This window comes from Argopecten irradians, unplaced genomic scaffold (genome assembly GCF_041381155.1).
Source record: "Argopecten irradians isolate NY unplaced genomic scaffold, Ai_NY scaffold_0186, whole genome shotgun sequence".
NCBI classification, from domain to species: Eukaryota; Metazoa; Mollusca; class Bivalvia; order Pectinida; family Pectinidae; genus Argopecten; species Argopecten irradians.
In genome coordinates this window covers 1-69532 of record NW_027187653.1, presented here as the reverse complement: position 1 = coordinate 69532, position 69532 = coordinate 1, and the positions used below count along the sequence as shown (strand labels likewise).

Here is a 69532-nt window from a genome sequence, read left to right as displayed (position 1 = left end):
TCTTTTTTTCAACATCTGTTTCTTTAAAATCAATTGATTTTCATGAGATACATAAAAAACCAATGTACTTTCTTACAATATACAGCAAGATAATATATCAATTTGCATGTATTATTATTTATTTATCCATCGCTTTAATGTATTTGGTCAGCGTTACAAAATATGCTAGTTTTAAAACATAAACTCGATATATTTGACTTATTTGTCCACATAGTTACCAGTGTTTAAAAAAGCTAACAATAAAAGTTGTCACAAAACAAACTTTTTGAACTGGTTTTAATTGTTTACGATGAAAGCTAATATACTTTATTCTAAAATGATAAGCCAGTAAAAATTACGAGCTTACCAGAATTCGAACCTAGAATCTTCTGATCCGTAGTCAGACGCATTATCCATTGCGCTGCGCCACAAGCCCCATTACCATTGGGCAACACGGGCTTATAAAATGAGGCTTGTTTCAATGTTTAACTTAAATTGGTCATATCATCTTTTTTCAATTATCATTTTATTATTTGATATCAGTAATGTTTATATTACACTACATTTAGACCTCACACGTATTTAAGTTTCTTCTGTGTGGTGTTTTATGTGTATTATGATTCGTGTCTCGTCAATATATTTTGTGAGTTAGGTCTCTATGTACAAGAAAACATAATGAAATCATTTAAACAAGACATACTGCTGCTATCGGAGACGATCATTACAGAGACTAAGTAGTGATCACTGGTAATGGAACTAACTGTAAATAGTCTACTATGAGCTAGTCTAAAATGATAACCCAGGTAAAATAAACGAGCTTGCCAGGATTCGAACCTGGAATCTTCTGATCCGTAGTCAGACGCGTTATCCATTGCGCTACAAACCCTATTCCAACGTAATGAGAGGAGCTGAACATAAGATTGTTTAAATGTTTACTGACACTATAATGTCCAATTGTCCTTGTTTACTCTTTTATATTACCGATTTTGATATCTTAATAAATTTAGACCTCAAACGTATTCAGAGTTCCTCCGTCTGATTTTTAAGTGTATTACGAATCGTATGTCGTCGATACTTTTACCTCCTGAAACTTTTTGTGATATCTCTCTATGTACAAAACAAACGTATGACATACAAAATATCCTACGAGAGAATAGATTGTGTATATGTTGTGATTTAAATGAACTTGAAGATGAATATCACTTTCTATTACAATGTCCATTTTATGTTGATTTACGCCAAAAGTATATTAAGAAATATTATTACAGAAGACCAAGTGTTTTTAAATAAGTTAAATTATTAAGCGTTAACGACGTTAAAGAATTACAAAATACTGGTTAATTTATTCATTCTGCTTTTAAGAAAAGGTCAGAAAAGTTAAAAAGTTGAGACATTTGGCTGGAAATTTATATCTATTTATATAATAAGATTTATTGTGTAACAAATAAATCAATTTATTAAAGGAGCAAGAATTTCATTCAGTTTCGATGGAATGTTAAGTTGTGCAGGTTTGGGGCCATAATATTCGTTACAGCCGGTGTGTGTCATTTCTACCGGAAGTAGTAGCATTTAGTATAACGCGTTCTCTCTCAGTAAGCATGCGCGGTGAACACTTCCTTCTTCGTCGCGGCTTGAACAAATCTGCAAGGAAAAATTTTCAAGCAAGGTTTTCGTAAGTATTGTTGGTAAGGTATCAAGTTATCGTTGCAATTTTTACATACTTTAGAAACCTGATGATACTAAGATGATTGTCTAGCGGTCTCGGAGTTCGATGTTTTGAGTCAAGTGTGATTACGCTGGATTTTTGATTTCGGGTGCCGGAGACCGCATGGAGTAGCGATGTGAATCAATGGCCGACTAAACGGCCTCTCTTGTAACAAAGTTATTAACGTGTTTTTAGTAATTAGTATAATAAATAGCTATCAAATACAATTTTAATAAAAAACGAATATTTCATCAAAGATAATTATGCTTGATTACGAACCACATTTAAAAAAATTATATTGTCTATTATTGTTTTGGGATCTGAATAGGCATAAATAATGTGGTGTCTATGGCACGGATAATGTATTGAATTATATGTGTTTTTATGAGATCTACAGATAATCAGCATGCCCAGGGCGAAAGGTATTAACCCACGGTCAAAGAGGGCGAGGCCATACCGTTCAACAGTGTCGGTACCATCTACCATAGAGGAACCATTGACGACACACCTGTACCTCATCATGCAAGCCTTTCCGGAGATCAACCCGACCAGGTTCCAATTGCAAGCTCAAGGAGGTTATCACATGCAGCCTAGCTGACCCCAACACCCTCGCCAGCTCCAGCACCGGAACAAGTCCAGAACACAGTCTCTGGAGATCTAGGTATGGATCTTGCTGATTTTGATTCCCCCCTTTCTACGGTTAGTGTATCATCATGTCTAGGTGAGAATATTCATCAAACACTGAAAGAAAAGATCTGGAAAAATTAATACATAGAATTAGGGGCCTTACTTGATCCAGAATCACTGTCAGCTGATAGGCAGAATTTGGTATTAGGAAATGGGGTATTACAAGTCAAATCTACCCAAAGCAAACGAAAAATTAACAATATAGAAGAGTGGACAAGGACATATGCAAATGCCCAGAAAGACACCAAGAGTTCCTCAAATATATGAGTATTGTTAGGTTTGCAGCTGAGCATTTTGAGGGTGTTGGTTGGAGGAATTATGATATTCAGTTTCGGTTAAAACAAGTGCGCACTCCTATGCGGTCTTCTGAATTATGGCAGCTTTTGGTGTCTGGTGCACCGAGGAGTATTCAAACACCTAACCCTTCCCTTAGTAGCAAATGTTACAGCTTCAATTATCAAGGGCAGTGTAGGAGAAATAATTGCCAATATCTACACACCTGCATCAAGTGTAATGGTGCTCATCCAGCATGTCGCTGTGGGTTTAATGCAAATCCGCAACATCAGAATAGTAGTCCAGGGAATTTTAGGTTCCAAGGGCAAGGCATAAGGGGGAATAATCCAAATTTTCGTTATTACAACCCCACAGATTCACAGGGCAAGATCAGCAGCAAGGCAATACCAGACCCAAAGGTCAAAATATGGGACCTAGGGGCAACCCCAATTAGGTTACACCCTCTTAAGGTTCACTTGGAGAATTACCCATTGAGGGTTGAGGGTGCAGAGTTAGCAAAAGGTTTTGAATTTGGTTTTCGCTTAGAATATTTAGGAACCCGTATTGTACTAATCAAATCAGCAGTAGACCACCAAGCAGCTTTAGCTGAGAAAATTGAATCGGAGGTTAGGTTAGGAAGAGTAGCAGGTCCTTTCGTTGACAAGCCTTTAAATAACTTGCGCCTTTCCCCGGTGGGTGTTGTTCCTAAAAAGTCTGGAGAATGGAGAATGATAACTCACTTATCTTATCCAGAGAACTATAGTGTTAATGATTTCATTGATTTTGACAAAGCATCTGTCAAATTTACTTCATTTGATAAAGCAGTAGAAATGATACAAAAACTGGGAAAGGGGGCCTTGTTAGAAAAAAAGGATATAAAATCTGCTTTTAGGTTACTCCCAATTCACCCTGGTGATTTCGATCTTTTGGGTTTTCGTTTTAAGGGACAGTATTATATAGATAAATATTTGCCTATGGGCTGTAGCATTTCTTGTGCATTGTTTGAAAAGTTCTCTTCTTTTTTGGAATGGTTAGTGTGTGAAAAATCTAAATCAAAATGTATAGAGCATTATTTGGATGATTTTCTTTTTGCTGGCAGGAAAGACACAACAAATTGCCTAGAATCTATGAACACTTTTGATCAGGTGTGTAATGAGTTGGGTGTTCCATTAGCTCCAGACAAATGTGAGGGTCCTACAACTTGTTTGACATTTTTAGGTCTAGATATTGATACAGAGGAGATGTTAATCAAGGTTCCATTAGAAAAAATAGTGTCGCTAGTAAACGTAATCGAGAGTTTTTTGAACAGGTCAAAAGTCAGTTTAAAAGATATGCAGTCTTTGACAGGAAAGGTAGCATTTTGTACAAGAGCAATTCCTGGTGCTCGAGCTTTTTGTAGGAGACTTTACGAGTCCATGTCATGTGCATCTAAACCTTTTCACTACATTAGGCTCACTCTGGCTTTGAAGGAGGACTTGGAAGTGCTATTGCAGTTTTTCTCCTCATTTAATGGGGTGTGTTTTATACCAGACAAGGATTGGACAACAACAAACACAACATTGGAGTTGTATACAGATAGTGCAGGTAACCCAGACTTGGGGTGTGCTGCAATATATCAAAATCAGTGGGTTTGTTTGCAATGGCCTTTTGCTTGGAGAAAATTTGATTTGATCCGAGACATCACTTTTCTAGAGCTTGTTCCAATTACACTAGCAATGGTCATTTGGGGGGGAACAGTTTAAGAATAAGAAGGTGATTTTCCATTGTGATAATCAAGCACTGGTAGAAATACTGAACAAAAAGACTTCTAAGTCAAACAGGGTGATGAAATTGATTCGGCCTCTAGTATTAACATCCTTGAAGAGTAACATTCAGTTTAAATCTATTCATGTTCAGGGGCTACACAATTCTATTGCTGATGCACTGTCGCGATTTCACTTTCAGAAGCTTCGAAAACTGGCGCCACATGCCGAGGCATATCCTTGTGTAATTCATCAGGAGTTCTGGAGAATTTTCGATCTGAATTCCATTGTTTAATTAACTCATCTATTTCAAGTAACACCAGGTCAACTTATGACAATGCGCTGAATGCATTTAATCAGTTTAGGAAAACTGTTAATTATCCATTAGTTTGGCCTCCACCAGTGCATCATATCATAAATTTTGTACTACACCTGTCAAGCACCAATACAGCATGCTCAACAGTTAAGACTAACTTGGGAGGTTTGAGTTTTTTTTCATGAAGCTTAGCAATAGTACTGACCATACAAGCAATTTCATTGTGAGAAAACTGGTTATAGGTATGCAAAGGCGTAGAGGGTCCAAGGATTGTCGTGCCCCAATAACCGTAGAAATGTTGATGTCTTTCCCAAACTCTCTTAAATATGTCTGTTCGTCAATTTTTGAAGCAAAACTTTTTTCAGCTGCCTTTTTGTTAGCCTTTCATGGTCTACTCAGAGTAGGGGAACTTGCAGTAACTAGGTTCAATAGATCAAAAGTGGTGCAGTTTAATGATGTCGAGCTGTCTGGTACCCATATTCAATTAACCCTTAAATATTCCAAAACTGATCAGATGGGTCATTCAGTCACTCTATCAATACCTAGAGCAGCTTCTGCTGTTATTTGTCCAGTGCAGGCTTTGGCAAGGTATATGATTGTACGTCCAAAAATTCAGGGTTCACTTTTCATCCACATGGACCACTCGCCTCTCTCCCGCTACCAATTTAGTTCAGTACTAAAGAAATCGTTGGAGTTTGGGGGGTTTATTTGTAGCAATATCAAAACTCATTCCTTCAGAATAGGGGGGGGGGCTACTCGGGCAGCTATGGTAGGTTATAGTGAGCAAGAAATCCAGAATATGGGAAGGTGGAAATCATTAGCTTATAAAAGTTATGTTAGACCATCTAGGATAACTCTTCCAAGGTTGCAATAAAAAAACAAAACAAAACAAAACTTGCATTCACACAAGTGTAAAGTTTTTTCAGGGAGGAAGGTCAAAGTATTTTTGGTTGGCTCCTAAATAGTAAGGAGAGCATATTATAACTCTTTGCAACCGACCAGGAGGGAGTCAGCTCTGTCTGGATAGTCGTGGATATAACTTGTATTGGCGGGGACAGGGTGGCATGACTCTTGATAATCTAGCCTTTCATGTGGAAGAATTACAGAAGTTGCATGGCACACCTGATGTACTATTCATACATTGTGGAGGTAATGATATTGGTCAAGGTGGTACTCTGTTTGAAATATGTGAGCTAGTTAAAGGAACTTTGAGGTTCATAAAAGAATCTTTGCCAGACACCCTGTTAATATGGTCGCAGATTTTACCACGTTACAATTGGAGGAGTGAATTTAATTTGGACTGTAATAATATAGCCAGGTTAAGGGTAAACCGAGCTGCTGCCAATACCACCTTGCACGAGCTTGGCGGGTGTTATGTAACATACCCTGAAATTTCTTTGAGTTCTCCAGAAATGTTTTTGCCTGATGGAGTACATTTAAGTGATTTGGGAAACAATATTTTCTTAAACTATATCCAAGGGGCTATAGATAAACTTACTTATATGGGGACAGGTATTTACCCCTGAGTTAGAAATAGGGCAATATAGGTCACGGCTTGTTTGTCGTGGACCTCTCCCCCACTTTATTTAGTGGCGGTGAACCTTCTGGGATGACATTTATAATGTGCTTGCCTCCAGATTCATATGGCGGGTCCTCGACAAACGTGTATATTCTGCACTTATTGATAGTGCTTATTGACATTGGTTGCACTTATTGATAGTGCTTATTGACATTGATTACACTTATTGATAGTGTTTATTGACATTTTATTGATAGTTCTTCATTGATACCAGTTGCACTTATTGATAGTGCTTATTGACATTGATGCTTATTGATAGTGCTTATTGACATTGAGTGAACTTATTGATAGTGCTTATTGACATTGAGTGAACTTATTGATAGTGCTTATTGACATTGAGTGACTTATTGATAGTGCTTATTGACATTGGTTGCACTTATTGATAGTGCTTATTGCATTGATTACACTTATTGATAGTGTTTATTGACATTTTATTGATAGTTCTTCATTGATACCAGTTGCACTTATTGATAGTGGCATTGAGTGAACTTATTGATTGTGCTTATTGACATTGAGTGAACTTATTGATAGTGCTTATTGACATTGAGTGCACTTATTGATAGTGCTTATTGGCATTGAGTGCACTTATTGATAGTGCTTATTGGCATTGAGTGCACTTATTGATAGTGCTTATTGGCATTAGTGCACTTATTATAGTGCATTATTGGCATTGAGTACACTTATTGATAGTGCTTATTGACATTGAGTACACTTATTGATAGTGCTTATTAACATCTTTTGCAGTCATTGCTAGAGATTATTGGAATTGTTTGCACTTATTGATTGTGCTTTATATTCACATTGTTTGCCTTTATTTGAAAAGAAAATGAATATTATATTAATTATGTGATTGGAATTAATTTGAAAAATTTAAGTAAATGCCTAAGGGCGAATTCTACATTTAGAGAGTAATTTAACTTTTATTGATTAAAGTAACTAAATTTCTTTCGATCAAGGAACTTTATGACTTTTGAATAAATTTTGGTCAAAAAGAAACAACGTGATGTTTAAAGTTGTATGGTCTATCACTTTCGCTCTTTTTGTCATAGTAAAAACTGTATAGGTGCTATACACATTTTTCTCCGTTTGTCCGAGGTTTAAACTTTCTAATTTTACCACTTTTTATTAAGTTGCAGCACTGGAAGTATTTTAATAATAGAAGTAAAAAAATCTTTTTAACGTGTACACGTAAAAAATAGGCTCGAACATCGTCGCGACAATCTCGAAGTAACACGAGAGTTGTGAAAACAAGAGAAGTGTCAACAATTTTTCGTAAACAAAACACGTGGTCGACCATAGCAGACTGGATCTACAAAGAACATAATGCTCGCACTTGTCAATTTTTTGACACACAATATTGAATTACGGCAATGTGTGAATTAGATGTTTCAAATACTCGCACTGTGGACATAAACCAGCACGATTTGCTCATATTAGCCAGAAGGAAAACGTAAACAAACACGTGTGCGCTTACGCTAGTTACCTGGATCACCACGTGCAGGACGTGTGGACATCACGTGATACGATTCGGAATTCCGACAAAACCCGAAGGTACTGAATATGGCGGAGATTGAAGGCGTTTTATTCACAACCAGGAATATATGATCCCTAGATTTCGGCTCTTTTATAAACTGACATATGGTCTTGGGGAGCTAAATCATCAAGTTACATGTCCATATTCAATTATCAAATGTTAAAACGACATATCGTTACAGCGAAAATTACAAGAAATACAACTTTAACATAATGGAGTGAATGCTGGTATCCTCATTCATCTCTATTGACTTCTTGGAATATTAAATTTTTGTGATGTTGCCAATTACACCCATTGATGGGGCGGTGCATCAAATAAAGCCGTGGCCTTAAGCGCAGTATGTGTTTCTGTTATCTTTAATAAATCACTCTCCATCTCTTTTCTTATATCAATTGTATATTTTACATGATGTCATTTGTACTTATGGACCGTAAGGTCCACGGAATAAAATGAATTGAATTGACATAATGATGATAAGTCAAGTTGCCGGTATCTGTGGTGATAATTACCGGGATTGGTAGTAGTAATCATAGATAAGGGATTAAAGGGTAGGCCAAATTGTCCACATGATATATACATAGTTATGTAGGTATAGTAGGAAGAGTTACCTGGATTGCCTTACATAGAAAAGAAATAAAGCGAAATAAAACAAAAAGCAAGAAACAATCCATTTTGTAAGCAACTATATGCATCTAAATTAATAGAAGAATGTTCTAAATTTACTTAATAAATATTTTATTAAAATAGTTTAACCGAAGTCTTTCATAACCATGCTAAGATATATGTTTAAAATATGATTATTTAGAAAGATCGATTTCTGTTGCTATATAATATGAAGCAAACATTCTGGTGGTGTGTATTTGTTAGCTTTCAAACACAGGTGCACAATGTACCAACGTGTAATCAAAGCTCCCCTAAACCCCTATTGGCCTTCCCCTAGTTATACCTGACACAAATGGAGATTGTACAGTGTACTAATACTACACTTACATTTACGTTTGTTTCCTTTCAAACTCCTGGACAAGGGGTTACTATATACCATTGGTGTAATATCAACATGATATCGCGTCAGTGATAGTAACCCCTGGAGTGTCGAGGGTGGTTTTCGACTTGATACTCTTACGTTGTTAGGTGTATGAGAGGTCTCTACTAAGATTTTGATATGAGAGTTCCTTGTTGTCGGGAGAGGTAACACGTGAGCTTGAGGAAGGATGGTTAATGGAGGAAAGGTTGAGTGTGAGAGGCATGCGATGTTGATGTGTAGAACAAAATGACTGTCGTATAGACTACGTTTTAAAGTAATGCAAGATGTCATTGCATCTAATATCAATGTTGACTATTTTGTCTTATTTTCAACATCTCATTCTTAAAAATCAATTGATGGTCGTGATATACATTAAAATCGATGTACTTTCTTTCAATTTACAGCAAGATAATCAATCAACTATCACTTATTATTATTTAATGTACTTGTTCAAAGTTTCAAAATATGTTTAGTTTTAAATATGAACGTGATATATTTGACTTATTTGTCCCCATAGTTACCAGTGTTGGAATAGGTGTCTATAGAAGTTGTCACAAAACAAACTTAAAAAAAAATATTTTTAATTGTTTACGATGAAAGCTAATATACTTTATTGTAAAACGATAATCCAGGAAAAAATGACGAGCTTGCCAGGATTTGAACCTGGAATCTTCTGATCCGTAGTCAGACGCGTTTTTTTTATCTTAAAAATATGATTTTAATTTCCCAGACATAGGGCCGCAGGGGTAGGGGCCCCTGGGGTTCCTCACATTGCAAGCACTACAATCTATTCAACATAAAATTAATACAGGCATCAACAAGATAAAATATCAATATTAAAATATCACAGTTGAGACATCATATGTCAGTAAGCTAAATATCACAGACATTGTACAAACAATGAAATCATTGAAAAACTAGTAGAAACTATACCGTATAAAAAGTATCAGACGCGTTATCCATTGCGCCACAAGTCCTATTACAACGACATGAGATGGTCTTATAACATGAGATGGTTTCAATGTTTACTGATACTAATGTCAAATAATCCTTGTTTACCCATTAATATCACCAATTTTTATATCCCAATTAAATAACACCTCACACGTATGCATAGTTCGTCTATGTGATTTTTAGTGTGTTATGAATCGTATGTCGTCGATACTTTACCCCCCCCCCCCTCCCGAAACTTTTTGTGATATCTCTTTATGTATAAGAAAACGTATGACATACTGATAGTAAGTCCAGTTGCCGCTATCGGTGGTAATAATTACAGGGATTGGTAGTAGTAATCATAGGTAAGGGGATTTACTTTAGATTATCCAAATGATATATATATATATAGTGACGTAGGTATAATGGGAAGAGTTACCGGGATTGTCTTTATTGAGAAATAAATTAAAATAAAACAAAAACAATCCATTTTGTAGGCAATACATCTTAATTAATTGATGAATGTTCTAAATTTGCTTAATACTATTATTTTGTTAAAATAAGTTAAACATAAGCCTTATAATAATATAATAATATTAAGATATATATTTAGCTTGCCAGAATTCGAACCTAGAATCTTCTGATCCGTAGTCAGACGTTATTATCCATTGCGCTGCGCCACAAGCCCCATTACCATTGGGCAACACGGGCTTATAAAATGAGGCTTGTTTCAAAGTTTACTTAACTTGGTCATATCATCTTTTTTAATTATCATTTTTTTATTTGATATCAGTAATGTTTATTTTACACTACATTTAGACCTCACACGTATTTAAGTGTTCTTCTGTGTGGTGTTTTATGTGTATTATGATTTCGTGTCTCGTCAATATATTTTGTGAGTTAGGTCTCTATGTACAAGAAAATTATAAGAAAAATCATATTAGAACAAGACATACGGCTGCAATACGGAGACCATCCTTACAGAGACAAAGTAGTGTGAAATCACTGGTAACGGAACTAACTGTATATGGAGTCTACAATAAGTCGAGTCCTAAAAATTGATATACCCAGGTAAAAAATAACGATGCTGTGCCAGGATACGAACCTGGAATATATCTTAGCCGTAGTCAGGAGAACGCTATATCCTATGTCGCACAAGTGCCCCGAAGTGTGTTCCCAATTACTTGACAGTGCACGGTCTCGTCGTCTTTACATAAATATGTGATTTAGCAGTTACCAAGTTAGTCAATACGCCAGGCTTATTTTTCTTATAGCTGGACAATCGCAATAGGTAATATTAAAACTATTCGATATAGAGATCAAAAAAAAAGCTTTCAAAAGACGTGTAAATGCCCTTGTATATAGATTATCGTTTACAAGGAAGTTTATGGCCATTTTTGTTATAGGCCAAATATTTACCAGAGTCGGAATATGTTATTATAAAGTTGGACGTATGAGTAGAAAAAAAATGACAGTCGTATAGACATACATTTTTTAAAATAGCTAAAAATGTCATTATATATAATATTAAAGTTCGATATTTGGCTCTCTTTTCAACATCATTTTATTTTAGATCGAGTAATTGTCATGAGGTACATAAAAAATCAACGTGCTTTCTTACGATTTACGCCTAAGATATTTAATTAATTAGCTCTTATGTATTATTTTTTATTTATACAACGCTTTAATGCGTTTGGTAAATGTTTCAATATATGTTTAGTTTTAAACATGAACGCGATATATTTGACTTATTTGACCACATAGCTACCAGTGTTGGAGTAGGTTTCTATAAAAGTTGTCACAAAACAAACTTTTAGAACAGGTTTATTTGTTTAATTACAATGAAATCTAATATATTTTATTATAAAAATAAAGTGATAAGCCAGGAAAACTGACGAGCTTGCCAGGATTCGAACCTGGAATCTTCTGATCCGTAGTCAGACGCGGTTTTTTTTAAGGATAAAAATAATTTTATTTTTCCCGTCAATAGGGCCCCGGGGGGTTGGGTCCCCCGAGGTTCCTCACAAAACAAACAAATAAAAATAATCATAGAAGCATCTGCACTAATACTGTAAATACTGTAAATACAGGCAATACATAATCATAGGACTCACAACTTCGTAAATAGTTTTTAAAAAATAGTAGTCAGACGCGTTATCCATTGGGCCACAAGCCCTATTACAACGACATGAGAAGGTCTTATAACATGAGATGGTTTCAACAATGTTGACTGATACTAATGTCAAATTGTCCTTGTTTACCCTTTAATATCATCAACTTTGATAGCACAATTAAATAAACACCTCACACGTATTCATAGTTCTTCTGTCTGATTTTAAGTGTGTTATGAATCGTATGTCGTCGATACTTAAGCCCCCCCCCCTCCCAAAACTTTTTGTGATATCTTTGTATGTACGAGAAAACGTAGGACATACTGATAGTAAGTCCAGTTGCCGCTATCGGTGGTAATATAGATAAGGGGATTTACTTTAGATTATCCAAATGATATATATATATGTGACGTAGGTATAATGGGAAGAGTTACCGGGATTGTCTTTATCAAGAAAGAAAATAAATCGAAATAATAAAAAAAACAATCCATTTTGTAGGCAACTATATACATCTAAATTAATTGATGAATGTTCTAAATTTACTTAATTCTATTTTTCTGTTAAAAAAGTTAAACATAAGGTTTTAAAAATAATACTAAGATATATATTTAAAAATATGAATATTTAGAAAGATAGATTTCTGTTGATATATAATATGAAGCAAGCATTCTGGTGGCGTGTATTTGTCCGCTTTCAAACACAGGTGCACAATGTACCAACGTGTAATCAAAGCTCCCCTAAACCCCTATTGGCCTTCCCCTAGTTTTACCTGACACAAATAGAGATTGTTACAGTGTACTAATACTACACTTACATTTACGTTTGTTTCCTTTCAAACTCTATATACCATTGGTGTAAATATCAACATGATATTGCGTCAGTGATAGTAACCCCTGGAGTGTCGAGGGTGGTTTTCGACTTGATTCTCTTACGTTGTTAGGTGTAGGAGAGGTCTCTACTAAGATTTTGATGTGTGAGTTCCTAGTTGTCGGGAGAGGTAACACGTAAGTTTGAGGGAGGATGGGTGATGGAGGAGAGGTTCAGCGTAAAAGATATCTGGTGCAGACAGTAGAATAAAATGACAGTCGTATAGACTATGTTTCAAAGTAATTAACGATGCAATTTCATCTAATATTAATGTTGCATATTGATTCTTATTTTCAACATCCGTTTCTTTAAAATTAATTGATTTTCATGACATACATAAAAAACCAATGTACTTTCTTACAATCTACAGCAAGATAATATATCAATTTGCATGTATTATTATTTATTTGTCCATCGCTTTAATGTATTTGGTCAGCGTTACACAATATGCTAGTTTTAAACATAAACTCGATATATTTCACTTATTTGTCCACGTAGTTACCAGTGTTTAAAAAGCTAACAATAAAAGTTGTCACAAAACAAACTTTTTGAACTGGTTTTAATTGTTTACGATGAAAGCTAATATACTTTATTCTAAAATGATAAGCCAGTAAAAATTACGAGCTTACCAGAATTCGAACCTAGAATCTTCTGATCCGTAGTCAGACGCATTATCCATTGCGCTGCGCCACAAGCCCCATTACCATTGGGCAACACGGGCTTATAAAATGAGGCTTGTTTCAAAGTTTACTTAAATTGGTCATATCATCTTTTTCAATTATCATTTTATTATTTGATATCAGTAATGTTTATATTACACTACATTTAGACCTCACACGTATTTAAGTTTCTTCTGTGTGGTGTTTTATGTGTATTATGATTCGTGTCTCGTCAATACTTTTTGTGAGTTAGCTCGCTATGAAGAAGAAAACATAATGAAATCATTTAAACAAGACATACTGCTGCTATCGGAGACGATCATTACAGAGACTAATTAGTGATCACTGGTAATGGAACTAACTGTAAATAGTCTACTATGAGCTAGTCTAAAATGATAACCCAGGTAAAATAAACGAGCTTGCCAGGATTCGAACCTGGAATCTTCTGATCCGTAGTCAGACGCGTTATCCATTGCGCCACAAGCCCTATTCCAACGTAATGAGAGGAGCTGAACATAAGATTGTTTAAATGTTTACTGACACTATAATGTCCAATTGTCCTTGTTTACTCTTTTATATTACCGATTTTGATATCTTAATAAATTTAGACCTCAAACGTATTCAGAGTTCCTCCGTCTGATTTTTAAGTGTATTACGAATCGTATGTCGTCGATACTTTTACCTCCTGAAACTTTTTGTGATATCTCTCTATGTACAAAACAAACGTATGACATACAAAATATCCTACGAGAGAATAGATTGTGTATATGTTGTGATTTAAATGAACTTGAAGATGAATATCACTTTCTATTACAATGTCCATTTTATGTTGATTTACGCCAAAAGTATATTAAGAAATATTATTACAGAAGACCAAGTGTTTTTAAATAAGTTAAATTATTAAGCGTTAACGACGTTAAAGAATTACAAAATACTGGTTAATTTATTCATTCTGCTTTTAAGAAAAGGTCAGAAAAGTTAAAAAGTTGAGACATTTGGCTGGAAATTTATATCTATTATATAATAAGATTTATTGTGTAACAAATAAATCAATTTATTAAAGGAGCAAGAATTTCATTCAGTTTCGATGGAATGTTAAGTTGTGCAGGTTTGGGGCCATAATATTCGTTACAGCCGGTGTGTGTCATTTCTACCGGAAGTAGTAGCATTTAGTATAACGCGTTCTCTCTCAGTAAGCATGCGCGGTGAACACTTCCTTCTTCGTCGCGGCTTGAACAAATCTGCAAGGAAAAATTTTCAAGAAAGGTTTTCGTAAGTATTGTTGGTAAGGTATCAAGTTATCGTTGCAATTTTTACATACTTTAGAAACCTGATGATACTGAGATGATTGTCTAGCGGTCTCGGAGTTCGATGTTTTGAGTCAAGTGTGATTACGCTGGATTTTTAATTTCGGGTGCCGGAGACAGCATGGAGTAGCGATGTGAATCAATGGCCGACTAAACGACCTCTCTTGTAACAAAGTTATTAACGTGTTTTTTAGTAATTAGTATAATAAATAGCTATCAAATACAATTTTAATAAAAAACGAATATTTCATCAAAGATAATTATGCTTGATTACGAACCACATTTAAAAAAATTATATTGTCTATTATTGTTTTGGGATCTGAATAGGCATAAATAATGTGGTGTCTATGGCACGGATAATGTATTGAATTATATGTGTTTTTATGAGATCTACAGATAATCAGCATGCCCAGGGCGAAAGGTATTAACCCACGGTCAAAGAGGGCGAGGCCATACCGTTCAACAGTGTCGGTACCATCTACCATAGAGGAACCATTGACGACACCTGTACCTCATCATGCAAGCCTTTCCGGAGATCAACCCGACCAGGTTCCAATTGCAAGCTCAAGGAGGTTATCACATGCAGCCTCGCTGACCCCAACACCCTCGCCAGCTCCAGCACCGGAACAAGTCCAGAACACAGTCTCTGGAGATCTAGGTATGGATCTTGCTGATTTTGATTCCCCCCTTTCTACGGTTAGTGTATCATCATGTCTAGGTGAGAATATTCATCAAACACTGAAAGAAAAGATCTGGAAAAATGAATACATAGAATTAGGGGCCTTACTTGATCCAGAATCACTGTCAGCTGTTAGGCAGAATTTGGTATTAGGAAATGGGGCATTACAAGTCAAATCTACCCAAAGTAAACGAAAAATTAACAATATAGAAGAGTGGACAAGGGCATTTCTCATTTTTACCAGTGTTATTTTATGCAAATGCCCAGAAAGACACCAAGAGTTCCTCAAATATATGAGTATTGTTAGGTTTGCAGCTGAGCATTTTGAGGGTGTTGGTTGGAGGAATTATGATATTCAGTTTCGGTTAAAAACAAGTGCGCACTCCTATGCGGTCTTCTGAATTATGGCAGCTTTTGGTGTCTGGTGCACCGAGGAGTATTCAAACACCTAACCCTTCCCTTAGTAGCAAATGTTACAGCTTCAATTATCAAGGGCAGTGTAGGAGAAATAATTGCCAATATCTACACACCTGCATCAAGTGTAATGGTGCTCATCCAGCATGTCGCTGTGGGTTTAATGCAAATCCGCAACATCAGTATAGTAGTCCAGGGAATTTTAGGTTCCAAGGGCAAGGCATAAGTGGGAATAATCCAAATTTTCGTTATTACAACCCCACAGATTCACAGGGCAAGATCAGCAGCAAGGCAATACCAGACCCAAAGGTCAAAATATGGGACCTAGGGGCAACCCCAATTAGGTTACACCCTCTTAAGGTTCACTTGGAGAATTGCCCATTGAGGGTTGAGGGTGCAGAGTTAGCAAAAGGTTTTGAATTTGGTTTTCGCTTAGAATATTTAGGAACCCGTATTTCTTTGGATTGTACTAATCTTAAATCAGCAGTAGACCACCAAGCAGCTTTGGCTGAGAAAATTGAATCGGAGGTTAGGTTAGGAAGAGTAGCAGGTCCTTTCGTTGACAAGCCTTTAAATAACTTGCGCCTTTCCCCGGTGGGTGTTGTTCCTAAAAAGTCTGGAGAATGGAGAATGATAACTCACTTATCTTATCCGGAGAACTATAGTGTTAATGATTTCATTGATTTTGACAAAGCATCTGTCAAATTTACTTCATTTGATAAAGCAGTAGAAATGATACAAAAACTGGGAAAGGGGGCCTTGTTAGAAAAAAAGGATATAAAATCTGCTTTTAGGTTACTCCCAATTCACCCTGGTGATTTCGATCTTTTGGGTTTTCGTTTTAAGGGACAGTATTATATAGATAAATGTTTGCCTATGGGCTGTAGCATTTCTTGTGCATTGTTTGAAAAGTTCTCTTCTTTTTTGGAATGGTTAGTGTGTGAAAAATCTAATTCAAAATGTATAGAGCATTATTTGGATGATTTTCTTTTTGCTGGCAGGAAAGACACAACAAATTGCCTAGAATCTATGAACACTTTTGATCAGGTGTGTAATGAGTTGGGTGTTCCATTAGCTCCAGACAAATGTGAGGGTCCTACAACTTGTTTGACATTTTTAGGTCTAGATATTGATACAGAGGAGATGTTAATCAAGGTTCCATTAGAAAAAATAGTGTCGCTAGTAAACTTAATCGAGAGTTTTTTGAACAGGTCGAAAGTCAGTTTAAAAGATATGCAGTCTTTGACAGGAAAGGTAGCATTTTGTACAAGAGCAATTCCTGGTGCTCGAGCTTTTTGTAGGAGACTTTACGAGTCCATGTCATGTGCATCTAAACCTTTTCACTACATTAGGCTCACTCTGGCTTTGAAGGAGGACTTGGAAGTGTTATTGCAGTTTTTCTCCTCATTTAATGGGGTGTGTTTTATACCAGACAAGGATTGGACAACAAACACAACATTGGAGTTGTATACAGATAGTGCAGGTAACCCAGACTTGGGGTGTGCTGCAATATATCAAAATCAGTGGGTTTGTTTGCAATGGCCTTTTGCTTGGAGAAAATTTGATTTGATCCGAGACATCACTTTTCTAGAGCTTGTTCCAATTACACTAGCAATGGTCATTTGGGGGGGGGGGAACAGTTTAAGAATAAGAAGGTGATTTTCCATTGTGATAATCAAGCACTGGTAGAAATACTGAACAAAAAGACTTCTAAGTCAAACAGGGTGATGAAATTGATTCGGCCTCTAGTATTAACATCCTTGAAGAGTAACATTCAGTTTAAATCTATTCATGTTCAGGGGCTACACAATTCTATTGCTGATGCACTGTCGCGATTTCACTTTCAGAAGTTTCGAAAACTGGCGCCACATGCCGAGGCATATCCTTGTGTAATTCATCAGGAGTTCTGGAGAATTTTCGATCTGAATTCCATTGTTTAATTAACTCATCTATTTCAAGTAACACCAGGTCAACTTATGACAATGCGCTGAATGCATTTAATCAGTTTAGGAAAACTGTTAATTATCCATTAGTTTGGCCTCCACCAGTGCATCATATCATAAATTTTGTACTACACCTGTCAAGCACCAATACAGCATGCTCAACAGTTAAGACTAACTTGGGAGGTTTGAGTTTTTTTCATGAAGCTTAGCAATAGTACTGACCATACAAGCAATTTCATTGTGAGAAAACTGGTTATAGGTATGCAAAAGCGTAGAGGGTCCAAGGATTGTCGTGCCCCAATAACCGTAGAAATGTTGATGTCTTTCCCAAACTCTCTTAAATATGTCTGTTCGTCAATTTTTGAAGCAAAACTTTTTTCAGCTGCCTTTTTGTTAGCCTTTCATGGTCTACTCAGAGTAGGGGAACTTGCAGTAACTAGGTTCAATAGATCAAAAGTGGTGCAGTTTAATGATGTCGAGCTGCCTGGTACCCATATTCAATTAACCCTTAAATATTCCAAAACTGATCAGATGGGTCATTCAGTCACTCTATCAATACCTAGAGCAGCTTCTGCTGTTATTTGTCCAGTGCAGGCTTTGACAAGGTATATGATTGTACGTCCAAAAATTCAGGGTTCACTTTTCATCCACATGGACCACTCGCCTCTCTCCCGCTACCAATTTAGTTCAGTACTAAAGAAATCGTTGGAGTTTGGGGGGTTTATTTGTAGCAATATCAAAACTCATTCCTTCAGAATAGGGGGGGGGGCTACTCGGGCAGCTATGGTAGGTTATAGTGAGCAAGAAATCCAGAATATGGGAAAGTGGAAATCATTAGCTTATAAAAGTTATGTTAGACCATCTAGGATAACTCTTCCAAGGTTGCAATAAAAAAAACAAAACAAAACAAAACTTGCATTCACACAAGTGTAAAGTTTTTTCAGGGAGGAAGGTCAAAGTATTTTTGGTTGGCTCCTCAATAGTAAGGAGAGCATATTATAACTCTTTGCATCGACCAGGAGGGAGTCAGCTCTGTCTGGATAGTCGTGGATATAACTTACATTGGCGGGGACAGGGTGGCATGACTCTTGATAATCTAGCCTTTCATGTGGAAGAATTATAGAAGTTGAATGGCACACCTGATATACTATTCATACATTGTGGAGGTAATGCTATTGGTCAAGGTGGTACTCTGTTTGAAATATGTGAGCTAGTTAAAGGAACTTTGAGGTTCATAAAAGAATCTTTGCCAGACACCCTGTTAATATGGTTGCAGATTTTACCACGTTACAATTGGAGGAGTGAATTTAATTTGGACTGTAATAATATAGCCAGGTTAAGGGTAAACCGAGCTGCTGCCAATACCACCTTGCACGAGCTTGGCGGGTGTTATGTAACATACCCTGAAATTTCTTTGAGTTCTCCAGAAATGTTTTTGCCTGATGGAGTACATTTAAGTGATTTGGGAAACAATTTTCTTAAACTATATCCAAGGGGCTATAGATAAACTTACTTATACTGTACTTACTACAGCGAAATTTACCCCTGAGTTAGAAATAGGGCAATATAGGTCACGGCTTGTTTGTCGTGGATCTCTCCCCCACTTTATTTAGTGGCGGTGAACCTTCTGGGATGACATTTATAATGTGCTTGCCTCCAGGTTCATATGGCGGGTCCTCGACAAACGTGTATATTCTGCACTTATTGATAGTGCTTATTGACATTGATTACACTTATTGATAGTGTTTATTGACATTTTATTGATAGTTCTTCATTGATACCAGTTGCACTTATTGATAGTGCTTATTGACATTGAGTGAACTTATTGATAGTGCTTATTGGCATTGAGTGCACTTATTGATAGTGCTTATTGACATTGAGTGCACTTATTGATAGTGCTTATTGACATTGAGTGCACTTATTGATAGTGCTTATTGACATTGAGTGCACTTATTGATAGTGCTTATTGACATTGGTTGCACTTATTGATAGTGCTTATTGACATTGATTACACTTATTGATAGTGCTTATTGACATTTTATTGATAGTTCTTCATTGATACCAGTTGCACTTATTGATAGTGCTTATTGACATTGAGTGCACTTATTGATAGTGCTTATTGGCATTGAGTGCACTTATTGATAGTGCTTATTGACATTGAGTGCACTTATTGATAGTGCTTGTTGCCATTGAGTGCACTTATTGATAGTGCTTATTGACATTTTATTGACAGTTCTTCATTGATACCAGTTGCACTTATTGATAGTGCTTATTGACATTGAGTGAACTTATTGATAGTGCTTATTGACATTGAGTGCACTTATTGATAGTTCTTATCGACATTGAGTGCACTTATTGATAGTTCTTATCGACATTGAGTGCACTTATTGATAGTGCTTATTGGCATTGAGTGCACTTATTGATAGTGCTTATTGACATTTTATTGATAGTTCTTCATTGATACCAGTTGCACTTATTGATAGTGCTTATTGACATTGAGTGCACTTATTGATAGTGCTTATTGGCATTGAGTGCACTTATTGATAGTGCTTATTGGCATTGAGTGCACTTATTGATAGTGCTTATTGACATTGAGTGCACTTATTGATAGTGCTTATTGGCATTGAGTGAACTTATTGATAGTGCTTATTGACATTGAGTGAACTTATTGATAGTGCTGATTGTCATTGAGTGAACTTATTGATAGTGCTTATTGACATTGAGTTAACTTATTGATAGTGCTTATTGACATTGTTACACTTATTGATAGTGCTTATTGACATTGAGTACACTTATTGATAGTGCTTGTTGCCATTGAGTGAACTTATTGATAGTGCTTATTGACATTGAGTGCACTTATTGATAGTGCTTGTTGCCATTGAGTGCACTTATTGATAGTGCTTGTTGCAATTGAGTGCACTTATTGATAGTGCTTGTTGCCATTGAGTGCACTTATTGATAGTGCTTGTTGCCATTGAGTGCACTTATTGATAGTGCTTGTTGCCATTGAGTGCACTTATTGATAGTGCTTATTGACATTGAGTACACTTATTAATAGTGCTTATTGACATTGAGTACACTTATTGATAGTGCTTATTGACATTGAGTGCACTTATTGATAGTGCTTGTTGCCATTGAGTGCACTTATTGATAGTGCTTGTTGCCATTGAGTACACTTATTGATAGTGCTTATTGACATTGAGTACACTTATTGATAGTGCTTATTAACATCTTTTGCAGTCATTGATAGAGTTTATTGAAATTGTTTGCACTCATTGATAGTGCTTTATATTCACATTGTTTGCCTTTATTTGAAAAGAAAATGAATATTATATTAATTATGTGATTGGAATTAATTTGAAAAATTTAAGTAAATGCCTAAGGGCGAATTCTACATTTAGAGAGTAATTTAACTTTTATTGATTAAAGTAACTAAATTCCTTTCGATCAAGGAACTTTATGACTTTTGAATAAATTTTGGTCAAAAAGAAACAATGTGATGTTTAAAGTTGTATGGTCTATCACTTTCGCTCTTTATATTTCAACATATTTTATTAATAACAAATATTAAAGGGATCTGACAACAGGCAAGCCTATATAAGTCATCTCCCGTCCCGGAGGTTACATTGCATACATATTTACATACATAAATAGACAATATTACAGGATTAATGTAAGTGAATATATACATATAAACAATCACATACATACCCCTCTCTCACACACATACACACACATAGTGTAGCTTTACTCAGATTCATCGATTAAAGATATAAGATTAAACTTACATCAAGAAGATTAGCATATGATATTCATAAATAAGTATATTTATAGTAAGTATATGACTAAATAACAAATTTAACAGGATAGCTAGGATTAATTGAATCTGTTAGTGGCAGAGATATAATTAGTCACATTAGAAAGGATGAATTGATTCTCTTCAATAGATAATTGGGTATCACCAGATGTTAATAGTTTAGAAGAGATATGATTGAAATGATTAGCAATGTTAGTAATAAAGTGTCTGGAGTCAGTAAAAAGAGGACAGAAGAAAAAATAGTGATCAGCATTTTCACAAGCAGCGCCACAGGAACAAGCAGGGTCATCAATAAGGTGGTCTTTATATTTGTCAAAGTTTAGATTGCTCGCATTATTACGTAATTGACATAGTATTATATTAAGTTTTCTTGGATTACAGGAGGTGAAGTTAACAGCATTACTATTAGAGTGTGTTTGAGTTTTATTTAAATTCTTTTTAAAAGTACTAAGAGTAGGGGATGAGGTAATAGAATGGTCAAGATTATTCCATAGGCGCATTGTATCGGGAAAGAAACTACGGTCATAGGTGCATGTTCTGGATGGAGGAATATTAAAGAATCTATTAGTGCGAAGTCGGTGAGTAACATTATTATTAATATAGGGTTCAATAGTGTGATATAGATAGTCAGCCGTTAAGTGATTTATTATTTTGTACATTAAAATGAGTTTATGTCTATTACGTCTATCTTTTAATTTTTCAAACCCAGATTCATAATATAATATTTGATGAGACGTTCCACTTCTGAGGCCAGTAATAATTTTTATTGCATCAATTTGGACAGATTCAAGAAGTTTTTCGTCTCCAATATTACAGTTATCCCACACAGAAGAGGCATATTCTAAGATGGGGCGGATGAAAGAGAGATATAAAGATTCCAACGATTTCCTGTCAATTTTGTGTTTAAGCATGCGCAAGATATTAAGTCTTTTACAAGCAGTATCATATATATATTTAATAAGATCACCCCAGCTTCCATTTGAGTTAAAAATAACACCAAGATGTTTGTTGGAAAACATGTTCATTAATTATTTGATTATTAAAGATAAGTGGTGGATGGTATCTCTTTTTCCTTGAAACAGATAAAGCAACAGTTTTCTGTGGATTAAAATGAATTTTCCAAAGTTTAGCCCAATTATAAATGGATTCTAAGTCATCGTTGAGATCATTAGCTGGGGTAATAACATCTTCATCAACTATAACATAAAGTGATGTATCATCAGCAAAAAGTTTTACATTAGTATTAATTTCATGAGTGATGTCATTAATAAAAAGAAGAAAAAGGAAAGGACCAAGAACAGAGCCTTGGGGAACACCAGCAGAAATGGATTTAAAATTGGACATATAACCTTCAAAGATAACTCGTTGTTTCCTGTCAGATAAATAGCTCTCAAACCATTTGTAAAGATTGCCAGAAATACCATATTTTTTAAGTTTATAAAGAAGTCCTTTGTGCCATACCCTATCAAAAGCCTTACTAATATCGCAAAAGACTAATCTAATATCTTTACCATTATCTAAGTTTTTGGAAATTACATCATAAATAGAAATAAGTTGATTGACAGTTGAATCCCTACGTTGAAATCCAGACTGATTCTCACTTATGATATGATGTTTCGTTACAAAGTTAAATACATATTTAAAAATATTTTTTTCTAATAATTTACTTAAACAGGAAGTAATAGCAATAGGTCTGTAGTTACTGGGATCATCAACAGAACCTTTACCTTTATAAATAGCAGTAACATTTGAGGATTTCCAAGAGTGTGGTACCTTACCAGTTAAAATAGTTTTCTGAAAAAGTAATTTCAGAGGTGTAAATATAGAAGGTGCAAGATTTTTTATTATTGTAGGAGAAACATTATCAGGTCCAGCAGGCTTGTTAAGTTTTATTAGGTTAATTTGATCTAAGATATCTTGATCAGTAATGTTGATATTGGAAAAATTAAGGTGACTAAGGGGAGGTAAGTCAGGATCAGAATCATCAACTTCAGCTGTGGAATTTGAAATAGAACAGAAGAAGTTATTTAATGCCTCTGCTTTGTCCATAGGATGAATAATTATATTACCACCAATTTTAAAAGGTTGTGAAGAAGAAGACTTATTAGAGAAGTTACTAATAGACTTGGCAATACGCCACCATTTGCCAGGCGGAATTGACTTGTCAGATAGGGTATTTTGTAATTTATTTAAATAGTTTTGTTTTGCCTGTCTTATCATATCAATAACATCATTACGTGCAATCCTAAATCTGAGCCAGTCATTCTCCCTATTAGTAGATCTTGCTTTCTTATGTAATCTATTTTTAACCCTCAAATTTCTTCTTATTTCCTGGGTCATCCATGGTTTATCATTAGGACGAATTCTAATTACTTTGACAGGAATATGCAAGGCGGCTAAACTATGGATTTTATCAATTGTAAGATTATTAATATCATCAACATTATCATTAGGGTCAATTAGAGCCTGCCAGTCAACTGACGAAAGAGAGCGATTCATTTCAGTCCAATTAGCTTCATTGAACTTATGGATAGTACGTTTATACGACTTCTCTTTAAAAGTTTTAAAACAAACATTGATACTGATTGGACAATGGTCACTACACAGTGGTGATAATATTTCAGAACTCTGTATAATGTTAGGATTGTTTACATAAAATATATCAATGCAGGAGGCAGAAGTTGGAGTTACTCTGGTTGCAGAATTTATTAAACTGTGAAGCTGGTACTTAGAAAGGATACGAGTAAGATGAGAGGTAGGAGAAAGGGACAGCATGTCTTGGTTAATGTCACCAGTAATTATCAAGTTACAGTTCTCATTAGACAGGGTATCTATTAAGGTATCAAACTGGTTCCAGTATTCAGCGGGTGAGTTAGGTTGTCTATAGATACAGCACAGAAGAAATTTTTTATTAGCTGTTTTTAGTTCAAGTACCAGAGTTTCTAAGTTGACAGACTCAAGATCAGATCTACGAACAGCATGTACATTGTTTTTAGTGTATATAATAATACCACCACCAGGTCTATCAGTTCTATTCACATCTGAAAAGGGTGGGATGAGACTTAAGGTGCAGATCTTTATCATTGATTGAATTATTAAGGTGAGATTCTGTAAAACAGAGAATATCAGTATCTAAATACTCACTTTCAATTAAGTCAAGTTTATTACGAATAGAACGAACATTTAGATGAAGAATAGACAGATTTCCAGTTAAATACCTATCATTGTTAATGTGGTTAGGACCAGGGTTAACATGGATATCACCTGCTGATAATAATACCAGTAACAAAATACATAAGCAGTAGCTGGTATTATCAATTATAATGGAATATAAATAAGTACATGTACGAACACTGAGTAAAGGTACACTTTCAAACCATACATTCTTATACTTGTAGCTATGAAGAACATTGCTAAATTGAGAGAACATTCACAACAACTTATGACAAGGAAAAATAAGCGAAAAAGAGGGGAAAAAAATAAATAAAGACAAAGAAAAAAAAAAACAACAACACAACAACAAAAGATAAGGCAAAAAACACACAAAAAAAAAAAAAAAAAAAAAAGTCAAAGCACAAAAGTTCAAACAATATGAAGTACAAATCCTTAAACAGGATTAAACACTATGGAGTTAATTAATTAATGGCATTAGATTTAAACTTAACAATAGCTAATGATAGATGAATTGATGATGCACATGTAGGAAACATTTGGAACATACGCATTAAATGTTGTAAACAGTTTCAGAAATATACCAAGAATACAGTTAGGCCTATTACAAATTGCCTTTATTGTAGTTATAATTTACTGAAGTCATATAATTTATATGGCTATAGAGGTACGTAGGTAGAGGTCTTGTCATTTCATTTGACATGGTCAAATAATGGAAAATGAACTCGCTGATATGACTAATTTATACAATTGATATAATTATTATCAGTGTACGAGCAGAAAAATTCATATGGTGATGAGAAAGATTGGTCTGATAATTATTTTAGGTATAAAATCATGATTCAGAAAATAGCATGTAAGTATATATCAATTAATATATATCAGTATATGTATATAGTGAGGAACTATGATAATAGACTAGTAACAGTTGAAATGTATACGTACTTTAAAGTAACATCAGTCACACATCTCTACGTTGGCGCGCTAGTTAGATTACGGTAATAGAGACTGTGCACCCGGAGTCAGAATATGTAAACAGCAAAGCTGTGCATTGGCCTTATAAACATATGTAAACAAGTCCTGATGATTAGGATAGTAAAACTTTAGCTCACGATATAAAACATGAAGCCTATAGAAGGCAGAGAACATGCACATAGGCCTACAAACAGAATAACAGTTCCTGGATGACAGGTCTATCCTTCTATTGTGGCACAAAAACTAGGTCACTGATGTAAACAATCGAGCATCTGATTGACACAGATGGCTAGATAATCTAGAAGAAGAAAAAAATCATTCATATAAGGCACGGATTCAGTATGCATTAGTAAGAAAATAGACTAACATATTAACAAATGATCTTATATAATCTAAGAAACAACATCTATCATAAATATGTAATTAATGACTCAGAAGAGAAACAATCAATGGTATGTTTATCAAACCGTCTGGTTAGAGATTATTGAACACGAGCACGTGCTTGTCAGAACGTAGAAAGTCACAAGCGATCACGGATGAATCTAGGTGAAAATCATGTACCTAGGAGTAAGTCACCAAAAGTCACAGGTTATAATAGCATGTACACTACTTGACGGCGGCTGCTACAGGTGTACCATCAGTGCCACGAGTAACAGATAGAGTTAGTGGATTAATGGAGCGCGGAGTACTGTACGAAATTGGAGATTGGAGTCCAGGAGATGAGTTGGATGTAGAGCCTGGGGCACCGGCTGGGGCGAAGGATCGAGGAGCTTCGTCAGAGTTCAGAGGAAATAAGGCGTCCAACTGTTCAATAGTTGTTAATTTGTGGTTCTTATCGCTTAGATCTCGGACAATGATGGAGCCATCCTTAGTAAAGGCTTTGTGGGCCACACGATCTCGTACCAGACCTCGAGCTTTAGCAAAAACTCTGGCTCGCTGAGCAGTGAGTGCCTCATTTATGAAGATGCGAGGAGTGTCAGTATTATGATGCGAAGGTTTGAGCTGGAAACGCGCATCATAGACTTGAGCTCTAGTCCTGTAGGAGTTAAATCTAATAATAATGTCTCTAGGACGATTGGAGGAGCGTCGGAAGCTATCAACTCGATGGGATCGTGAGATGTCCTGATATGAGAGCGGGATGTTCAGTTTATCTTTGAACAAATTTATAAGTAAGTCATCTGTATTCTCACCACTTTGTTCAGGAATGCCTGCAACTTTAAGACAAGTGCGCCTACTGTACTGTTCCAAGTCATCGACACGACGGGTTAAGTGTGATAGCTGTTCAAGGAGCGGTTTAGTTGCGTCCTTCACAGTATTAGGAATATCCAGTTTAGCATGGATGCTTTTACAGAAAAGGGAGTTGTTGAGCAGTTTATCTATGAGTTTGTCCATGCTTTCACTATTATCAATGGATGTTATGGAGTCGTAAATCTCACTGACCTGCTCATCGTCCTGGCGTTGTCGTTTAGCTTGTTGATTGTCGTGGTTACCTCGACGAGAATTAGATCTAGTGTTGGAGTTCTTTCCCATGATAACCGGAATTAACGGAGTCAGACACAGTCAGGACAGCAAATAAAAGTAAGCTAATAGTTCTAAGTTCACAATCAAGATACACGGAGAGACAAGGTGAGTCCAAGGTGAGTCCAGGGTGAGACACAAGCCAGGAGTGAGTGGTTTTCACGGAGAAGATTATTCTAACATCGTTTCAAGCGACAAAAACCCACTTGAGGAGACTTCGAGATAATGAAGTTTTAAAGAGTTAATAAATTTAGTTTGAAAATGACTCCATAGTGTTGTTGTTTGTAAATATATTTACATTATAGAGGAGCAGCTGGAAAAGTACAACCAACCAGGACCGGAACCGGAAGGAATATATCTCGCTCTTTTTGTCATAGTAAAAACTGTATAGGTGCTATACACATTTTTCTCCGTTTGTCCGAGGTTTAAACTTTCTAATTTTACCACTTTTTATTAAGTTGCAGCACTGGAAGTATTTTAATAATAGAAGTAAAAAAATCTTTTTAACGTGTACACGTAAAAAATAGGCTCGAACATCGTCGCGACAATCTCGAAGTAACACGAGAGTTGTGAAACCAAGAGAAATGTCAACAATTTTTCGTAAACAAAACACGTGGTCGACCATAGCAGACTGGATCTACAAAGAACATAATGCTCGCACATTACAATTTTTTTACACACAATATTGAATTACGGCAATGTGTGAATTAGATGTTTCAAATACTCGCACTGTGGACATAAACCAGCACGATTTGCTCATATTAGCCAGAAGGAAAACGTAAACAAACACATGTGCGCTTACGCTAGTTACCTGGATCACCACGTGCAGGACGTGTGGACATCAGTCACGTGATACGATTCGGAATTCCGACAAAACCCGAAGGTACTGAATATGGCGGAGATTGAAGGCGTTTTATTCACAACCAGGAATATATGATCTCTAGATTTCGGCTCTTTTTATCAACTGACATATGGTCTTGGGGAGCTAAATCATCAAGTTACATGTCCATATTCAATTATCAAATGTTAAAACGACATATCGTTACAGCGAAAATTACAAGAAATACAACTTTAACATAATGGAGTGAATGCTGGTATCCTCATTCATCTCTATTCACTTCTTGGAATATTAAGAATTTTTTGTGATGTTGCCAATTACACCCATTGATGGGGCGGTGCATCAAATAAAGCCGTGGCCTTAATCGCAGTATGCGTTTCTGTTATCTTTAATAAATCACTCTCCATCTCTTTTTCTTATATCAATTGTATATTTTACATGATGTCCATTTGTACTTATGGACCGTAAGGTCCGCGGAATAAAATGAATTGAATTAACATAATGATGATAAGTCAAGTTGCCGGTATCTGTGGTGATAATTACCGGGATTGGTAGTAGTAATCATAGATAAGGGATTAAAGGGTAGGCCAAATTGTCCACATGATATATATACATAGTTATGTAGGTATAGTAAGAAGAGTTACCTGGATTGCCTTACATAGAAAAGAAATAAAGCGAAATAAAACAAAAAGCAAGAAACAATCCATTTTGTAAGCAATTATATGCATCTAAATTAATAGAAGAATGTTCTAAATTTACTTAATAAATATTTTATTAAAATAGTTTAACCGAAGTCTTTCATAACCATGCTAAGATATATGTTTAAAATATGATTATTTAGAAAGATCGATTTCTGTTGCTATATAATATGAAGCAAACATTCTGGTGGTGTGTATTTGTTAGCTTTCAAACACAGGTGCACAATGTACCAACGTGTAATCAAAGCTCCCCTAAAGCCCTATTGGCCTTCCCTAGTTATACCTGACACAAATGGAGAATTGTACAATGTACTAATACTACACTTACATTTACGTTTGTTTCCCTTGAAACTCCTGGACAAGGGGTTACTATATACCATTGGTGTAATATATCAACATGATATAGCGTCAGTGATAGTAACCCCTGGATTGTCGAGGGTGGTTTTCGACTTGATACTCTTAAGTTGTTAGGTGTATGAGAGGTTTCTTCTACTAAGATTTTGATATGAGAGTTCCTTGTTGTCGGGAGAGGTAACACGTGAGCTTGAGGAAGGATGGTTGATGGAGGAAAGGTTGAGTGTGAGAGGCATGCGATGTTGATGTGTAGAACAAAATGACTGTCGTATAGACTCCGTTTATCAAAGTAATGCAGATGTCATTGGAGCATCTAAATATCAATGATTGACTATTTTGTCTTTCATCGTTTCAACATCATCTAATATCGGGTTAAATAAGATCATTTTGATCAGGTTGGCGACAACCTGACCTTTCAATACGCTTTAAAAACTATACGGGAGAAGAAAGTAACCGAGCTTGCCATGATTCTCAATTTACAAGCAAGATAAATCAATCAACTATCACTTATATATTATTTAATGTACTTGTTCAAACGTTTCAACAAATATGTTTAGTTTTAAATATGAACGTGATATGTTTGACTTATTTTGTCCCCATAGTTACCAGTGTGTTGGAATAGGTGTCTATAGAAGTTGTCACAAAACAAACTTAAAAAATGTTTTTAATTGTTTACGATGAAAGCTAATATACTTTATGTGTTAAAACGATAATCCAGGAAAAATGACGAGCTTGCCAGGATTTGAACCTGGAATCTTCTGATCCGTAGTCAGACGCGTTTTTTTTTATCTTAAAAATATGATTTTAATTTCCCAGACATAGGGCCGCAGGGGTTGGGGCCCCTGGGGTTCCTCACATTGCAAGCACTACAATCTATTCAACATAAAATTAATACAGGCATCAACAAGATAAAATATCAATATTAAAATATCACAGTTGTGACATCATAATGTCAGTAAGCTAAATATCACAGACATTGTACAAACAATGAAATCATTGAAAAAACTAGTAGAAACTATACCGTATAAACGTAGTCAGACGCGTTATCCATTGCGCCACAAGCCCTATTACAACGACATGAGATGGTCTTATAACATGAGATGGTTTCAATGTTTACTGATACTAATGTCAAATAATCCTTGTTTACCATTAATATCACCAATTTTTTATATCCCAATAAAATAACACCCTCACACGTATGCATAGTTCTTCTATGTGATTTTTAGTGTGTTATGAATCGTATATCGTCGATACTTTACCCCCCCCCCCTCCCCCCCTCCCGAAACTTTTTGTGATATCTCTTTATGTATAAGAAAACGTATGACATACTGATAGTAAGTCCAGTTGCCGCTATCGGTGGTAATAATTACAGGGATTGGTAGTAGTAATCATAAGTAAGGGGATTTACTTTAGATTATCCAAATGATAATATATATAGTGGACGTAGGTATAATGGGAAGAGTTACCGGGATTGTCTTTATTGAGAAATAAATTAAAATAAAACAAAACAATCCATTTTGTAGGCAATACATCTTAATTAATTGATGAATGTTCTAAATTTGCTTAATACTATCATTTTGTTATAATAAGTTAAAACATAAGCCTTTGAAAATAATATTAAGATATATATTTAGCTTGCCAGAATTCGAACCTAGAATCTTCTGATCCGTAGTCAGACGTAATATCCATTGCGCTGCGCCACAAGCCCCATTACCATTGGGCAACACGGGCTTATAAAATGAGGCTTGTTTCAAAGTTTCATAGGCATACAAAAATGACTGTCGTATAGACTATGTTCAAAGTAAATTTACGATGTCAATCATCTAAATGAATTTGACTATTTCTCAATTTAATTTTTCAACATCCTTTTTGTTGTTTAAAATTTGATTTCGGGACCAAAATCCCTGGATACATGGCCGAAAATCATTTTTTTACAATTTACAGCAAGATTAAATCAATTTGTATTATTATTATTTATTTAATGCTTTATGGATATTTCTTCAAGTTTTCAAAATATGCAGTTTTAAATATAAAACTGATATATTTTGACTTATTTGTCCACATAGTTACCAGTGTTTAAATAGGTGTAACTATAAAAGTTGTCACAAAACAAACTTTTAGAACTGGTTTTAATTGTTTTTACGATAAAGCTAATATACTTTATTATAAAATGATAATCCAGGAAAATACGAGCTTGCCAGGATGGAATCTTCTGATCCGTAGTCAGACGCGTTATCCATTGCGCCACAAGCCCCATTACATTGCATTACACGGGCTTATAACATGAGAATTTCAAAAATGACTGATAAATTGGTCAATATTGTCCAATTAAGTTTGTTTACTGATTTAAATTCACAATTTTTTATTCAATAAATTTTCCTCAACAACGTATTTAATTATTTTTCTTGTAGGTTTTTTGCATTTTGTGTATTATGATCGTAATCGTCGTCAATACTATATAAGTTCCTCCCAAACTTTTTTGTGAAATCTCTATGTAATAAAACAAACGTATGTAATAAACAAATTGATAAATACTAAATTTTCCGGATCGTTATGATTCAATTAATATATGTAGTAATTAGTACTTTACGTTTATAGGTTTTGACAATGTGATAAAGGGTATTTGTTATTAGTTTACTAATTGAAAATATGACCAAAAAATAAGTTGACGATTGTTTGTAGGATTCGAACCTACGAAAGTTTTGTATTGTACGCGTATTTCATCAATGAAACGATTATTTAAAAAACAAGAGAAACAATTTTACAAAAAAACATTTTTGAAGAATGCTTTAAATTTTCTAAATTGTGGAATTAAAAATTAAAAAAATTGCTTTTTAAATGATATGGCAAAAATCAAATAAAATATAATTTATGAATATTTAATGTACACGATTTAATGAAAAATATAGTAGAATTTGCTTAATTTTATATGTATGTGTAAAAAAATTTAAACTTAAACTGTCTACCATATGGGATACATAAAATTAATAACTAATCAAAAATCGAGCTTGAAACGATTATTGGCAACTTAGTTATAATAGTCAGACAATGGATATTTTGAATAGCAAATATACAAATTTAATTCATTTTTCTTGAATTTATGTGTCCATTTAGGGGTTTGCAGGCTACCTGTAATCCGATATTTTTTTTTTTACAATATATCTTAAATATATTTGATTCACAAACTATTTTTGAATATACATACCATGTGTGAAAATTTTACAATATTTAATATATTTGACATAACTATGTCATTTAAACAGCTTGAATTAATTTCGTACATGCAGAGATTTACGTGGACTAAGCTTTATCAATGACATAGAAAATATCCATTTTCCAAATTTGACAAATCCTTAATGTTTGAGATTTAACTATGAAACAACTAACAAATTCACTTTCACTGACATTTAATTTGTAGAAATTATTAAAAGAAAATGATGTACTTAATAATACCATAATTGAATGCTAAAGTGGCATAATTGTAATAACCAATATGAATAAGTTCAGGTTTATGATTTGATTGCTTTCAACCGTTATTTTTCGCCAATAGCGTCTTTGTAATTTTAGTTTTTAAAATGTTCAAGATATTAGGTGTAAATTCATTCCCAGAAAAAAATTTCACTTTTTTTATGTATATGGGATTACAGTGAATTTAAGACACTTTTGTGCCGTAACGTATGCCATTTTAAAGATTTAGTATAAAAATGATTTTGTTATTTTCCTGGTATTTAAATTTAAATTGATTTTTTGTAATAGACAGTCAACCAAATTTACTCCAAGGGACTTTAATGGCCAAAATAATATTAGTGGGACAAATTTTAACACTGATTTCGGAAAATGTTATTATTAATTCATTGAATTTCACACTAAAGAGTAGACAAAATAACCATTTAACAATCGATCTACATTTTGGAAATGCATAAATGGATCATATACAATATTAAACGATAATGTTATATGTCTGACAAATTTATGAATATCGTAAATTTGAAATGTGCGTTATTCATCATTGGTAAACAAGCAGTTTCAACGTTACTTGCCTTAGTAACATGCTACCTTTAATACAAATTATTAAATTATAAGATATTTTATTATGATTTATTTACCCCACAAACATTACGAAATTTAATTTTTTACTTGGTTTTCAACCTATTTCAAATTAGGTAAATATATATCTGGATATGACATTTTGATTCTTTCATTCCTAGTTTGATCATGTGAAAAGCAAATAATGTTTTCAGGCATTTTAAACAATATTGACATTTAATTTCACTTAAAATTTGTATATTATCCTTACAAAAAAATTTTTCAATTTGTTTTAAATATGTTTACGATTTAAGCTTAAAACATTTAAAGTCAAAGAGGAAAAATAAAAAGTAGCTTGCCAAAAAATTAAGAGCTTGTTTGAATTCGAACCTGGAATCTTCTGATCCGTAGTCAAACGCGTTATCCATTGCGCCACAAGCCCCATTACCATTGGACAACACGGGCTTATAAAATGAGGCTTGTTCAAAGTTTTCTTAAATTGGTCAATTCATTTTTTTTTTCAATTATCATTTTTTACTATTTAATATCAGTAATGTTTATATTACACTACACTTAGACCTCACACGTATTTAAGTTTCTTCTGTGTGGTGTTTTATGTGTATTATGATTCGTGTCTCGTCAATATATTTTGTGAGTTAGGTCTCTATGTACAAGAAAACATAATGAAATCATTTAAACAAGACATACTGCTGCTATCGGAGACGATCATTACAGAGACTAAGTAGTGATCACTGGTAATGGAACTAACTGTAAATAGTCTACTATGAGCTAGTCTAAAATGATAACCCAGGTAAAATAAACGAGCTTGCCAGGATTCGAACCTGGAATCTTCTGATCCGTAGTCAGACGCGTTATCCATTGCGCCACAAGCCCTATATATTGTGCTATATTAAAATTGGGTTTGACGGCCCATGATGTAGATTTTTAAATGTTATCAAGCACTACAATCTTCCAATTAAAAATTTTTACAGGCATCTTTTAAAATATCGATTTTTAAATAACAAATTTTTAAATTAAATTGAGTTAAAAAGCTAAATATTGGTCCCATGTAAATGATGCATTTCAAAAAAGTTTATTTATTTAATTTTTCAATGATATACATGTTACAAACAAAATAATGATTTGACTAAATGACTCATAAATTTCCTCCTTCACAATTTTGACCGTATTAATTTTAAATATTAGTAACATTTGACTAAACGCAAAATGGGACAATATTGTACAATGGATAATGAATTCAAACTTTAACGTGAGGAATTTTAAAAAAAAATGTAGTGAATTTGAAATGCTATATGTAATAAACAACAAAATGTCATTCAAATGAAAATTTTCAAAAAAATGTAATTAATTAAAAATGCATGCCGTTTTTACGGGAATTTTCTTGATACCAAATTTCACAAAATAATATGACAATATCCAAATTGAATTTCATATACATAACTCCTTGTAAAATTAAAATTATTAATAAAATTTACTAATAACTTTACTAAAAAATTCTCAATCACAATGAAAAAATTTAAAATTAATTTGACTTGCTTCCATTTCATTAAAATTTTCCTGACAATCAATTAATAGAAATTTTTCGATGTCTTCATTTTTTAAAAATCGAATTTAACTTACTTTAATGGAAAAGACTTTAACCAAATTAAATTTGTGTCGACACAATTTTTTTTTTTTAATACTACATGACATATTATTTGACAATGACTATAAACTTCGGTATTTACCTTTCAACTTGAAACATTTTCCGTCAAAAATCCATAAATTTTGACTTGTGAAACAATGCTTTTTCACAAAATAAATTACTCAAAAGCTTTACCCAAAAACTGTCCAAAACATTATAAAACTGTTGACAAATAATCCTATCAAGATGTCATTATTATGCTAGATTGTTGTAAAAATTATCCTTAATTTCAGTACATTAATTGAATCAAAAAAATGAAAGAAATATACCAATATTAAAATTGATTTTAAGTTTATGTGACATTTTCATTTACATTATTAAAACGTGAGATTCCAAAAGACACTGTTTTACCATAAATTCATCCATCTATTGATCAAGTTACAATAATTCATTTAATTAAGGCCTATTCAAAAACTGTAAATAACTGGTAAATTCATTTATGTCAAACCATTATCTATTTTGAAATTAAGTTTCAGCAGTGATTACCTCAATTTTGTAAAGCTACATTGATGATTCTACCACCAAAGCGTAAAAATCTTATTCCGGGGTAATGTAACAGATAAAAAATGTTAAAATCGGAAATTTGTTCCAAATCGAAGGACCTATCATATCAGGATCTAAAATAAATGATTTAACTTTTTAGACACATCAATTAAAATAATGTAATATTTAAAAAAGATAACATTCCCTTCTATATTACATTTCTTTTTTTAAAACTAACGACATTTTTTAAAAATTCATAAAAAATACTATTCCTGTCAATTACATTTAAAAACAGCAATCATGCCGTGTTATATCATTAAAAGAAATGGTATGCATACAAATTTTTCGATTAGATTCTGTAGACCTGTTTCGGTCATGAAATGATATAGGTAAGTTGGCTAAAAAAACCATTTTGTTTTCGAGATAATTTCAATTTGTTCAGGCCTAAAATTTTTAACAATCTGAAAATTAAAGTTTTTAAAACAAAAACGCAAGAGCATTGCACTCTTGACTTGAATGTAAAGATAGCACCGTTCAACAATGTTACATGAAATCACTTTTAATTCTCCTTTGATTGCTGAAACATTTTGAGTAATTAAATTTTATCGATTTTCAAATTATTTCCACATTGGCTATCAAAGTACATTTCTATCCGTCATCACATCGCTTTTGATTAGAGCATTCCTGTCGAATTGCTTTCAAATATTTTTGCAAAAAAGAGTTTCGGGGTTCGTTTCCACAAAGAAACACGATTTCTTTTATTGAAAAATTAGCTGGTATCGCAACCATCATCTTTAAAATTTAAATGTAGCGGATTTATTCGAATTAATTCTGCGACAAATCTTTTCCATTCTAATTAATGAACTTTTTACAATAATTAACCCATTTTGAAAATGTCAATGTGCTTAGTTTGGAAATGCTTCACATCTGGTCATGATTTATTAGCCTTTGAAAAATTAAAATGCATCTTTTATACTAAATATACAGATATTTCAGCAGAAAATTTATGCCCATGCTTTATTTACAGGCAAATTTAAATAGTATTTTAAATTATCAATTTGCAACAATTTTCAATTAACATCCAGTTTGTTTCAAAGATTATTGAATTATATAAGAAAGCAAAATTCAAACATATGTTTATTTAAAATAGTACATGTAATTCCATGGAAATTTTTTTGTTTTTCATTTAAATAATTCTTCAAACGGCAAAATTGTTATTTTACTGTTTTTTAATGATTTTATTTTTTTGTAAATTGAACATTTTACATTAAATTTTTTAATCGATTTTAATTAATTTTACCACTTGTGTGACTTAATAAAAGAAATTTAAGGTGGAAAAGTTTTTACATATAGAATGTGCCATTTTCAAGGGGCTTACATGACCCTAAACAGAATACAATTTTTCGTAAATTTAATCCCTATTCTGTCAAATGCGAATTTCATTGTAATCAACATGATATCATATTTTCTTCGTCAAAATTTATCGAAAAGTTACAATTGCCATAATTAGAAGCAATACAAAAAATGTTTTATTTAAGTAAGTACATATATTGTTCAATAAAGCTACTTTTTCCAAATTTTAATTTCCTATTCGTTTTTGTTTGTTTAAAAACACCTCAATAAAAGTCATTCATGAAATGGAATGTTTCCCTATTAATATTTTCAATTAAGCATTAAATTTTTGTCTGTACAATCGTAGTCACCAATTAAAATCATTGTGACAAATTTTATAATGTAAATTACATGCGAACCTTATATCTATTTCAAAAATTTCTTTTCGAAATTTTTTGATCTGTGAGTGATTTCACATTAAGTCATGCTAGTTAATAGTTAAAATTTGATATATCCATTCATGATCCATGAATAAATTATATTCTGATCCGTTATGAAATGCTTTTCAGTTCTATATGCATTAAATGGATTATTGATCATTCAATTTTCGTTAAATCAATGTTGGCAAACAAATCACACAATGTAGCTTGTAACAGTATTATCACCCGGGGGTTTAAGAATTGCAAAATTTAAATCAAATTAATCATGACCAAAATTTTCAATAATTAAGATGTTCAATAATTTTAAATTATTTTTTATGAAACTTACATTTTGATATTCCATGAGTAATTCTCCCATTGTATACAACATTTTTGGTAATTACAGGAATGTCAACATGATTAGTTGAACCTTGACATAACATGGTAATCAATTTAGTAAAATGTGGTTCTATCACCGAGGGACTAAAAATTTGTCACGTAATTGTTCAATCATTATAAAAGTTGTAATTGGCAACGTTTCTTTAAAAAAAAATTAATGACAAAATGGACTAAACCATAATAAAATTCATCATATGAATCTTTTTATTTTTTAGGGGTACATATTTAAATTTAAACATTGATTTTGTGAAAAAACTTTGAATTAATCTTTTCACTGTTAGAATATTTTAATTACCAATTTCAAATTATCCTTTTTTTTACATACTATTTGAATTGTTTAAAATAAGATTTTCCAAAATGCCATATTTACAATATAATGTTACTGAAAAATGTTGCTGTAAATAATCAAATTTTTATTTTTGATAGATCTTTAGAAGTAAATATATAACATGGTGATTTGATATAAAACAAAATTTAAAATTACCGATTTTTTAATCAACTTATCTAATGATGAAATTTTCATAAATGGGAATTTGTAAATTTCAATTAAAGAAAAATTCCAAAATTTTTTCCGACAAAACAAATTTTTTGATATAGTTACATTTAGTTTTAATGTTTCATTTATCGTTGTTGTAACTTTATCGTGTTTAATGAAATCCAAACACAATGCATCCTCAATAATCGATAATTACAATATTCTTCTAGGAATTTAGTATTTTATAAAAAGTAATTTGTATTACTGCAAATTCTTCTTGTGAAAAAAATATGGGTTGCGAGTGCATCCATTCACTTTTTTTCAGCAAGGGACCAATTAAGCAAAGTAATTAATATTCTTATTAGAACATAAACAATTTTGCATCTTTATACAGTTTTAATTTTAAGTCTAATGAATATGTTATGCACATGATTTCAAATTTTAAATGTTCAGTTTCTTATAAAATTCCTCTTGTTAAATGATTTTAAAATATAATAAAACTTTAATGATAATTCTTCAAATTTCCAAATCTATTTCAATTATGAATTGGAAAAGATAATCTGATGCCGAGTCAGAATTTTTGCTGATCATTAATGCTACCTGAAATTCTTTAAATATTTTGACATAATAGTTTATGAAAAAATAGATTTTTCAAACATCTACCTGATACAAATGCTTGAAAATTAATTGTTACCCATTACATAATAGGATAAGTTAAATTTCTTTCTAAATTGCAGTATAAAATTGTAATAAACTTAAATGTGAGGTTCATTGGACCTGATTACCTTAATTACATTAAAAAGTGTAAAAAGCAATGATATCCATGGTAAACAATTCGGCTTGCCATTTCCGAATATTATTTTTTTGTAATATGAAACATCTTTACGTTTTAAAAATGTAAATGTTGCTAAATTTTACTTAAGTATTATTCGTCGTTAAAAGACGTGAAAAAAATACAAAAAATTTGATGAGTATGATTCCAATGTTTATTCATATGTAAAAAAATTTATTAAATTCATTACAATGATAGGCATAATGATCGGTATAATAGTACGGGTTAAAATTTCCAGGGTAGGTTTTAATTTTTATTGACGATTTAAAACAATGTAAAATTATCCAATAGAATAATCAAATCAAAACCAGATTTTACTTACGGATTGATAACAGGCTGAACATTTAATGATGCATGATGCAAAATAAGATTGATACGTTTATATACTTTAAAAGTCACCGTTGAATTTGGCCAAAGTTATTTCAAACGTGGCTTTTATTTATTTTATTATACTTTATTAATTTAATTTGACGTTCCAATGATCATTTCTGATTATACATTGACAATTGTCCTTTTTACAAATTATTTGTACATGGAATCCTTTGTTTTTTTAAATGTTGTCACAAAGACTTATTTGTTTAACAAAATTTTACTTTGCTAACGTAAAGTTCTTCTTCTTGAATAAATAGTAAATGTTCAAGATTTTTACTTCAAAACTTCGGTTGAAAACTCAATTTTCCATGTGCCAATTTTTTAACAACCCCATATCAAATCAAATATCAAATATGATATCAATTTTAAATTGATACTATTTCATAAAATGTTTTATAATTAAAATTTAGAAAACCATTTTTACCGATATAAAGTTTTTTATACATATTATTATCGCAATGATATTGTCCGTTTTTTTTTCAGTTGTACTTACGTACAAATGAAAATTTGAATCACTTATACTGCAAATTTTTTTTTCGACCGCCGTTTTTCATTTAATTTCAAAACATAAACGTTTTAATTTAACTAGGAAAAGTCTGATTCAATTTAACGACATTTGATTTGTAATTGCAAGTCTCTAATTTTAACAATGTACAATAAAAAAAAAAATTTGAATCTTAAACAGGATTCGACAAAAATCTTGGATTTTTAATTCAACAGCTTTTTATCAAACTGTATCTATCATTTAAATTTTATCACTGTAATACTTTGTGATTTAAATTTTGTACCAATGATTTGCAAAAACAGTTACCTATGACCATAACATTTTTATATATAAGTAGTTTATCAATAGCTTTAAAAACCAATTTAATGTTTTACGTTTTATCAAAATTCCTGATAAAATTGCATTTAAGAACTTTGATTTAAAAGAAAGTGAATTCTTTACATTGAAAAATTTAGAATGAAATCCGCGTTATATAAATCAAATTTTTCATCATTATAGTAAGAGGCTTGTTCCTCCATTGCCTAATGAATTGGTAATTTTTGAATATTTTATCCAAAAGCTTTTAAAACAAGATATATTTACATTTTTTTTAATTAAAAAAATAACGTTAATTTTTTTTCCAGTATCACAAGTTAGTTTGGTACTGAAAATCCATTCCGTTCCAATAAATTTTTCTTGACCTTCAATTTTAAATAAACGATTATCTAATAAAATTGTTAAAGGCAAACACGATTCAAAATTTATTCAAGATTGCCAAAAAAAACATAGTGAAATCATTAACAAGACATACTGCTGCTATCGGAAGACGATCATTAAGACTAAGTATGATCACTGTTAATGGAACTAACTGTAAATAGTCTACTATGAGCTAGTCTAAAATGATAACCCAGGTAAAATAAACGAGCTTGCCAGGATTCGAACCTGGAATCTTCTGATCCGTAGTCAGACGCGTTAGTCCATTGCGCCACAAGCCCTATGTGGTCCTAATTACGGACACGTGCACGTCGCTTACAGTAAACATGCGATTTAGCAGTTAAATAGTTCGTCAATGAGCTATGCTTATTTCCTTAAAGCTGACAATGCAAGTTAAAATGTATTCGTATGGAGACAAAAAAATTTTTCAAATGACTTGCAAATGCCCTTGTATATAGATTATCGTTTCCAAGGAAGTTTATGGCCATTTTGTTATAGGCCAAATAGTTACCATGAGTCGGAATATGTTATTATAAAGTTGGACGTATGAGTAGAAAAAATGACAGTCGTATAGACATTACATTTTTAAAATAGCTAAAGATGTCATTATATATAATATTACAACGATCGATATTTGTCTTCTTTTCAACATCCTTTGATTTTAGATCGAGTAATTTTGTCATGAGGTACATTAAAATCAATGCGCTTTCTTACGATTTACACTAAAGATAATAAATAAATAAGCACTTATGTATAATTATTTATTTATACATGGCTTTAATGCGTTTGGTAAATGTTTCAATATATGTTTAGTTTTAAACATAACGCGATATATTTGATTATTTGACCACATAGCTACAAGTGTTTGAATAGGTGACTATAAAAGTTGTTACAAAATAGACATTCTGACCATTTTAAAATATCGTTACAAAACAAATTTTTGAACTCGTTTTAATTGTTTACGATGAATGCTAACACATTTAGTCTAAGCTAGGAAAAATAACGAGCTTGCCAGGATTCGAACCTGGAATCTTCTGATCCGTAGTCAGACGCGTTATCCATTGCGCCACAAGCCGTATATATTGTGCTATATTACACAAACTTTTCACTTTTCGGATAATCTTATCAAGCGGAACACATCGTTTGTCAATGATATGTAATAAGGTTCGGTATAGTTAGCAAAGCAGGTTTAAAACATTAATGTTGAGCCAAATGACTTATAAATAAATATACAAGTTAATTTTTGAACTGGTTTTAATCGTTTTCTTCGGAAAATATTTCTGGTGACAAAATGTGATTTAGGCTAAAAGTAATAACCCAGGAAAAATTAAGAGCTTGTTAGAATTCGAACCTGGAATCTTCTGATCCGTAGTCAAACGCGTTATCCATTGCGCCACAAGCCCCATTACAATTGGGCAACAAGGGCTTATAAAATGAGGCTTGTTCCAAAGTTTTCTTAAATTGGTCAATTCATTTTTTTTTTCAGTTATCATTTTTTACTATTTAATATCAGTAATGTTTATATTACACTACACTTAGATCTCACACGTATTTAAGTTTCTTCTGTGTGGTGTTTTATGTGTATTATGATTCGTGTCTCGTCAATATATTTTGTGAGTTAGCTCGCTATGAGAGATGAAAACATAATGAAAACTCATTTAACCAAGACATACTGCTGCTATCCGAGTAGACGATCATTACAATTGTCATTGTTTACTCTTTTATATATACCGATTTTGATATCTCAATAAAATTTAGACCTCAAAGTATTCAAGTATGTATTCTTTTTGAAGTTTTTATGTATTAAATATCGTATGTCGTCGATACTTTTACCTTCAGAAAATTTTTGTGATATGATTACTATGTACAAAATTAAACGTATGAATAATGAATAATCAAGTAAGTAATTGTTGCTATCTTGTGATAAATTACAGGAATTGTAATAGTAGTAATCTATAGATAGGATTAAAGGGTAGGTTTTTGAAAAATTCCACATGATATCTATATAGTTTTAGGTACAGTTAGGAAATTTAAATGGATTGTTTACAAAGAAAAGAAAAAAAACGAAATAAAACAAAAAAAGCAAGAAACAATCCATTTTGTAAGCAACTATATGCATCTTATTTAATTGAAGAATGTTCTAAACTTACTTAATATATTATTCTTCTTTTAAAAAAGTTTTTTAAAATAAGATTTTGATAAAATGCCAATGCTAAGTTATATCATGTAAAAATGAATATTTAGAAAGATCGATTTTTTTGATATATATGATATTAAATGAGCAAAATTATGGTGGCGTGTATTTGTTCGCTTTCTTTCAAACACATACAATGTACCAACGTGTAATCAAAGCTCCCCTAAAAATATTTTGGCCTTCCCCTAAAGTTTTACCTGACACAAATGGGATTATGTTACAGTTGTACTAATTTAATTTATCACTTACATCTACGTTTGTTTCTTGAAACTCCTGGACAAGGGGTTACTATATATACCATTGGTGTAAATGCATATTAAGCATTGATATATAATCAATAGTAAAAATCCTGGAGTTTCGATTTCAGAAACGTTACAATTGATTGTACCTAAAAATGTTAGGTGTAAATTTTAAACATTCAGTTTACATAGATTTTGATTTGATTCACTATCAATACACAAGCTTTAAAACATGTTTTGAATTTTTATGGTGTGGATAATTTTTAAAAAGATTGTAAAAAAAATTGATTGCAGACTAAAATTTCCATATTTTTTTAAATGACATTGTATCAAAGTTCAAAATATTAAATAAATTTAAACGGCAAACTTATATTCTAAAATACCCAGGAAAAATTAATAGCTTGTTCAGAATTCGAACCTGGAAATCTTCTGATCCGTAGTCAAATAAATCCATTGCGCCACAAGCCCCATTACATTGGCAACACGGGCTTATAAAATGAGGCTTGTTTCAAAAGTTTAACTTATTTTGAAAATCAATCTTTTAAAATTACTTTTTTTTATTTCAAAATCAAATATAAACATTTTTAACTAAGACTTATCACACGTATTTAAGTTTCAAGTATAGTTTTAAATACATGTGTATTATGATTCGTGTTCGTCAATATTGACAAATCTTATGTACAAAAAAACATAATGAAATCATTTAAACAAGACATACTAATGCTGCTATGAAAAAAACCTATTAAGATGACTTAAATAACAAATCTGGATAACGTTGGATTAACTGTAAAAAGTCTTAAAATACCTGTTAGTAGTTAAAATATAATACCCAAAAATAAACGAGCTTTTTATCAGGATTCGAACATATTACATTATTCCGTATCAGACGCGTTATTTTTTTTTAAAAATATTGATTTTAATTTATAATACATGCGCATATTGGTGCAATGTTATCAAATTGTCAAATAAATGCTATTAACTACAATCATGAATTTTTCAAACATATAATTAAATCAGGCTAATTAGTTGAATAAAATTTTAAAACAACAATAAATTTTAAATAAGTAAGAGGGACATACATATTTAAAGTTCAATAAAATGATGATCAAAATTTCCATGAATGAAAAAATGAAACGACTTGCCAGTTACGAAATTATGGAATACTTCCTGAAATCTTCCGTAGTTAGACGCGTTATCCATTGCGCCACAAGCCCTATTTACAACGACATTGAGAAATGGCTTATAACATGAGATTGTTTTCAATTTTTTGATACTAAAATGTCAAATTGTCCTTTTTTTACTGATTAATTTATAAATACCAATTTTTATATCCAATAAAATAACCCTCACACGTATTATAAAAGTTCCTATGTCTGATTTTTAAGTTGTGTTATGAATCGTAATGCGTCGTCGCTTTTTACCCCCCATTTACTGAAACTACTTTTTGTGATATCTCTTTTGATTATAAGTACAAACGTATACTCATACTGATAGTAAGTCCAGTTGCCCTATCGGTGGTAATAATTTTGACAGGGATTGGTATAGTAATCATAATGCATTGGTAAATGGGTTTACAGAATTTTTAGATTATCCACAATGATAAATAATATTTGACGTAGGTATAATGGGAAAGTTACCATTGTCTTTATTGAAAATTTTAAATAAAAAATAAAAAAAAGCAAAACAATCCATTTTGTAGGCAATACATTTTAATTAATTGATAATGTTCTAAATTTAATCTTAATATCATAATTTTGTTAAAATAAGTTTCAATAAGCACTTTGAAAATAATAAAGATATATATTTAGCTTGCCAATAATTCGAAACCTAGAAATCTTCTGATCCGTCCAGACGTTATTAATCCATTGCGCTTGAAAAAGCATTCCATTACCATTGGGCAAGAAACGGGCTTAACAAAATGAGACTTGTTTAAAGTTTAATTTTCACATAAATTGGTCATGCGGTAATTCTATAATTACTTTTTTTAAATTATCATTTTATTTTTAGATATCAAATGTTTTTATTACACTACATTAGACCTCATAAAGCACGTATTTAAGTTTCTTCTGTGTGGTGTTTTATGTGTATTATGATTTTCTGTCTCGTCGAATAATACAATTTTGTGAGTTAGGTCTCTATTGTAAAATCCATTCATAATGAAATCATTTAAACAAGACATACTGCTGCTATCGGAGACGATCATTACAGAGACTAAGTAGTGATCACTGGTAATGGAAACTAACTGTAAATCATACTTACTATGAGCTAGTCTAAAATGATAACCCAGGTAAAATAAACGAGCTTGAGCTTGCCAGGATTCGAACCTGGAATTTCTGATCCGTAGTCAGACGCGTTATCCATTGCGCCACAAGCCATTACCATGTCAAAACTGACAGACTAAAATACAGTTTTTTAATACAATTTATAAATTGGTGTTTAATTACATGTTGTCAATAATTTCCATGGTCATTTTCTTAAAGCTGACAATTTTTAATTCTAAAAAATACGTTGAAAAAAAAAAATCTTATAAAATGAAATTTTTAAATCCCTTATATAATCTCCGATATTTTTCGAAAAAAGTTTATGGCCAATTTTGTTTAGATGTAAATAATTTACAGAGTACGGAATCATTTATTATATTAAGTTGATTGATTACAAAATGACAGTTAAGTATAGACATACATTTTTAAAATAGAACTATTCCCCACATATATATGTATTAAAAATTTGAATATTTTGAATTTTTTCAACATCGTTTTACCAATTTAAATCAAAAATTGTTTGTTCATATAGACATTTTAATGCGCTTTCTTACGATTTTACATAGATAAATAATTAAATGAATTAGCACAATTTTATTATTATTTATCTTATACATCGCTTTAATGTTTGTGTAAAATGTTTCAATATATGTTTAGTTTAAAATGGCATATATTTGAACATATACTTTTTGAAATCTAAACATTGATCAATAGAGCTATATTAAATTTGTTGCACAATAATTCTAAGTTAAAATAAAGTTTGAATTGATTTGCCTTTTAATTGAATCAATGAATTAAATTTAATATTTCTAAAATTCTTTCGAACCTTAGTTATACACTGATCATTTGATAAATGCTAAAAAATAACAACCTAAAACATGAAAACTGTAACGTTAATTCACCTTTTAAAATACATGTTGTATGTTAATTATTCGAAGTTTTCCAATTTAATCAATTTGTATTTTATTGGGTAGTTTATTTTTAAAAATTTCTTTGAAGAATTTATGCTCTAAAATAAATAATTTTCAAAATACCCAGGATTAATTAAAACAAAATTCTGAACCTGAAATAAATTTAGATTGCGTTTAAATGCACAAGATTACAATAAGTGATAACTGGTATTAAAGGCTTGTTCAAATAAATTTCTTAAAATAAATTTAAAATTTTACATGAACATCATTTACTATTTTTAAATTTTACTAATAGATTAAACACCGACTTTGAAAAATAATTAAAATTTTTAAATAAAATTACTTTAATTTGTCTCACATACATTCTTATTTGAAATAAAATCATTTGTAGACATGTTTTTTCAATAACATCATTTAATTTTACATTTAATGGGAACTAACTTAAATATTTATGAAAAATTTCAAATCTTGCCAGGTTCGAACTGGAATTTATGATTATCAGAAACATCCATTACAAAGCCCTTTACAACGCTTTTAATTTAACATTGAGATTGTTTAAATGTTTACTGATCACTAAATGTCAAATTTCCTTTATTAAAATATATGATCAAATTTTGATATCTCAAAAAATTAATATCCAACGTTCATTCATGTTTTCTTCTAACCATTTTTAAGTGTATTACGAATCGTATGTATCATATTTTACCTCACTTTCTTTTTTTTTGATATCTCTTTATTAAAAACAAACGTATGACATAATGATGATAAGTTCAAGTTGCCGGTATCTGTGGTGATAATTACAGGGATTGTAGTAGTAGTAATCATAGTAAGGGATTAAAGGGTAGGCAAATTTTCCATGATATATAATAGTTATGTAGGTATATAGGAAGAGTTACCTGGATTGTCTTACATTTGAAATAAAGCGAAATAAAACAAAAAAAAAAACAATCCATTTTGTAAGCAACTATATGCATCTAAATTAATTGATTGAATGTTCTAAATTTACTTAATATATATTTTTTAAAATAGTTTAAACAGAAGTTTTCATAAAATGCTAAGATATATGGTTTAAAAAATGAATATTTTAAAAGATCGATTTCTGAATTTTATATATATAATATGAAGCAAAATTTCTGGTGGCGTGTATTTGTTAGCTTTCAAACACAGGTGCACAATGTACCAACGTGTAATCAAAAGCTCCCCTAAACCCCCTATTGGCCTTCCCCTAGTTAACCTGACACAAATGGAGATTGTACAGTGTACTACATACTACACTTACATCTACACGTTTGTTTCCCTTGAAACTCTGGTTATAATGGGTTTACTATATACCATTGGTGTGAAATATCAACATGATATAGCGTCAGTTGATAGTAACCCCTGGACAGTTTCGAGGGTGGTTTTTCGACTTGATACTCTTACGTTTCCTTGTTAAATTTATGAGATTTTCTCCATTTCTACTAATGATTTTGATGTGAGTTTTTGTTGTCGGGAGAGGTAACACGTAAGTTTGAGGAAAAGTGATGATGGAGGATTGACAACCATTTAAAAGACATGCGATGTTGATGTGTAGAAAATAAATGAGGTCGTATAGACTATTTAAAAATAATCAAGATTTTCAAACTTCATCTAATATAATGTTTGATATGTTTTTTCAACATCCTTTCTTTAAAAAAATAATTGATGGAAAGTGAAAATTAAAATCATTTTGTAAATTTAATTTATGATTCAGATAACTTACATTATGTATTATATAATTATTTTATTACATCATACTTTTCAAATGTAAAAATATTCAAAGTTTTAATATATGCTTAAAAAAACATTTATATATTATTTATTCCCATATTATGACCAGCTCCATTTTAAATTTTTTTGTAAATCAAAAATTGTTATAAAACAAAAAAAACTAAATAAAAAATATTTTTCATTTGTTTACGAAAAAGCTTTATTGCTTATTTTAAAATTAATCATTTTTAAAAAATAGCTTGCCAGATTTTTTCGAAAATCTTTTTTATTTAATAGTTCAACCGTTAAATTTGGATCCTATTTAAATAAAGTATTACATTAACTTGATAAAAGCTTGGGGAACATTGCAAAATAACTTACAACTTGTCAAATGAATATGGACAGATTCAACATATTTAAAATACAATATTAATAACTTTACGATTATTTAGCTAATATACTTTATTTTAAAAAATGATAACCCAGGAAAAATAAACGACGAGCTTGCCAGGATTCGAACCTGGAATTTTGATCCGTAGTCAGACGCGTTATCCATTGCGCCACAAGCCCTATTACAACGACATGAGAGGGGCTTATAACATGAGATTGTTTCAATGTTTACTGATACTAATGTCAAATTGTCCTTGTTTACCCATTAATATCACCAATTTTTATATCCCAATAAAATAACACCTCACACGTATTCATAGTTCTTCTATGTGATTTTTAGTGTGTTATGAATCGTATGTCGTCGATACTTTACCCCCCCCCCCTCCCGAAACTTTTTGTGATATCTCTTTATGTATAAGAAAACGTATGACATACTGATAGTAAGTCCAGTTGCCGCTATCGGTGGTAATAATTACAGGGATTGGTAGTAGTAATCATAGGTAAGGGGATTTACTTTAGATTTGTCCAAATGATATATATATATATAGTGAACGTAGGTTTTAATGGGAAGAGTTATATGGATTGTCTTTATTAGGCAAAAAAAAAAAAATAAAAAAAAAAAAAAAAACAATCCATTTTTTTGTAAGCAACAATACATCTAAATTAAAAGATGAATGTTCTAAATTTACTTAATACTATTATTTTTTAAAAAAGTTAAACATAAGAATTTGAAAATTAATAATAAATATATATTTAAAAAATTGTGAATATTTAGAAAGATATATTTCTGATTGAGACGTATTATCTTGAAAAAGAATCCCCATTACCATTGGTGGCAACACGTATTTGAAATTGTTTCAAACACAGGTTTGCAATGTACCAACGTGTAATTTCAAAGTACATTTTTAGTTATAAACCCCTATTGGCCTTATTTCCTATTTTTATTCTCTATTACATACGTTTTACACCTTACACAAATGGACATTACATTCAATTTAATACTACACTTACAACTACAAACGTTTTTTTTTTGACTTTTAATTTCACTTTAAAAGTTTTGACATTTTTAAGTTTAGTACTATATACCATTGGTAAAAATTAAACATTTTTTGAATTCATTTTATCTTACATGAATAGGACGGAAACTATATGAAATTTACTATTCGACTTGATTATGAAACTGGTTAAAAATGTATCAATAAATTTTTTGAACGATTTGTTTGATTAGTAAACTTCTTTAGTTAAATCAGATTTTTAATTTAAAAATTCTGATATTTTGAGGTAAAAAATAATTAGTTAGGGCCAAAAAAATAAACTGGACATCAGGTGATCCGTAAAAAACATTACAAAGTTTGTTGCAACAAGACCCTATTACACTTGAAAAATTTCAAAGAAAAATAATTACATTTAAATGTGTTATTTACAAAATATCATTTCATAATTATTTACATTAAACAAGTAAATTCATATAGATTAATTTGATGCAAATTATTTAAGGGTTATTTTAAATTCTTTTGAAATATTTCATAACATAAAAAACTTTTAGAGATACAAATTTAAATAACGTTTTCATATTAATCATTTGCCATATTTTTTAGAGAATATTTATATCATCAATTTCATCTATTTATCATAATAAACAAATGCACTTATTTATCATTAAAATTTTAGTTATATAATTTGTTTCCTTTTATACTATTAACAAATCTAATATACTTTATTTTTAATATCAAATTACATTTGATTAGTTGTCACAAATACTTATCCTGTTGCAATAAAAAAATAAAATCCATTGCTGCAAATAATATTTAAATTTTCATTGGTATATAAAGCATTTTGATTTATTTGAATATAAGTTATTAGACAATGATTTTACTATTAAAGCTTAGTTTTATCCAAACAATAATGTCATATAATTTTGCCACAAATATTGACGAAAATTAAAAATATTGTTATTGGATTGCCTATACAAAATCAATTGTTTAAAAAAAATGTTTTTTTATTTTAAAAACATTATTTTAATGTAAACACATCATTAAAATTTCGTTGAATTGTTTCCTTTACAGAAAAATTGTTTGAGTTCTATTTTACCAAAAATGCTTTTCTTTTTAAAGGTAAAATCGGATCTTGAAATGATACAAGTAAAAGTTATATTTTTATATCAAAAAAGACGTTATTGTATCACTTAAACGCTTATATAATATATCTAACCATTTCAATTCGCTTAAATTTAATTGGGCAATGCTTCCGATTATAATATAAAATAATATCATATTTATCCCATTAGTTTACTTTGGCATGATATTTTTTTACTTGTTAATTATATTTTTAATTATTTGATCATTTTTTGTTTTTATAACTAATTTTATATTACACTACATTAGACCACAACGTATTTAAGTTTTCTGTGTGTTGTTTGATAAAATGCGATGTCTATAATATTATGAGTTACGTGTATCGTCAATATATTTTGTGAGTTAGGTCTCTATGAACAAGAAAATAATATAATGAAATCATTAAACAAGACATACTGCTATCTATCGGAGACGATCATTACAGAACTATTACAGTTTGAGTTAAGTATCACTGGTAATGGAACTAACTGTAAATAGTCTACTATGAGCTAGTCTAAAATGATAACCCAGGTAAAAAAAAAACGAGCTTGCCAGGATTCGAACCTGGAATCTTCTGATCCGTAGTCAGACGCGTTATCCATTGCGCCACAAGCCCCATTACACAATTACTGAGATGTGCACGTCGCTTATACATGATTGATTTACATTGTTATGATTTACAGTTAAATAATTCTTCAATTTGTCCTTTTGCTCCACCGCTGACAAATGTTTATTTAATTTCAAAATGTTAAAAAATTGTATTTTCAAAATTTACTTGTAAATGTTGTTATAATTATTTTTCCAAAAGTTACATTATGGCCATTTTAAAAAATATTGTTTATAAAGTTACCAGAACTCAATATTTTTTAAAAAGTATGAACTCGTATGAAAAAAAAATTATACTACCAAAATTAACATTTATGATCATTTAAAATGCATTATATTACAAACATTCATTATAGAGCATGTCTTGAAAATTGAAATTTAAAAAGTTCATTTTCAGATGAATGTATGTAAAAGCAAAATTGATCAATTTCTTACAATAAAACATAATAAAAATTATTTAAGCATTATTTTTCTTTCTTTTTTTACACATATTTAAAATGCGAGTAAATTTTCAAATATTTACTAAGCAAACCAATATAAATAGGTACTTATTTGAAATTTTCACAAAATTTAAAATAAGTTCTATTTAGACAAAATTAGACATTATTAATTGACTCGTTTACAATGTTTATAAATTAAAAAATTTTGCCAATTTTTTTAAAAATGACTTTAAGTTGTTTTTCATAATTTCATTTTTTATTTAAATAAATACGAATTTATGCTTAATTTTTCAAAGAGAATTTTATAAAAATTTGATTTATACTTATGATAGTTGAACAACCCTATAATGCCGTGCTATATTCAAAATTTACTTACATTACAACTTTTTATGAAGTTCATGAAATTGTTTAAACTCGGAAATGTATTGAAAAAATCAGTTAAAATAATTTTCGTATTAGTTACAAAATGTTTACTTATTTGGACATTTGAATACTAAAATTTACTTATTTACAAAAGGAAATTTAAAGATTCAAATACTATGAATATTTAACATTTAATTTGTTTTGGAAATGATATGTTTAAAATGTATTTACAAAAGGTTCAATGATACTGACCAATATAATTAGCAGAGCTTGAGTTTAACCTATGTTGCAAATCTTCTGATCCGTAGTCAAACGCATTTATCCTGATTTCGCCAAAGCCCCATTACCAAATTGGGCACTTTTAAACAATTTATAAATGATGAATTTGTTTAAAAAGTTTTACTTAAATTTTCATTTCATTTTTTTCAACTTTTCAATTATTTATTTAATTTTAATATCACCAATGTTTATATTACACTACATTTAGACCTCACACGTATTTATTTTTTAGTTCTTCTGTTTTTTTTTTTATGTGTATTATGATTCGTGTCTCGTCAATATATTTTTGTGAGTTAGGTTCTATGAACAAGAAAATATAATGAAATTTCATTTAAACAAGACATACTGCTGCTATCGGAGACGATCATTACAGAGACTAATAAGTGATCACTGGTAATGGAACTAACTGTAAATAGTCTACTATGAGCTAGTCTAAAATGATAACCCAGGTAAAATAAACGAGCTTGCCAGGATTCGAACCTGGAATCTTCTGATCCGTAGTCAGACGCGTTATCCATTGCGCCACAAGCCCTATTACAACGACATGAGAGGGGCTTATAACATGAGATTGTTTTCAAATGTTTACTGACACTAAATGTCAAATTGTCCTTGTTTACTCTTTTATATCACCGATTTTTATATCTCAATAAAATTTAAACCTCATCAACGTATTATTTAGTTCTTCTTGTGATTTTTTTAAGTGTATTTACAATTATAAAATGTATGTCGTCGATACTTTAACTTTACCCCCCCCCCTCCCGAAACTTTTTGTGATATCTCTTAATTACAAAACAAAACAAACGTATGACATAATATATATAAGTAAGTCAGTTGCCGGTATCGGTGGTGTAATTTACAGGGATTGGGTAGTAGTAATCATAGGTAAGGGGATTAATTTAGGCCTAATTATCCAATTGATATATATATATACATTTTGTAGGTATAATGGGAAGAGTTACCTGGATTGTCTTACAAAGAAAAAAAATAAAAATATAAAAAAAAAAAAAAAAACAATCCATTTTGTAAGCAACTATATGCATCTAAATTAATTGATGAATGTTCTAAATTTACTTAAACTACTTTAACTATTATTTAAAAAATAGTTAAACATACTTTTGATAAATAATATAAGATATATATTTAAAAAATATGAATTTTAGAAAGATCGATTTCTGTTGATTGTAAATATATATGAAAAAAATATTCTTTCTGTGGCGTGTATTTGTTCGCTTTCAAACACAGGTGCACAATGTACCAACGTGTAATCAAAGCTCCCCTAAACCCCTATTGGCCTTCCCCTAGTTTTACCTGACACAAATGGGATTGTTACAGTGTGTTCTAATACTACACTTTGACATTTACGTTTGTTTCCCTTGAAACTCCTGGACAAGGGGTTACTATATATACCATTGGTGTAAATATCAACATGATATAGCGTCAGTGATAGTAACCCCTGGATTGTCGACGATTTGGTTTTTTTTCGACATTTTACTTGATACTCTTAATTGTTAGGTGTATGAGAGGTTCTCTACTAAGATTTTGAATGTGAGTTTCCTAGTTCCTTGTTGTCCAGAGGTAACACGTAAGTTTGAGGAAGGATGGGTTGATGGAGGAAAGTTGATAAGTTGAAAAACATCCTCATGTGCAGAACAGTATAGAACAAAATGACTGTCGTATAGATATGACTATTTTTAAGTAATTTAAGATGCAATTTCATTAATAATAATAAAAATTGATTTTATTTTTTTTTTATTTTTTTCAACAAACAATCTTTTTAAATTTTTCGAAATCGTGATAAACATAAAAAAAAATGTACTTTTTTACAATTTACAATTGCCTAAATTTTCAAAATGAATTTATATTTTTTATTTATAAATGTTTAATTGTTTGGTAAATTAAAAATATGTTTAGTTTTAAATATAAACTCGATATATTTGACTTATTTGTCCACATTGTTACCATAATTTTAAGGACTTGTTAAAAATTCTAAAAAAAGTTGTCAAAAACAAACTTTTTGAACTGGTTTTAATTGTTTACGATTTGAAAGCTAATAACTTTAATTTTTAAAATGATAAGCCAGTAAAAATTACGAGCTTGCCAGGATTTCGAACCTGAATCTTCTGATCCGTAGTCAGACGCGTTATCCATTGCGCAACAACCCATAGCCCCATTACCATTGGGAACACGGGCTTTATAAAATGAGAGCTTGTTTTCAAAGTTTACTTAACTTGGTAAATTAGTTATCAAATTTTACGATCATTATTATTTTATTATTTTTATATCAAAATGTTGTTTTTACACACAGATTACCTCATAAATTTAGTGTCTTTCTTCAGTGTTTTTAAATGTATTATGATTTACGTGTCTCGTCAAATATTTTGTGAGTTAGGTCTATATGTATTAAAAAATATAATGAAATCATTTAAACAAGACATACTGCTGCTATTAAGTGACGATTTACAGATACTAAGTAGTGATCACTGTAATGGAACTAACTGTAAATACCATGTAAATAGTACTATGAGCTTAGTCTAAAAATGATGTTTAAGTGGGTACATAAACGAGCTTGCCAGGATTCGAACCTGAATCTTCTGATCCGTAATCAGTCAGACGCGTTTTTTTTACGATATTATTAAATATTAATTCCACAATTTCCCAGACATAGGGCCGCAATGGTTTTGGGGTTCCTCACGTTGCAAGCACTACAAATTTTCAACAAATAAAATTAAATCAGATCAACAAGATAAAACATCAAAATTTATATCACAGTTGTGAAATCATATGTCAGTATCAGCTTATCAATACATTGACATTAATAAATCATTGAAAAATTACTATAAAACTATACCCGTACGCTTTACAATTTTTACTTTTCATATTTCCATGAAATTAAAATTTTCTAGAAACAATATTTATTATCATATAAAATATACGTTTAAATTACTTCATAATAGCCTTTACATTATCCTGTGCTTTATATTGATGAAATGCATACTTAAAAAATAAATTGTTTTAACCGTGAATAAAAAAAAACCGTAAAATTGGTACATTCTTTTCACCGAGCAACAACATGTTTCCTCCTCTTTAATTTTACAAAATCTTGCCACGCTCAGTATAAAATACTTTACAAAGAAAGCCGTTTACATTTACATACTTCCATTTCTCGCAAAACCCAAACTAATAACAGTCAGTCATAATTTAGCGAGTTCAATTCCGGGGTTGACTTGCCTTGGAAAATAAATTTTTTAATAAACCAACCATATAAACCGTAAGTCAGACGAATCCATTGCGCCACAAGCCACAATTTCATAATTACTAAATATTTAAATGGACATGTTTGTCAACATTACGAAAATTTATCATTGAATCTGAAATAATTGCTTTAGATTTAAAATATTGATAAATTACTTCAAGTTTTCAATATTTATTTTAATTTTTAAAAAAAAACTGCATGACTATTTTTAAAAATGAATTTGATGTGTATAATATCATTTCCAAGGAAGTTTTGGCCAATTTTATTACTGCCATATTTTGTGATTCGTCATATTTTCATTATAAAAGTTTAATTAAGAATGTCAAGAAAAAATGACATTAATCTATATCTATATTAATGCATTTTTAAAATAGCTAAATTTTTAAACATAAATTAAGATTTCATATTGTTTCTTTTCAACATCCGTTTTCAATTTAACATTGTATCAAGTAAATTTAAAATGATCATTAAAATCAACTTCTGAAGCTTTTGTTTTATTACATATAAGATTTTAAATAAATGTAGCACTTTGATTATTATATTTCTATTTTAACATGATTTAATGACTTTTAAATACATTTTATGAAATAACCCTGGAGTTTTAATAAACAGTCAAAACTTGATATTTGACCATTCATTTGGCCACAAGCTACCATGTTTTTAAATATGGTTTACTTATAAAAAAGTTGTTATAAATTATTCAACATTTTTTGCAAAATTTTATTGTTATTATTTTACTTTAAAACTCTAATAATTGTTTAAATAATGATGAACAATTTATTAAAATATTTAAAATTAATATTGCCAGGATTCGAACCTGGAATTTTGATATTAGTCAAATTATCATTGCGCCAAAGCCCTATTAATTGTGTTATAATTAAAAAAATTGAAAAAAACGTCGGATAAAAAAAGAACATTTTGTTTCATTGGTTAAAACATCTACAATTCTATTTTTTTACTTTATACTTAAAAATTTTATAACATAATGATTTTAAAAAAAATTTTGATAAATGACTATACAATTTTTATTAAAAAAATAGTTAATTTAAATTTAAAGTTTTACCTAAATTTTTTTGAGATTAAATTCAATCTTTTATTAAAATTTAGCCAAACTTACAATAAAATTGAAATTTTAATTACCTGTAATGTTTCAATGCATCTAAATGTATGATTAATCTTTTATTGCCTTTAAAATTACCACTTTTAAGGTTTTCATTTTTGTGGCATTAATTATATTTATTATATTCGTAGTTTAATTTAACATTTTGGTTTCACCTGAATGTACCGAGAAAAATTTGCATTAAGATATTAGTAAAATTATAATGACAGTTTGTATTTGGAATTAATTATCAACTTTACATAAATTAACAAAAAAATTCCATTTGTGAAAACTTATTTGAGTTTAAAGTACATAAAAACAATTTTCCAATATACCTGACATTATTTTGCCATAAATAAATTGACCAAATTCCATTTTATGAATCATTTGATCTTATGATCAACATAGTAATTAATTGGCAAAATGTCATTTAAATTTTTACATTTTAAAATTTGAAGGTTAAATGATTATTCACTTTCCCAGACATACAATTCCATTTTGAAATTTATTATTTATCTATATGCGCTATCAATTATTATATTTTTAATAACTGTGTTAATAAGTCTTGTTATTCCTAAACATATTTAACTTATTTTACATGTGTGATATGATTTCAAACTGCTTATGAAATTTTTAATGTACATTTGTTAAAACTTTAAAAAATAACAACCTAAAATGTATCAAAAACAATTATTTTAATTATTTAATAGGAAGAATTTTAAAAAAGATTTTAAAAATTTTTTTGAAAATTTTCCCTTTTTTTTTTTTTTTCAGTTTAAGACCTAAATATAAAAAATGTTGTCAGGGATACTATAACTTGTTTGAATTCGAACCTGAATTACGGTCTTCTGATGCATATAGTCAAAACGCGTTTGTCCATTGCGCCACAAGCCCCATTTCCATTGGTTTGAAACAGGGCTTATAAAATTGAGGCTTGTTCAAAAGTTTTCTTAAATTTTGCCAAAAATCATTTCATTTTTTTCAATTTTTTTACTATTTATATCAAAATGTTTATATTTACACTACACTTAGACCTAACACGTATTTAAGTTTCTTCTGTGTGGTGTTTTTTATGTGTATTATGATTCGTGTCTCGTCTATAATGTTGAATTTTAGTTAGCTCGCTATGAAAAAAACATAACATCATTAATCATTTATTAAAATCATGCTGCTATCGGAGACGATCATTACATTTACAATAATTAAGTTCACTGGTAATGGAACTAACTGTAAATAGTCTACTATGATATTAGTCTAAAATGATAACCCAGGTAAAATAAACGAGCTTGCCAGGATTCGAACCTGGAATCTTCTGATCCGTAGTCAGACGCGTTATCCATTGCGCCACAAGCCCTATTACCAAAGCAATTAAACAGCATTTTTATAACATGAGATTGTTTAAATGTTTTACTGACACTATAATGTCCAATTGTCCTTGTTTACTCTTTTATATATACACGATTTTGATATCTCAATAAATATTTAGACCTCAAACGTATTCAAGTTCTGTCTGATTTTTAAGTGTATTACGAATCGTATGTCGTCGATACTTTACCTCCCTGAAATATTTTTGTGATATCTCTTATATGTATTTTTTACACAAACTATATGAATAATGATTATAATAAGTTTGCCGGTATCGGTGGAAATTACAGGGATTGGTAGTAGTAATCATAGGTAAGGGATTAAAAGGCCAAATTTCAATGATATATATACATAGTTTGTAGGTAAAGTATAACAAGATACCTGGATTTTACAAAGATTTAAATAAAAATAAAAAACAAAAAAAAACAAAAACAATCAATCATTTTGTAAGCAACTAATGCATCTAAATTAATTGATGAATGTTCTAAATTTAATACTTAATAATATATTTTCTGTTAAATTAGTTTAAACATAAGTTTTGATAATAATGCTAAGATATTATTAAAAAATATGAATATTTAGAAAGATCGATTTCTGTGTTGATATAATATATGAAGAAAAACATTCTGGTGGCATGTGTATTTGTTTACCTTTTCAAACACAGGTGCAAATTACCAATGTAATAATTAAAGAAAGCTCCCCTAAACCCCTATTGGCCTTCTCCTAGTTTTACCTGACACAAATGGAGATTGTACAGTGTGTTACTAATACTACACATACATCATACGTTTGTTTCCTTGAAACTCCTGGATTAGGGGTTTTTTACTATATAACCATTGGTGTATATTAAATGATCTCACACATGACAAATGGTTTTTTTCACTGATCTAAAACAGGATCAGAGACGATTTTAGGTATTCTCATTGATATAATCTTAATTATTTAAAAGTACTTACTTAGTATTTACTTAAGCATTTTGAAAAGTGTTGAGCTTCTAATTTTACTTTCAAAAAATATGAAAAAAATTAATTGTATTTTGATTTATTCGGTGCACTATATTTTATATGGAATGAATGATTGATTTGCACATGCACCAAAGGCAAAATAAATTTTTATATTATTTTTTTGTTTTTTAAATGAACATATATATATAAATGATTAAAAAAAAAATTTTGAAAATGATGAATATCATTTATGCTCTGCAATATCATATTTTAATTTGCAAATGCGTTTTTTTCATCGTTTCATCTCATTTATCTTTTATAATTTTTTTTCAGATTGGGGCGATTAAATTTTTCAATGTACTTTTTAAAAAATGACGGGGGGATAAAAAAAGTACAGCTTGCCAGGATTCAACTTCTGAATCTTCTGATCCGTAGTCAACACTTTTTATCCATTCGCCACAAGCCCCATTACAATTATTACACGGGCTTTATATTATGACTTTTCAAAAGTTTTAAATATTTGTTCAAGCAAAGATGTCTTGAAAATGATTTTTTTTAATTATCAAAAGTCATGTAAATTTAGTATTTTTCTTTATAATGAAGATACTTACTTTACACCATTATTACAATGTTAATTATTGTTATCAAACCTTTATGTACATAAACGCATACTAGTACATAATTTTTTTTTATCGGTTTTTAAAGAACTTTACCATTGGACATATTTTTAATTGTACCCTAGTACATTTACGTTTTAATTTTCCTTTCTTTAAAATGGAAAACATGGGTTATTTTAAATACAATCATTCATTAATCGTGTAAAATGAAAACATTCTACACATCAGTCATTAGTAAAACCCCAGTGTCATTAGGGTGGTTTTCGATTGATTCTACTTATATTTTTAGGTTATGAAGGTTATCTCTAATAAGATTTTGATGTGTGTATTCCTTTTGTCGTGGATAACACGTGAGCTTGAAATGGATGGTAATGGAAAAGGTTATAAATTGAGATTTAAAATCATATAGTGAGAAATAAAAACAAAGACTAAATTTTAAATGTATTAAAATGTATTTTCAATTTAATTTAATACATAAAATATCAAATTCTTATTTTCAACATCTCTTTCTTAAATTAAGAATAATTTAGATCATTGAATTGATATACATAGTTTTAACATGCCTATGTACTTTCCTTATTATTTTACTGTCGAATAATATATCATCAATATTATTTTATTTTTATCATTTAATGTACTTGTTGTAAAAGATTTTCAAAAATATTTAGTTTTAAAATACTGAACGTCAAATAATTTAACTGTTCACATAGTTACCAGTGTTTTTTGAATAGGTTTCTGTAAATAAAGTTGTCACAAAACTAAAAGTTTTAAAAATTTTTTAATTGTTTACGATGAAAGCTAATATACTTTTTATTAAAATGATAATACAGGTAAAAAATTACGAGCTTGCCAGGATTCGAACCTGGAATCTTCTGATCCGTAGTCAGACGCGTTATCCATTGCGCCACAAGCCCTATTACAACGACATCCCAGAGGGGCATAAATGAGATTTGTTTTTAAATTTACTGACACTATACTAATGTCAAAATTGTCCTTGTTTACACCCATTAATATTATATTTTTTATATCCCAATCAAATTTTAAAAATTTACACCTCAATCGTATTTTTTTTTCACTGATTTTTAATGTGTGTGTTATGAATCGTATGTCGTCGATACTTTATAAAACCCCTCAATTTGTTAAACTTTTGTTGATAAAATATAAACGTAAAACAAACATAAAAATATATATGTTAAGTCCAGTTGCCGCTATGGTGGTGGTAAAATTTATACAGGGATTGATAGTAGTAATAAATCAAGGATAATTAAGGAAATTTAAAATTTTATATGTTGATTATATTTGAGCAAATTCGTACGTAAATAAGATTACCGTTGGATTGTCTTTATTGAGAAAAATGAAAAAAAAACAAATTAAAACATTTTTAAACAATCCATTTTGTAAGCAATACATTTAATTAATTGATGTCTAAATTTAATTTGATCATTTTTGTAAAAAATTAAACATATTATTTTAAAAGTAATTATTAAATATATTTTATTTGTTGAATTCGATAGAATCTTTGATCCGATTTATTGAGACGTATTATCCATTGCGAATTGCGGCACAATTCACATTAATCATTGGTAAAAATTAATTAAAAATTTGAATGTTTAAATTTTACTGAATTTATTCTAATTTTTTTACTTTACATGTTTTATTTGATATCATAAATTTTTTTACACTACATTTAGACCTAAATACGTATTTAAGTTTCTTCTGTGTGGTGTTTTATGTGTATTATGATTTCATGTTCGATTACATTTAAAATATTTTTTGAGTGGTCTCAAATTTTTTTGTAAAGAAAATATAAATATTTAATTGAAACAATACATAAAATGGTAACGATACAATTACAGAGACTAATTGTGATCATTAATGAAACTATAACTGTTTAATATGTATGTGTATACAACATATGATTAGTTAAATGAGGAAATAAAAATAATTTGCCAGGATTAACCTGGAATTTTGATCCGTTTCGTAGTCAGACGCGTTATCCATTGCAGTACAAAGCCCTATTTAATTTAATTAATAAAGGGTCAGCTTAAAACAATATGAATGTTGATTTAAATTTTTAATTTAATAATTTCAATATAAAGTTTGATTTTTTATATGACAATTTTTTAAAATTTATATTGACTTAAAAAATCAATAAATTTCAAAACTTATAATGTTTTGATATATAAATTTTTGGTTTCAAAAGTTTTAATATGGCCATTTTTTTTGGTCCAATATAGTTATCCCTATGGTCGTATAATGTTATTTTAAAAAAAAAATTTTAAATTAAAATAAATTAAAATGACATATGAAAATAAAAATTAATTTTTTAAAAATTAAAATTATATTAAATTATTAACATGTGTTCAAAAGATTACTTAAATATTTTAATTTCCAAAAACATAAATTTTTTATCACCTTTCATATTAAAATTACAATGTACATTAAATTCAATGCAAAACATTTACAATTAAAATAATGAAATTGCATTTTAGGTTTTGATTTATTTTTAATTTATTGATGCGTTTGGTAAAAAAATATATGTTTAGTTTTAATTAACGCGATTATTTTGACCGAATTTTCAATAATTACCAGTTTGAATTTGATATTTTCATTTTAAATGAATTATTTGTCATTTTTTAAATAAACAAAAATTATTTTTGAACTCGTTTTAAGTTTTTACTGAATGTAAAATACATTTAAAAACAATTAGTTTTAAAATAAAAGCTTTTCCAGGATTCGAAAAATCTTCTGATCCGTAGTCAACGCGTTATCCATTGCGCCAATTTCCTATATAGTGAAACTAATGTACATCTCAAACTTTTATTTTCGGATAATCGTTCATCAAATGATATCATCAAGATAATTATCAATTTGATAATTTGGTTTTATATAGTTTAAGCCAAATAAGTTGTATTTAAAAAAAAATCGATTTACTTTATTAAAAAAATACAAAATTTTTTTTAGGTATTAATTTTTTACTTTATGAATTTGCTCAATTTAACGGAAAAGCTGAAAACTCAAAAACCCATTGGCCTTCACCAAAGTTTTTTTTTAATGTCTTTAATTAATATACATTGCTTTTTTATATGTAATAATAAATAACAATATTATTTGAACATTATTTAAACAATGTTTCAATAAGTTTACAAAGTTCCTTTTACCATATTAAATTTTGTGATATAATATAATTATTTCATTGAAACTTAATCCAAATGTTTGGTTACTTTTAGATTTAATTTAATAGTATTTTCATTTAACATTTAGAACAATTATTCTCTTATTTAAACATCATAAAACATTTAATGATTATGATGATAACAAGTATTCCAAAATTTATAAATTAAAACGTAATTTCAACCTTTCATATCGTAAGTTATAATACATTGGTGTATACAAATAAAAAACCGACCTTTATACCTGATATTTCAATGTTTCAAAGTATCGTATAATGAAAAACTGTCATTAATATTATTTTGAATTTTTATTTTAAGATCGTTTTTAATTACCATTTCAACAAATTGAATTTTTTTATAAGCTGACAAAATTGTATAATGCATATTGAAAACATATTTAAAATCAAATTTTGTTAGCTACAATTTTATAAATTATCATTTGTATTTTAAAAATTTTTTTTGGAAAATATTTGTCAAGTTTTTTTTATATAATAAAAATTAAAATTAAAAAAATAACATTGTCAAATTTTTTTATTAAATTAAAATGTTTAAAATCATAAATAACAATAAAAATTTTCAAAATAAACCCTTTTTTGAAATCACTTATTTTTAATTGTTGCATAAAAAGTAATCTAACTTTAACTTTAATTTTAAATATAAGCCAGGAAAATTACGAGCTTGTCAGATTCGAACCTGGAATCTTCTGATCCGTAGTCAAACGTATTATCCATTGAATCACAATGCCCCATTACCAATGGGCAACACGGGCTTATAAAAATGAGGCTTGTTTCAAAGTTTTCTTAAATTGGTCAAATTCATCTTTTTCCAAGTTGTCTTTTTTTCATTATGATATCAGTAATGTTTATTTTACACTACACTTAGACCTCACACGTATTTAAGTTTTTCTGTGTATGGTGTTTTATGTGTATTATGATTTGTGATCTTCGTCAATATATTTTGTGAGTTAGGTCTCTATGTAGCAAGAAAAATATAATGAAATCATTTAAATCAAGACATACATGCTGCTATCGGAGACGTATTCATTACAGAGACTAAGTAGTGATCACTGGTAATGGAACTAACTGTAAATAGTCTACTATGATAGTAGTCTAAAATGATAACCCAGGTAAAATAAACGAGCTTGCCAGGGATTCGAACCTGGAATCTTCTGATCCGTTAGTCAGGTCGCATTTACTCCATTGCGCCAACAAGCCCTATTCCAACGTAATTGAAGAGGGCTTGCGAACATGAGATTGTTTAAATGTTTACTTACTATAATGTCAAATTGTCCTTGTTTACTCAGTTGTATACCGATTTTTGATATCTCAATAAATTTAAACCTCAAACGTTTTCAAGTTCACAAGAAAAACAAGTGTATTATGAATCGTAATGTCACGATATTTTACCTTTCAAACTTTTAAATCTCTTTATGTATAAAAAAACGTATGACATAATGACTGATAGTAAGAATTGCCGGTATCTGTGGTAATAATTACAGGGATTGGTAGTAGTAATCAGATTTGATTAATAAGGGTTTACCAAATTTCCAATCCAAATTATATACATAGTTATTTGTAGGTATAGTATGGAAGATTACCTGGATTGTATTGAAAATGAAAAAAAAAAAAGATTTAAAACAAAAACAAGTTCCATTTTGTAAGCAACTATATGCATCTAATTAATTGATTAATGTTCTAAATTTACTTAATATATATTTTCTGTTAAAAAAATTAAACATAAGCCTTTTTTGTAATACTAAGATATATATTAAAAAATATGAATGATTTAGAAAGATCGATTTCTGTTGATATATATAATATGAAGCAAGCAAATTCAGTGGCGTGTATTTGTTTACTTTTCAAACACAGGTGACAATGTACCAACGTGTAATCAAAGCTCCCCTAAACCCCTATTGGCCTTCCCTAGTTTTACCTGACACAAATGGAGATTGTACAGTGTACTAATACTACACTTACATCTTACATCATTGTTTCCCTTAAACTTCCTGGATTAGGGGTTACTTATATACCATTGGTGTATATAACAATTAAATGTCATTTGAAAATGGTATTTTTCACTATTAAAACAGTAAACAGACGATTTGGTATTTTTTTCGTTAAAAAGTTTTCTGTTTTTAGTTTTTTTCATTACACATTTATTTACAGCATCTTACTTTGTTCTAATTTTTACTTAAGTTTCTAAGGTGAAATTAAAAAATTTTGAATGTTCCTTAAAAAACCGTGGCAAATATCTTAAATGAAGATGGTTTCAGATGATCTAAGCAATGCAAATCAAAATGTTGCAAAAAATGAAAAAAAAATGACTATCCATTTTATTATTAACGTATATTGTTTATTAAAATTATAATATATACACGATTAAAAAACAAATATGTTTAAATGTTGATATGATAAATTTATGCTTCATCTGCCCGTATATTGCATCTTAAATTTTTAATTGTTAATTGATATATTAGCGTGATTCAATCGTTTTTTCATTTATCGGGTTTTCATGTAAAATATTATAATGTCTGATTAAAACACACCTTTACCTTTCTTTGAAAAAAATAATGACAATAAAAACATAAAACCCTGCTTATAGGATTCGAACCTGGAATTTTTGATTATCCGTAGTCAGATTGTTATCCATTGCGAACAAGCCCTGTTATGTTTTATATTTACACATATTATTATATGAGGCTTACCATGTTTCAAACAAACATTGTAAATGCAAAAAAATTACTTAACACTGAAATTCAAAATGATTTTTTTTTTATTCAAAAACAGGAGCAAATAAACCAAAACATTTAAAATGTTTACATTTTCATTGTCAAGTTACATAGCTTTACCATATTCACATTGAAAACATTTTGAGCTAGTTATTGAAATATTTACTATTGAAAGATTTAGAAAATTTGTTACACTTCCAATATGATAGTTTTAAATTTGATCAAAACGTTTTAAAATGACCTTTTTCACAATTGCGTTTTGTCAACCATTTTTACAATCACATAGAAATCAATTAATATACCATATGATGATTACAGTGATTATGTTAAATGTATAGTAACCCCTGATTGTCGAGGGTGGTTTTCGACTTGATAACTCTTACGTTTATATGGTGTAATTTAAGGTTCTCTTTCTAAGATTTTGATGTGTGATTCCTATTTTCGGGAGAGGTAACACTGTGTTTGAGGGAAGGATGGTTGATGAGGAGAAAGGTTTGAGTTGTAAAACATGCATGAAACTGATGTTTAAAAAAAAATGACTTCTATAGACCAAATAATTTAAGTAATGACAATTATCTAAAATTTAGGAATTGCACATGTTATATTGTCTGTACTATTTTTTTTCTTATTTTCAAATTCTTTCTTTAAAATCATCAAATTATGGTCGTGATATACATTAAAATCAATGTACTTTCTTACAATTTACAGCAAGATAATAAATAATTTCAAAATTTAATTTTATTTATTTATGGCAATGTATTGTTTCAATAGTTTCAAAATATGTTTAGTTTTAAAATATGAAAATGATTTCAAAATTGACTTATTTGTCCCACATAGTTTACCAGTGTTGGAATAATAGTGTCTATAAAAGTTGTCACAAAACAAACTTTTTGAACTATTTTTAATTTTTTTACTAAAGCTAATATAAACTTTATTGATAAAATGAATAATCTCAAAATTTTGACGAGCTTGCCAGGATTCGAACCTGGAATCTTCTGATCCGTAGTCAGACGCGTTATCCATTGCGCCACAAGCCCTATTATCAACATGATGACATTAGAGGGTATATAATGAGATTGTTTAAAAGTTTTGAACACTATATAATTCATAATTGTCCTTGTTTACCCATTAATATCACCAATTTGCATATCTCAATAAAATAACACCTCACACCATTTATATTCTTCTATGTGATTTTTTAGTGTATTTATGAATCGTATGTCGTCGATACTTTTTACCTTGAAAACTTTTTTGATATCTATTTATTTATAAGAAAACGTATGACATACTGATAGTAAGTCCAGTTGCCGCTATCGGTGGTAATAATTACAGGGATTGGTAGTAGTAATCATAGGTAAGGGGATTTAACTTTTATTTATCCAAATGAAAATATATATAATATAGTGATGTAGGTATAATGGGAGTTACCGGGATTGTCTTTATTGAGAATGATTCCTTGAATAAACAAAAAAAAAAACAATTTTTGTAACAATCAATTTTCAATTAATTGTATAAAAATTTTCCTAATTAACTGATGAAAAATCTAATTTATTTAATAACTATTAATATTTTATTTAAAATATTTAAAAATAAAAAATGAAAAAATAATAATTAAATAATATTTAGCTTATGCCAGAATTCGAACCTAGAATCTTCTGATCCGTAGTCAGACGTATTATCCATTGCGCTGCGCCACAAGCCCATTAACCATTGGGCAACACGGGTTATAAAATGAGGCTTGTTTCAAAGTTTACTTAAATTTCATGATCATCTTTTTCAAACTTCATTCATCATTTTTTTTATTTGAATATCAAATTTTATTTTACATACATTTAGACCTCACACGTATTTAAGTTTCTTCTGTGTGGTGTTTTATGTGTATTATGATTCTATGTTTCGTCAATATATTTTGTGTGAGTTAGGTCTCTTTTACAAGAAAAATAATGAAATCATTTAAACAAGACATACTGACTGCTATCGGAGACGATCATTACAGAGACTAAGTAGTGATCACTTGTAATGGAACTAACTGTAAATAGTCTACTATTAGCTAGTCTAAAATGATAACCCAAAAATAAAAATAAACGAGCTTTGCCAGGATTCGAACCTGGAATCTTCTGATCCGTAGTCAATCTTTGCGTTATTACATGGCGCCACAAGCCCCATGTAAATGCTACTAATTACTGACATAATACCCAGGAAATAGTAAACATTTTTGATTAAAGTTTACATAGTTCACTCAAATAAGCATAATTTCCTTTTTTTTAAAGCTGACAATTCAAGTTAAAATTATTCGTATTGAGACAAAAAAAAAAAAATTTCAAATGACTTGTAAATGCCCTTGTATATAGATTATCGTTTCCAATACAGATTTTTAGAAGTTTATGGCCATTTTTGTTATAGGCCAAATTAGTTTTACCAGTTAGTCGGAATATGTTATTATAAAGTTGGACAAAATATGAGTATTCAAAATGACAGTCGTATAGACATACATTTTTTTAAAATAGCTAAAGATGTCATTATATATAATATTAACGAGACATTTTGTCTTTTTTCAACATCGTTTTTTTTTTAATCGATGATATTGTCATGAGTTATACATTAAAATCAATGCCTTTCTTACGATTTTACACAGTAATATAATAAATAAAATTAGCACTATGTATAATTTTTTAATACATCGCTTTAATGCGTTTGGTAAATGTTTGTAATATATGTTTAATTATTTAAAAAACATAAAATGATATATTTGATATATTTGACCACATAGCTACAAGTGTTTGAATTTTGGTGAAATATAAAAATTTGTTACAAAATAGAATTCTGACCATTTTAAAATATCGTTACAAAACATAATTTTTGAACTCGTTTTAATTGTTTACGATGAATGCTTGAACATTTAGTAAATAAGATGCAAACAAAAGCTTGCCAGGATTCGAACCTGTCTTTCTGATTTAAAGACGCGTTATTACATTGCAACACTTTTATTTAAAATATTTGCATATATTACAATCAAACACTTTTCGGATAATGATATCAAGAATTTAACTATAACATCGTATTTTGTAAATTATTTAATGTAATAAAATTCGTATAGTTAAAAAACTAAGTTTTAAAATTCATTTGAATTTAATAAATCTAATTAGAAATATATAAAAAATAAATTAAAAGTATGAATTTTTATGAGACTGGAATTTAATTTGGTTTTAATGTAAAATAAAAAACTGTTTTGATTAAAGATAAAAAATAACCATGCAATCTAAAATTATTGAATTACTTTGTCTTGTTCGAAAACCTGAAAATCAATATTGAATCCGTAGTCAGATTTTACCATTGCGCCACAAAAGCCCCATTACCATTGAAACACTGACTTACTTATAAAATGAGGCTTGTTTCATTAAATTTGTATCTTAAATTGAAATTCAATTTTTTTTTTACAATTATCATTTTTTTACTTTTAATATCAAATATTTATATAACTTACTTTGACCTAAAACGTAATTTATGATTTCTTCTGATGGTTTTTAAGTGTATTTGATGATTCGTATGTCGTTCAGCATTAAAATTTTTTGTTTTCAGTTGAGCAACTCTACAATTACAAAAAATCATAAAAAATCATATTTTGATAAACCAGTCATATGCTGCTAAAATCCTTATATGATCATTAAACAAGTAATTAATGTGATATCATAGTAATGAAAAAAAATGTAAATATTGTACTATGAGCACAAATTAAAAAAATTGAATTAAAGTTTTAAAATTTTTGAGCTTGCCAGGAAATTCGAACCTGTCAATCTTCTGATCCAAGTCAATCAACGCGTAATCCATTGCCGCCACAAGCCCCATACCATTGGGCAACACGGGCTTATAAAATGATTTGTTCAATTTTTCTTAAATTTTTCAAAAATTTTTTTTAATTATTTTTTTACTATTTAATATCAAATTTTTATAATTAATCACTAATTTAGAACTATTTAAATAAGTTTCTTCTTTTTGGTGTTTTATTTTATGATTATTATGATTCGTTTCTCGTCAATTAATTTTGATGTTAGTCTATTATGAATTCAAGAAAACATAATGAAATCATTTTTAAAAAGTTAATAAGCTGAACTGCTATCGGACACGATATTACTAGACTAATAGTGATCACTGGTAATGAAACTAACTAATAAAATACTATACTATGAGCTAGTCTAAAAATGATAACCCAGGTAAAATAAACGAGCTTGCCAGGATTCGAACCTGGAATCTTCTGATCCGTAGTCAGACGCGTTATCCATTGCGCCACAAGCCCTATTACAACGTGACATGAGAGGGGCTTATAACATGATTGTTTTTAAATGTTTACTGACACTATAATGTCACAATTGTCCTTGTTTACTCTTTTATATTACCGATTTTGATATCTCAATAAATTTAGACCTCATACGTATTCAGAGTTATTATTTTTAGTGTATTACGAAT

The 69532-nt window shown here is 30.1% G+C and overlaps 1 protein-coding gene, 13 non-coding genes and 2 pseudogenes across 14 annotated transcripts; 2 read left to right on the top strand and 14 right to left on the bottom strand.

The window, feature by feature from the left end:
* Positions 1-792: 792 nt before the first annotated feature.
* On the bottom strand, positions 793-865 carry Trnar-acg (transfer RNA arginine (anticodon ACG)). Its single transcript has one exon. It is a non-coding gene; the product is annotated as a tRNA-Arg (tRNA).
* Positions 866-3771: 2906 nt separating this feature from the next.
* Positions 3772-4790, top strand: LOC138312012 (uncharacterized; annotated as a pseudogene).
* Positions 4791-13823: 9033 nt separating this feature from the next.
* Trnar-acg (transfer RNA arginine (anticodon ACG)) lies at positions 13824-13896 on the bottom strand. Its single transcript has one exon. It is a non-coding gene; the product is annotated as a tRNA-Arg (tRNA).
* Positions 13897-16783: 2887 nt separating this feature from the next.
* Positions 16784-17768, top strand: LOC138312011 (uncharacterized; annotated as a pseudogene).
* An 8485-nt stretch (positions 17769-26253) lies between these two features.
* On the bottom strand, positions 26254-27441 carry LOC138312014 (uncharacterized). Its single transcript, XM_069253108.1, has one exon. It carries the CDS (start codon positions 27243-27245, stop codon positions 26322-26324), a length of 924 nt encoding a protein of 307 aa, XP_069109209.1. The 5' UTR covers positions 27246-27441; the 3' UTR covers positions 26254-26321.
* Positions 27442-33970: 6529 nt separating this feature from the next.
* Positions 33971-34043, bottom strand: Trnar-acg (transfer RNA arginine (anticodon ACG)). The gene has a single exon. It is a non-coding gene; the product is annotated as a tRNA-Arg (tRNA).
* Positions 34044-40571: 6528 nt separating this feature from the next.
* On the bottom strand, positions 40572-40645 carry Trnar-acg (transfer RNA arginine (anticodon ACG)). The gene has a single exon. It is a non-coding gene; the product is annotated as a tRNA-Arg (tRNA).
* Positions 40646-41367: 722 nt separating this feature from the next.
* Positions 41368-41440, bottom strand: Trnar-acg (transfer RNA arginine (anticodon ACG)). The gene has a single exon. It is a non-coding gene; the product is annotated as a tRNA-Arg (tRNA).
* Positions 41441-45099: 3659 nt separating this feature from the next.
* Trnar-acg (transfer RNA arginine (anticodon ACG)) lies at positions 45100-45172 on the bottom strand. Its single transcript has one exon. It is a non-coding gene; the product is annotated as a tRNA-Arg (tRNA).
* A 3024-nt stretch (positions 45173-48196) lies between these two features.
* On the bottom strand, positions 48197-48267 carry Trnar-acg (transfer RNA arginine (anticodon ACG)). The gene has a single exon. It is a non-coding gene; the product is annotated as a tRNA-Arg (tRNA).
* Positions 48268-50744: 2477 nt separating this feature from the next.
* On the bottom strand, positions 50745-50817 carry Trnar-acg (transfer RNA arginine (anticodon ACG)). The gene has a single exon. It is a non-coding gene; the product is annotated as a tRNA-Arg (tRNA).
* Positions 50818-52348: 1531 nt separating this feature from the next.
* Trnar-acg (transfer RNA arginine (anticodon ACG)) lies at positions 52349-52421 on the bottom strand. The gene has a single exon. It is a non-coding gene; the product is annotated as a tRNA-Arg (tRNA).
* A 5101-nt stretch (positions 52422-57522) lies between these two features.
* Positions 57523-57595, bottom strand: Trnar-acg (transfer RNA arginine (anticodon ACG)). Its single transcript has one exon. It is a non-coding gene; the product is annotated as a tRNA-Arg (tRNA).
* Positions 57596-60008: 2413 nt separating this feature from the next.
* On the bottom strand, positions 60009-60081 carry Trnar-acg (transfer RNA arginine (anticodon ACG)). The gene has a single exon. It is a non-coding gene; the product is annotated as a tRNA-Arg (tRNA).
* A 5951-nt stretch (positions 60082-66032) lies between these two features.
* Positions 66033-66105, bottom strand: Trnar-acg (transfer RNA arginine (anticodon ACG)). The gene has a single exon. It is a non-coding gene; the product is annotated as a tRNA-Arg (tRNA).
* A 3184-nt stretch (positions 66106-69289) lies between these two features.
* Trnar-acg (transfer RNA arginine (anticodon ACG)) lies at positions 69290-69362 on the bottom strand. The gene has a single exon. It is a non-coding gene; the product is annotated as a tRNA-Arg (tRNA).
* Positions 69363-69532: the final 170 nt, after the last annotated feature.

What these genes read in the sequence shown, in the direction of transcription:
- LOC138312014 (XM_069253108.1), bottom strand. Translation starts at nt 27,245, where the DNA reads ATGGGAAAGAACTCCAACACTAGATCTAATTCTCGTCGAGGTAACCAC.